This window comes from Emys orbicularis, chromosome 2, assembly GCF_028017835.1.
Source record: "Emys orbicularis isolate rEmyOrb1 chromosome 2, rEmyOrb1.hap1, whole genome shotgun sequence".
In the NCBI taxonomy this organism is placed as follows: domain Eukaryota; kingdom Metazoa; phylum Chordata; order Testudines; family Emydidae; genus Emys; species Emys orbicularis.
The window spans coordinates 38558426-38626886 of NC_088684.1; the positions used below are offsets into that span (position 1 = coordinate 38558426).

Sequence of the window (68461 nt, forward strand, 5' to 3'; positions counted from 1 at the left end):
AGCATAAAAGTGCTCTTCTAGTGGAAGGGCAAAATGTCGCTAAATACCAGTTGAGAGCAGCGTTTGAGTCTTCAGTTGTATCAACTAGAGCAGTAGCTTCAGCTATTGTATAAAGACATGCTTGGCTGAAATCAGTGGGTCTTCCTCAGGAGATAAGGATGAGAACTGAGGATCTTCCCTTTGAGGGAAATGGTTCATTTAGTATACAGACAGACAACATGCTAGAGAAAATGAAGAATGTCACTCTACAGCTAGATCTTTAGGGATGTTTAATGCAATAAGATCATCCTCTGTTCTATTTTTCCGATACCAGAGACAATACCCACCTTCTTTGTCATCAGCACTTTACTCCTATTAGAGAAGGAATTATTATTACCAAATAATACCAATAATATTACCAATATTATTATCAAAAAACATCATTCCTCTCAACAACAACAGCAGTGGCAAAAGAAGAGATAATTTAAACCTCACAATAATTGGAAAATCTTCAATTTCATCTTCTGCTGCTACTCCTCCAAGATGATATATTTGACCTAGGGACACAGAGCTTCAAACCAGTCTTGTTAGATTCTGTTGTCTCTCTGTTCAGGGACCACCTGTCCCATTTTTACCATCAGTGGGAACTAATAACATCAGACAGGTAGATTCTAGAGATAATTGCATTAATTCTAGAGATTATTGTTTGGTACAGTTCAAACCCCTTCCTCCCACCAGTCCCCCCTTCCCTATCCTATCATCAATCAAGGACCTGGTTCATTTGGGTTTGCTCAAAGAAGAGGTTCAGTCCCTATTAAAATCAGGGGTGATAGAGGAAGTAGCTCGGAAATATCAAGGGAGAGGTTTCTATTCATGTTAATTTCTAATTCCAAAAAAAGATGAGGGCCTTTGCCCCATTTTGGATCTTAGGAAATGAAACACCTTTATAAAAAAGTTTCATTTCCTCATGTTATCTCTAATTTGTATAATCCCTTCTCTTCCTTTTCAGGATTGGTTTGCAGTTCTGGATTTAAAAGATGCGTATTTCCACATTTCAGTACAGCCATGTCTTCAGAAATATCTCTGTTTCATGGTAGGAAAGGACCATTTGCAGTACTAGGTCCTCCCTTTTGGTTTATTTAGAACCCCGAGAGTGTTTACAAAATGCCTCTCTGTTGTAGCAGCATATCTGAGAAAATAGGCGGGGTGAGATATTTAAATCCTTCCCTAGACAACTGGTTAATAAAAGTGTTGTCAAAGGAAAAGACCCTGTTAGATGTAAAATAAATGTTTAATTTTTGCCAGTCTAGGACTATGCATAAATTGGGAAAAATCACCCCTAAATCCAACTCAAAAGATCCCTTCCCTAGAGGTGATATTGGACTCGACTGTGGCAAAAGCCTTTATTCTGGAAGAAAGGTTTATAAAAATAAAATAATCTTTACATTTCTTGCTGCAGTTTCTTCAACAGTCAGTACTCTTTTGTCTCTGATTAATGGGTCTCTCGGTACCAACTACATCAGTGACCAGGACCAATCAGAGGGGAGCCAGGAGGGCCATTTGGCCTGGGCCTCAAGCGCAAAGGGGGCCTCAAATGTAGACACTTGTTCATTTATTGGCATTTGATAAGTTTCGCAACTTGTTTTTATGCGCATCCCTATCGGACCAAAATGTGACACACGCTCTCAGCTTAGAGCTGCATATTTAAGCAAATAAGAGATGTGATTTGGTAAAAGACTATTTTTTTGTTAACTGATATAGCTTTTGTCATATTAAAGAGTTTAAAATGTTAGTAAATATTCATTAAAATATATCGGTTCTGATGGCACAAGATTAGACGATGTGCCATCATTTTTTTTTTTATTATGGCTAGGGGTCTCAAAAGCTGGAAGTGGCCCAGGCCTCTCTGGACCTCTGAGAGGGCCTGTCAGTGATCCCGCATGTTCAGATCTACAGCACTGGTTAGCGAGAAGTTACAAACCAGACATAGACACTATGTATAGCAAATTGGTAATTTCACAGCAGGTGTTAACAACGCCGATGCAGTGGACACGCAGGCTAAATGTGATGAAGGGTGTATATCATTCAATCTCCCTTATAGCATCAGTAATACTTACCTCTGATGCATCTATCCTGGGATGGGGGCCCACTTAAACAGCAATCTTGTGGTCAGGGACATGATCACAGGAGAACAAGGTGGGGCTCATTCTCTACAATTGTGCAACGGCTGTTGCATAGATCAAGGTATTCAGCCGCTAGTGATTCATGTATCAGAAGAACAAAATACCCTTGCAGATTGTCTAAGCAGGTTGACCTCTCAAATGCATGAATGGTCTTTAAAAAACAAAGTGGTAACACCGCTTCAGGTGGTGGGGGAAGCCAGGAATAGATCTGTTTGCATGCAACAGCAACAAGAAGAGTCAGAGATTTTGCTCGAGGGCAGGCAAAGACAAGGACTCAATATCAGATGTGTTTCTGATAAACTGGTGTCAAGGTCTCGTGTATGCATTTCCCCTCATTCAGAGAACGATAAAAAAAATCAGACACTGCCAGGATAAATGTAATAGCACCACCCTGGACTAGACAACAGTGATAACTGGACTTGATTCACATGCCCAGAGGGTTACTTGAACCTATATATCGTTAGTACCAGACTAATTGACACAACAACAGGGAAGGTCTAGCACCCATCTCTTCAATCGCTTCATTTAAAAGGCTGGGGAATAAGACTGGGATTGTTAGGAAAGTCTTGCTCATTAAAGGTGCACAATGCGCTAATAAATTCAAGGAAAGAGTCCACATGAAAATGTTATGGTCATAAATGGAAACATTTTTTATTGTGGGTTTCCATGTATGATATAGATCTTTTTACAGCACCTATTAGTTACATATTAGGATATTTATTTATCTTAAGAGAGCAGTTCTTTCATTATCTTCCGTGAAGATTCACCTTTCAACCATATCAGCATATCATGATTCTTTGGATAGTAAAATGGTCTTTACTCGTGATGTAGTTAAGAGGTACTTAAAAGATCTTAATAAGCGCTATCTGTCAATCAGACATCCTACGCCATACTGGGATTTGAATAATAGTGCTTTCACAATTGGTGACATCTCCCTTTGAAACAATGGGAAGCTGTACATTCCATCTGTCCAGTAAGACCATATTTCTGATAGCTATTACTTCAGCGAGACGTATAAGTGAATTGCATGCCCTATGGCTGAGCCACCATTTACTGTTTTTCATAAAAATAAAATAGTCTAAGGCCCAGAACAGCTTAGTGCCAGCGTCCCTTTCAGTATCACAAGGCAGGGAGAAGAAGAAGAAACTGAGGCAAGGGATGCTGATTAAGTGAAAGGAAATTGGAGGGATCAGGGTTCTGGCTCTAGGAACATTTGCTAGAGCCAGGAAGTGTGTGTGCAGCCTTAACGGTCATGACCTAAAGGGTTCTGACTTTGGTGCCAAGTGTGCATGCTCACCCAAGACTGCCCATCTATGCTGACAATCTGCTTGAAGATCCACAGTTCCTGCTAAACAATCTCCTCCTCCTACTCCCAATTATTACTGGCAGCTTGAGAGTAAAAAATAGATGCCAAGCCAGTTGCAGCCAAGAAGTTTTGCTTCTAAGTCTATGGTTCCTTTCTTCAAGGTTAAGGGAGGAGACCAAAACTAGAGAATAATGAAGATTTTATCAACTCCACATTTCAATTCACCCCTGCCCCCAATATCTCTTTCTAAGACAGGTGAGATAAGGTAACAAAGAATCATCCTGTCTATTCATTTCCCTCTGACAATGCATTTGATATCTTCGTGCAATAGAGAGATGAACTTCTTTGGTATTCGTCCATGTAATCTATACTGTTCTGTAGAAAGTTCAAAAGCTCTGCATTTCTGGCATGTCCAGTACCTGATTTTCAAGCTACCCCAGTTTTCTGTCAGAGTAAGCATGTTTTTTGATCAGTCTGCACATTGTTTAATGCAGCGATGCTATAAACTCCACACTCCCCTGTCTGAGTTCAGCTGCTTTGACACACTGATCAAATTAATTCACTTTAGGGAACAAAGACATAAATCTCTTCTTGCAGCAAAAATATATGATCCAAATATTTATAATTCTAACAGTTTGGCCAAAACAACACTTACAGTCAGTATGGGTTCGCAGCTTGAAAATCCTGTCCAGCAACTGTAGGAGCCTCTAACTAGCAGGTATGGGAGCCTAGGCTAGTCAAACAGAATGCCTGCCACTGAAACCTCCTTAGGATGGGATCTTCATGGCTGTGATCACTATTGCAAATATTTTGCTCCCAAATGTCTCCCAGAAAGTCCAATGAGACTGAACTCAGAAAAAGGATGTAATCTGCTGTGGTAGCATGGTGGTAACAGTGCCCCCTTGTGGTCCTTCCAGCTGCTCCAATACAGCCATGGGTCTCCCCAGGGAAGGGAGGGAAGTCTCCATCGTGGGAGGGTCTCTACCTTTGGGAGGGAGCCAAGCCCCGAAAAGTTCCAAAACAAAAGCAAACTCAACTCAATACTGAGCCATCCTCCATTCTTCCAGTGGGGTGCTCCATCCTTCCCTTTGGGCTTGTTTCCCAAACAACTCATGTTGCTTACTTCTGGGGTTTAACTGCTCCTCCCAAGTGGCTACTCCAGCTTGCAGGCCTGTTCCTCTGCAACTCTGCACGCAAAACACCCTTGAAGCAGAGCTCAGTCCTTCTTCCTGGCCAGCCACCCCTCAACTGAGCTAGGAGCTCTCCTTTTATTCTCCCTCCAGGCTTGGCACTGGCTGCAGGTATAGTGAGGTGGGGCTAGCCGGGCCCATAGGCTCTCCTCAATTCCTTCTTTGCTGGTATGGGGCCCCTCTGCTCCATCTCACACACATGCCTGCATGACCCCATTTGGGGTATGTCCCTCCCCTGCCAATTCTCCCCCGTCCTGATAAAAAAAAACAGCATTCGGTTAGCTTTCCTGGCCCTGTGCTGGATGCAGAAGGAGAAGGGCTGGAGAGATAGGTACCCCACCTCATAATTTGTGGGGCGGTGTCTTCAAGGTGTGGAGACAACATAGTGGGCATGGTTGGTGACTAAGTTGAAATGACTGCCAGGAAGGTAGTATCTGAGTGAGTCCATTGCCCACCACATCACCAACACCTCTTTTTCAATTATGAAATAGGCCTTCTCCCTTGGAAATAATTTCTGACTAAAGTAGAGGATGGGATATTCTTTGCCTTCCACCAATTGGGTTAAGATGGCCCCTAATCCAGCATCAGAGGCATTGGTCTGTATCAGGAATTCACTGGTTAAATTGGGGCTATACAAGACAGGTCTTGGCAGAGGTGACCCTTAAGGGTTTGAAAGGCCTTTTCACAATCAATGGTCCACTGAATTTTCTTTGGGCTATTATTGTTAAAAAAATCTGAAAGTGGCAGGGAGGGGGGCAATGGTTGAGGAGAATTGGCAGTAGTATACTGCCAGTCCTAAGAAGTGGTGTCCCTTTTTCTTTGAGGTTGGCATGGGGGCACGTCTGTAGGGCCTGGACTTTATCCAGCAAGAGTTGCACCTTACCCATCCCCAGAGTATACTTGAGGTAGGTCATCTCATATTTGCCCAGGTGGCATTTAGTAGGGTTCACAGTCAGGCTGGCCACCTTGAGGGACTGGAGTATGGCAGTTACATGTTTTAGGTGGTCTTCCCAGATCCGACTATAGAATACAACATAGTCCAGGTATGCGACAGCATAGCTATTATGGGGCTGGAGGACCTGGTCCATCAACCTTTGGAATGTGGCTGAGCCCCATGTAATCCAAACAGCATAGTCTGGAATCGAAAAAGGCTAAAGGGGGTGTTTTTTCTCAGAATTCAGGTGTGAAGGGGATCTGCCAATATCCTTTGTCCACAAGCACAAAAATGTACTGGTATCCAACCAAGGACTTTTGGCAGGGCCGACTGTGACCATCCCAATACATTCAAAGGGGATGCTCATGAGCAGGAGGGGAACCAGGGAGCCTTCTCCATTGGTCAGGGTGCCATAAACTGGCACGCTGGGCATAAGCCACAAAAGTTGAGGGCATCTTTATAGACTGCAGGCCAAAAAAACCTGGGCTAGTATTGAAGCTAGTGTTTTCTCCCTCCCCAGGTGCTCTGAACCGTGTATGGCATGGGCCAACTGCACGACCTTCCTCCAGTAGGGCCTGGGCACCAAGAAGCTCAGTTCAGATTTCCTTGGTCTAGCAGTCTTTTTCAAGGCAATATAGGCAGTGGCCCTCAATCCCAAAATGAAGGAAGACTTTAGCTTGTCCTCAATTATTCAAAAACCCAGCCTTTTGCAGCTATGCTCTGAGGAGAGAACCATCGTCTGCTGATCACCTGTTCCAAGGGTTGGAGATCAAAGGCCTAAACTATATAAAGAAACAGGCTGACCTGCACAGTCTGTGTCCATGTTCTGAGCTGAGGTGGTTCTGAACTTATAGCCACATAAAAAACCCTAGGTGGAATTTGAAGGACTGACTCCTGTAAGAGCCCTGCTGGAGTTGGGGGTGATCTCTGACAAGCTTTTCAGCATGTGTATAGGTTCTTTTATTGTTTCTAATATGTTTTCTCTATAATGCTTTCCCCTTAAGAATAAATGTACTTTCCAAAAAAAAAAAAAAAGCTGTGTAGTAACTCATAACTGTGGACAATTCTGCTGTTTATAGTCTCCGAGGACAAAACAAAGTGCAGGTTCTGGCCTGTCTTGACAAGCTGGCTGGCTGGGAATATCACAGTGTAGGCAGGGAACTGTGAAGTCTGGTCAGAAGAGAGAGAGACACACACACAGCTCTCCAGCCAAGAGAGGTGATGGCTGAGAGCCAGAAGCCTAAATATGGGTGCCCTGGGTGAACCACAGAGGGGGAATACAGGTGCAGTTGCCCTGAGCTGTGACCTGGCTGTATCGAGTTTTCTGAGAAGAACAGGAGGGTGAAGACTGAACTCTCTCATCCCTAGAAATGATGCCTCAAGATCAGGGCTAAGGCAGGTTGGCTGGGGAATATGGGGAGGTTTGCAGTGCAGCCCTGCCTGTGTTGTTCCTATTCTGTGGTTCAAAGGAGGATGCTGGTTTCCAGGGCTGCCATCCTAGTATCTTTCACTAGCACTAGATGCACATAAGTTGGTTTTTTTTAAATTAAGTGACTATTTGATTAAAACGTTTAATATAGAACAGTTTAAGGAATGTCAAGCTGCTATTTTAAGCACAAAGAAAAAACATGAATGCATTTGAGGAAATGAAAGAGAGTCACATGCAGAGCAGACTTTGTGCCACATGTAATACCCTGATTGAGAACCACTGCACGCTCTCCCGAGCAAGATTCTTGAGACACAATTAAAGAACCAGGTAGATGGCTTCCAAAAGGAAATGAGATGTCCAAAAGCAATGAGCTCAATGACCTTTTCTTGATTCCAGCAATGTCTGTTACACAATAATGGTACATTGTTCTTTTAACTGTCAACCCTGCAGCCTGAATCGTAATATCACTTTTTATTGCTTCAGATTCTCTTTAATTATGTCTTTTCTTTCATGTAGCTTGTTTTAGGATTTCTTATTGTGCCATGGTCTCTTATATTTCTCTTGCTAACAGAGCAAAAGCAAGTGAAGTGTTTTATAAAGATGGCTCACAGCAGGAAAAAAGACGTGTTTGTATTCTATTTAAACTCTACCCACTCTCCCTGAGTGACTGGATCTTTCTGCAAAAACAACATAATGAACAATGCTGGTATTCCAATTTCTGTCATTAGGCTTCAGAGTGAAAACCAATTGATGCTTTTTTGTTTTGAAATGAAAGCTTAGATTTTGCAGAAATTGATGGGGGCCCCAAAAGACTTCTGGTATGCCATATTACCACAGGCTGGCTTGGTCCTACCACTGGTTTTAACTCATATTTATTGTGATGAGAGAGGAGACTGATAACTCACAAGAGGTTAGTGCTTAGGTACTGTAAGGGTCCAAGTAAAGTGTGAGCTTCATGTACCTAACGTGCTGCAATATTTAGGCACTACAAAGTGAGCTGAGGGGAGACTACCTTAACACACACACACACTTGTATTAGTTAGTGTCATAATCTTAAAGATGAATTGCAAATATTTACCCAAATAAAAAATAAATTAAATAGCTAAGATCCCAAATCACTAATATATTGTAGATTTAAAATTTACTAGTAAACATATTTTATACCAAGCTATTTGAAAACAACGGGTTAGATCCTCAGCTAGTATAGATAAGTATAACTACACCAATTTACCCCAACTGAAGATCTAGCCCCTATTCTTTTAAAAATCAGATTGAAAAATTGTATGAAATAATGCAAAGTAATTTCAGGGACATTTTAGAGAGAGAAGTAAAATCTATGTTTTAAAAAATTTCATATATTATGGATTTTAGAGTGAAGAAACAAAATTTAATTTTGCAGCTTCTTAGATATATTGCTGAAAAGAACTGCTGTGCATGACTAGCTCGATCTTCGACGCATGTCCAGTCATACTGCTGTAGGCAGGAGTCTAAACATGATGGAGAAGTAATGACTATATCTGTACTGCTTCTCAGAGTGGCAAGAAGATACAGGACTCTCTGAGCTAATTAGGGGAATCAGCTTCACTCCAGGAGCTAAGTGGTGTTATTGGTAGCAGTAAACATGTTGCCTCCTTGCCTCACGGTGCTTATTCGGTGCACAGGCCAAGGACAGCAAAGCTTCAGATTATCTACGGATAGCCCGGCAGCTCCTTGACAGAAATTCCGCGCGATCGGGTTTGTAGCCATTCTCCGCCAGAAGCCTTTTACACACTCTGTGCAATCACGGTTGCCCAAGAAGAAATCCCAGCTATACAAATGTCATGGACAAAAGCCCAAAAAGGAAAGAAATGGAGCCGCACCCTCACACTACTCCATAAACTGAGCTCTATGACGCGGCGGACAGATGGACAAAGAGAGAGCAAACCATTGAAACGCACCCATTGCTACAACCATGAGCATAATAGCCCGCCGTCAGCAGCGCACGCAATCGGTTGAGCCTGAAGGACAAGGAACTCTCAGCGACTAAAGGGCCTTTTCTTTTCCCCTTACGTTCCCCTCCTCTCTGCCACCAGAAACTCAGTCCCCCCGCCACCTCTGCCCCATGCAAAAAACACCGAAGACAGCTTGGGGTCATAGCTACGGCCAGGCTATTTTATGACAAAGGCGCCCCGCTACCAGGGTGATAAATGGCACTTCCGAAGCCTGACATCAATAGCTAGATGTCTACGCTGTGAGTGCGGGAGGGCGAAGAAAAAGGAACTCTGCCTATAAAGGCGTAAACTGTGGCCTAGGTCCTTGGAAGCAGGTGTGGTAGATGAAAGTAGCGGCAAGTGGTGCTTTAAATGCAGCGCGCAGATTTCCAACGGCCAGTCTCGCACGAATGGAGTAAAACACGGCAATGGCCAGAGTGGGAGCTCTAAAGAAGAGCGTGTAATGAAGGAAACAAAAGCCACTTCCTTCGAGCCGGAGTTGAACCAGCGACCTAAGGATTCCCCGGAGAATTAAGCCTACAGTCCTCCGCTCTACCAACTGAGCTATCGAAGGAAGACAGGAACAAAAGGCCCAGAGTGACTCAAGGAGTCAGGCAGAAGCGCCACTGGCACTAACTGCTAATTATAGGCTTGCCCGTGCCCAGCCCTTGAAAGGATTAAGCCACACACACCTAGCCCTTCATCCTCACGGCTGCCCCGGGTGGCCGCCTAGTCTACCCTCAATTCACCCAACGGGAAGCCCGCACACATATACCGCTCAAAGGCTCCCTAACAGGCATGGCACGAAGACAACGCCGCAAGGGAAGAACGGAACGCACCCAGAATAGGGACGGTGGGGCAACGGAAAACCCGTCCGACGCCGGAGCCTCCTGCCTGGCTCGAAAGGGGCCTTTGCAAACACTACATCTTCTCAGCCCATTTCCCTTCCCCTTCGGCAATAATTGACACATTCCCACTCCCACCCTTTCACACCCGACTCGGCCTCCCACGCCTACCTCAGGAAAAACAAACACAAAGAGACTCGCAAAAGAAAAGAACTCAGACACGCAGGCTTCTGAAAGAGAAGCTGCCCCTTTGGCTGCCTGAGGACAAAAGGCTTCCCGCAAAGCTAAGAGTGGACCGGAACGCTCCTTTCTGCGCAGACATCAAGGGTGTATGTGGATGCAAGCGGGTGGGGATGAGGGGGGAAAAAAACAAACCAGAGCACGAGATGGGCAGGAAAGAGCAGCAGCTTGGAGAATGCGGGTATCGATCCTGCTACCTCTCACATGCTAAGCGAGCGCTCTACCATTTGAGCTAATTCCCCATGCAACTATAAGCTGCCCTACCCCCTCCGCCACCCACTGTCAACTCAGCGCAAACCCCATCCAGAGATCTCTGCACACCAAATTACCTTTACGCTTGCCCAGCACCTTGGAAAGGACCTCCACTCAACAAGGACACAGGACAGAGCAAACAACGCTGCTCCCCTTTCTTGCCTTTCAACAAAATACACCTTTCCAGAGACCATCAGAGAAACTCACGCACGCCCATGCCTGGCACACCCACACGTATCTAACCCCTCCGTTCATGACAACAAGAAGAGCAAAAACAGAAAAATAAAGGGGTGGAGTTGCCTCCTTGCCTCACGGCGCCTATTCGGTGCACAGGCCAAGGACAGCAAAGCTTCAGATTATCTACGGATAGCCCGGCAGCTCCTTGACAGAAATTCCGCGCGACCGGGTTTGTAGCCATTCTCCGCCAGAAGCCTTTTACACACTCTGTGCAATCACGGTTGCCCAAGAAGAAATCCCAGCTCTACAAATGTCATGGACAAAAGCCCAAAAAGGAAAGAAATGGAGCCGCGCCCTCACACTACTCCATAAACTGAGCTCTATGACGCGGCGGACAGATGGACAAAGAGAGAGCAAACCATTGAAACGCACCCATTGCTACAACCATGAGCATAATAGCCCGCCGTCAGCAGCGCACGCAATCGGTTGAGCCTGAAGGACAAGGAACTCTCAGCGACTAAAGGGCCTTTTCTTTTCCCCTTACGTTCCCCTCCTCTCTGCCACCAGAAACTCAGTCCCCCCGCCACCTCTGCCCCATGCAAAAAACACCGAAGACAGCTTGGGGTCATAGCTACGGCCAGGCTATTTTATGACAAAGGCGCCCCGCTACCAGGGTGATAAATGGCACTTCCGAAGCCTGACATCGATAGCTAGATGTCTACGCTGTGAGTGCGGGAGGGCGAAGAAAAAGGAACTCTGCCTATAAAGGCGTAAACTGTGGCCTAGGTCCTTGGAAGCAGGTGTGGTAGATGAAAGTAGCGGCAAGTGGTGCTTTAAATGCAGCGCGCAGATTTCCAACGGCCAGTCTCGCACGAATGGAGTAAAACACAGCAATGGCCAGAGTGGGAGCTCGAAAGAAGAGCGTGTAACGAAGGAAACAAAAGCCACTTCCTTCGAGCCGGAGTTGAACCAGCGACCTAAGGATTCCCCGGAGAATTAAGCCTACAGTCCTCCGCTCTACCAACTGAGCTATCGAAGGAAGACAGGAATAAAAGGCCCAGAGTGACTCAAGGAGTCAGGCAGAAGCGCCACTGGCACTAACTGCTAATTATAGGCTTGCCCGTGCCCAGCCCTTGAAAGGATTAAGCCACACACACCTAGCCCTTCATCCTCACGGCTGCCCCGGGTGGCCGCCTAGTCTACCCTCAATTCACCCAACGGGAAGCCCGCACACATATACCGCTCAAAGGCTCCCTAACAGGCATGGCACGAAGACAACGCCGCAAGGGAAGAACGGAACGCACCCAGAATAGGGACGGTGGGGCAACGGAAAACCCGTCCGACGCCGGAGCCTCCTGCCTGGCTCGAAAGGGGCCTTTGCAAACACTACATCTTCTCAGCCCATTTCCCTTCCCCTTCGGCAATAATTGACACATTCCCACTCCCACCCTTTCACACCCGACTCGGCCTCCCACGCCTACCTCAGGAAAAACAAACACAAAGAGACTCGCAAAAGAAAAGAACTCAGACACGCAGGCTTCTGAAAGAGAAGCTGCCCCTTTGGCTGCCTGAGGACAAAAGGCTTCCCGCAAAGCTAAGAGTGGACCGGAACGCTCCTTTCTGCGCAGACATCAAGGGTGTATGTGGATGCAAGCGGGTGGGGATGAGGGGGAAAAAAAAAAACAGAGCACGAGATGGGGAGGAAAGAGCAGCAGCTTGGACAATGCGGGTATCGATCCCGCTACCTCTCACATGCTAAGCGAGCGCTCTACCATTTGAGCTAATTCCCCGTGCAAGTACAAGCTACTCCGCCACCCACTGTCAACTCAGCGTAAACCCCATCCAGAGATCTCTGCACACCAAATTACCTTTACGCTTGCCCAGCACCTTGGAAAGGACCTCCACTCAACAAGGACACGGGACAGAGCAAACAACGCTGCTCCCCTTTCTTGCCTTTCAACAAAATACACCTTTCCAGAGACCATCAGAGAAACTCACACACGCCCATGCCTGGCACACCCACACGTATCTAACCCCTCCGTTCATGACAACAAGAAGAGCAAAAACAGAAAAATAAAGGGGTCGAGTTGCCTCCTTGCCTCACGGCGCCTATTCGGTGCACAGGCCAAGGACAGCAAAGCTTCAGATTATCTACGGATAGCCCGGCAGCTCCTTGACAGAAATTCCGCACGATCGGGTTTGTAACCATTCTCCGCCAGAAGCCTTTTACACACTCTGTGCAATCACGGTTGCCCAAGAAGAAATCCCAGCTCTACAAATGTCATAGACAAAAGCCCAAAAAGGAAAGAAATGGAGCCGCGCCCTCACACTACTCCATAAACTGAGCTCTATGACGCGGCGGACAGATGGACAAAGAGAGAGCAAACCATTGAAACGCACCCATTGCTACAACCATGAGCATAATAGCCCGCCGTCAGCAGCGCACGCAATCGGTTGAGCCTGAAGGACAAGGAACTCTCAGCGACTAAAGGGCCTTTTCTTTTCCCCTTACGTTCCCCTCCTCTCTGCCACCAGAAACTCAGTCCCCCCGCCACCTCTGCCCCATGCAAAAAACACCGAAGACAGCTTGGGGTCATAGCTACGGCCAGGCTATTTTATGACAAAGGCGCCCCGCTACCAGGGTGATAAATGGCACTTCCGAAGCCTGACATCGATAGCTAGATGTCTACGCTGTGAGTGCGGGAGGGCGAAGAAAAAGGAACTCTGCCTATAAAGGCGTAAACTGTGGCCTAGGTCCTTGGAAGCAGGTGTGGTAGATGAAAGTAGCGGCAAGTGGTGCTTTAAATGCAGCGCGCAGATTTCCAACGGCCAGTCTCGCACGAATGGAGTAAAACACAGCAATGGCCAGAGTGGGAGCTCGAAAGAAGAGCGTGTAACGAAGGAAACAAAAGCCACTTCCTTCGAGCCGGAGTTGAACCAGCGACCTAAGGATTCCCCGGAGAATTAAGCCTACAGTCCTCCGCTCTACCAACTGAGCTATCGAAGGAAGACAGGAATAAAAGGCCCAGAGTGACTCAAGGAGTCAGGCAGAAGCGCCACTGGCACTAACTGCTAATTATAGGCTTGCCCGTGCCCAGCCCTTGAAAGGATTAAGCCACACACACCTAGCCCTTCATCCTCACGGCTGCCCCGGGTGGCCGCCTAGTCTACCCTCAATTCACCCAACGGGAAGCCCGCACACATATACCGCTCAAAGGCTCCCTAACAGGCATGGCACGAAGACAACGCCGCAAGGGAAGAACGGAACGCACCCAGAATAGGGACGGTGGGGCAACGGAAAACCCGTCCGACACCGGAGCCTCCTGCCTGGCTCGAAAGGGGCCTTTGCAAACACTACATCTTCTCAGCCCATTTCCCTTCCCCTTCGGCAATAATTGACACATTCCCACTCCCACCCTTTCACACCCGACTCGGCCTCCCACGCCTACCTCAGGAAAAACAAACACAAAGAGACTCGCAAAAGAAAAGAACTCAGACACGCAGGCTTCTGAAAGAGAAGCTGCCCCTTTGGCTGCCTGAGGACAAAAGGCTTCCCGCAAAGCTAAGAGTGGACCGGAACGCTCCTTTCTGCGCAGACATCAAGGGTGTATGTGGATGCAAGCGGGTGGGGATGAGGGGGAAAAAAAAAAAACCAGAGCACGAGATGGGCAGGAAAGAGCAGCAGCTTGGAGAATGCGGGTATCGATCCCGCTACCTCTCACATGCTAAGCGAGCGCTCTACCATTTGAGCTAATTCCCCGTGCAACTACAAGCTGCCCCACCCCCTCCGCCACCCACTGTCAACTCAGCGCAAACCCCATCCAGAGATCTCTGCACACCGCAAAGCAATTTACCTTTACGCTTGCCCAGCACCTTGGAAAGGACCTCCACTCAACAAGGACACGGGACAGAGCAAACAACGCTGCTCCCCTTTCTTGCCTTTCAACAAAATACACCTTTCCAGAGACCATCAGAGAAACTCACACACGCCCATGCCTGGCACACCCACACGTATCTAACCCCTCCGTTCATGACAACAAGAAGAGCAAAAACAGAAAAATAAAGGGGTCGAGTTGGCTCCTTGCCTCACGGCGCCTATTCGGTGCACAGGCCAAGGACAGCAAAGCTTCAGATTATCTACGGATAGCCCGGCAGCTCCTTGACAGAAATTCCGCGCGACCGGGTTTGTAGCCATTCTCCGCCAGAAGCCTTTTACACACTCTGTGCAATCACGGTTGCCCAAGAAGAAATCCCAGCTCTACAAATGTCATGGACAAAAGCCCAAAAAGGAAAGAAATGGAGCCGCGCCCTCACACTACTCCATAAACTGAGCTCTATGACGCGGCGGACAGATGGACAAAGAGAGAGCAAACCATTGAAACGCACCCATTGCTACAACCATGAGCATAATAGCCCGCCGTCAGCAGCGCACGCAATCGGTTGAGCCTGAAGGACAAGGAACTCTCAGCGACTAAAGGGCCTTTTCTTTTCCCCTTACGTTCCCCTCCTCTCTGCCACCAGAAACTCAGTCCCCCCGCCACCTCTGCCCCATGCAAAAAACACCGAAGACAGCTTGGGGTCATAGCTACGGCCAGGCTATTTTATGACAAAGGCGCCCCGCTACCAGGGTGATAAATGGCACTTCCGAAGCCTGACATCGATAGCTAGATGTCTACGCTGTGAGTGCGGGAGGGCGAAGAAAAAGGAACTCTGCCTATAAAGGCGTAAACTGTGGCCTAGGTCCTTGGAAGCAGGTGTGGTAGATGAAAGTAGCGGCAAGTGGTGCTTTAAATGCAGCGCGCAGATTTCCAACGGCCAGTCTCGCACGAATGGAGTAAAACACAGCAATGGCCAGAGTGGGAGCTTGAAAGAAGAGCGTGTAACGAAGGAAACAAAAGCCACTTCCTTCGAGCCGGAGTTGAACCAGCGACCTAAGGATTCCCCGGAGAATTAAGCCTACAGTCCTCCGCTCTACCAACTGAGCTATCGAAGGAAGACAGGAATAAAAGGCCCAGAGTGACTCAAGGAGTCAGGCAGAAGCGCCACTGGCACTAACTGCTAATTATAGGCTTGCCCGTGCCCAGCCCTTGAAAGGATTAAGCCACACACACCTAGCCCTTCATCCTCACGGCTGCCCCGGGTGGCCGCCTAGTCTACCCTCAATTCACCCAACGGGAAGCCCGCACACATATACCGCTCAAAGGCTCCCTAACAGGCATGGCACGAAGACAACGCCGCAAGGGAAGAACGGAACGCACCCAGAATAGGGACGGTGGGGCAACGGAAAACCCGTCCGACGCCGGAGCCTCCTGCCTGGCTCGAAAGGGGCCTTTGCAAACACTACATCTTCTCAGCCCATTTCCCTTCCCCTTCGGCAATAATTGACACATTCCCACTCCCACCCTTTCACACCCGACTCGGCCTCCCACGCCTACCTCAGGAAAAACAAACACAAAGAGACTCGCAAAAGAAAAGAACTCAGACACGCAGGCTTCTGAAAGAGAAGCTGCCCCTTTGGCTGCCTGAGGACAAAAGGCTTCCCGCAAAGCTAAGAGTGGACCGGAACGCTCCTTTCTGCGCAGACATCAAGGGTGTATGTGGATGCAAGCGGGTGGGGATGAGGGGGAAAAAAAAAAACAGAGCACGAGATGGGGAGGAAAGAGCAGCAGCTTGGACAATGCGGGTATCGATCCCGCTACCTCTCACATGCTAAGCGAGCGCTCTACCATTTGAGCTAATTCCCCGTGCAAGTACAAGCTACTCCGCCACCCACTGTCAACTCAGCGTAAACCCCATCCAGAGATCTCTGCACACCAAATTACCTTTACGCTTGCCCAGCACCTTGGAAAGGACCTCCACTCAACAAGGACACGGGACAGAGCAAACAACGCTGCTCCCCTTTCTTGCCTTTCAACAAAATACACCTTTCCAGAGACCATCAGAGAAACTCACACACGCCCATGCCTGGCACACCCACACGTATCTAACCCCTCCGTTCATGACAACAAGAAGAGCAAAAACAGAAAAATAAAGGGGTCGAGTTGCCTCCTTGCCTCACGGCGCCTATTCGGTGCACAGGCCAAGGACAGCAAAGCTTCAGATTATCTACGGATAGCCCGGCAGCTCCTTGACAGAAATTCCGCACGATCGGGTTTGTAACCATTCTCCGCCAGAAGCCTTTTACACACTCTGTGCAATCACGGTTGCCCAAGAAGAAATCCCAGCTCTACAAATGTCATAGACAAAAGCCCAAAAAGGAAAGAAATGGAGCCGCGCCCTCACACTACTCCATAAACTGAGCTCTATGACGCGGCGGACAGATGGACAAAGAGAGAGCAAACCATTGAAACGCACCCATTGCTACAACCATGAGCATAATAGCCCGCCGTCAGCAGCGCACGCAATCGGTTGAGCCTGAAGGACAAGGAACTCTCAGCGACTAAAGGGCCTTTTCTTTTCCCCTTACGTTCCCCTCCTCTCTGCCACCAGAAACTCAGTCCCCCCGCCACCTCTGCCCCATGCAAAAAACACCGAAGACAGCTTGGGGTCATAGCTACGGCCAGGCTATTTTATGACAAAGGCGCCCCGCTACCAGGGTGATAAATGGCACTTCCGAAGCCTGACATCGATAGCTAGATGTCTACGCTGTGAGTGCGGGAGGGCGAAGAAAAAGGAACTCTGCCTATAAAGGCGTAAACTGTGGCCTAGGTCCTTGGAAGCAGGTGTGGTAGATGAAAGTAGCGGCAAGTGGTGCTTTAAATGCAGCGCGCAGATTTCCAACGGCCAGTCTCGCACGAATGGAGTAAAACACGGCAATGGCCAGAGTGGGAGCTCTAAAGAAGAGCGTGTAACGAAGGAAACAAAAGCCACTTCCTTCGAGCCGGAGTTGAACCAGCGACCTAAGGATTCCCTGGAGAATTAAGCCTACAGTCCTCCGCTCTACCAACTGAGCTATCGAAGGAAGACAGGAATAAAAGGCCCAGAGTGACTCAAGGAGTCAGGCAGAAGCGCCACTGGCACTAACTGCTAATTATAGGCTTGCCCGTGCCCAGCCCTTGAAAGGATTAAGCCACACACACCTAGCCCTTCATCCTCACGGCTGCCCCGGGTGGCCGCCTAGTCTACCCTCAATTCACCCAACGGGAAGCCCGCACACATATACCGCTCAAAGGCTCCCTAACAGGCATGGCACGAAGACAACGCCGCAAGGGAAGAACGGAACGCACCCAGAATAGGGACGGTGGGGCAACGGAAAACCCGTCCGACGCCGGAGCCTCCTGCCTGGCTCGAAAGGGGCCTTTGCAAACACTACATCTTCTCAGCCCATTTCCCTTCCCCTTCGGCAATAATTGACACATTCCCACTCCCACCCTTTCACACCCGACTCGGCCTCCCACGCCTACCTCAGGAAAAACAAACACAAAGAGACTCGCAAAAGAAAAGAACTCAGACACGCAGGCTTCTGAAAGAGAAGCTGCCCCTTTGGCTGCCTGAGGACAAAAGGCTTCCCGCAAAGCTAAGAGTGGACCGGAACGCTCCTTTCTGCGCAGACATCAAGGGTGTATGTGGATGCAAGCGGGTGGGGATGAGGGGGAAAAAAAACAAACCAGAGCACGAGATGGGGAGGAAAGAGCAGCAGCTTGGAGAATGCGGGTATCGATCCCGCTACCTCTCACATGCTAAGCGAGCGCTCTACCATTTGAGCTAATTCCCCATGCAATTATAAGCTGCCCTACCCCCTCCGCCACCCACTGTCAACTCAGCGCAAACCCCATCCAGAGATCTCTGCACACCAAATTACCTTTACGCTTGCCCAGCACCTTGGAAAGGACCTCCACTCAACAAGGACACAGGACAGAGCAAACAACGCTGCTCCCCTTTCTTGCCTTTCAACAAAATACACCTTTCCAGAGACCATCAGAGAAACTCACGCACGCCCATGCCTGGCACACCCACACGTATCTAACCCCTCCGTTCATGACAACAAGAAGAGCAAAAACAGAAAAATAAAGGGGTGGAGTTGCCTCCTTGCCTCACGGCGCCTATTCGGTGCACAGGCCAAGGACAGCAAAGCTTCAGATTATCTACGGATAGCCCGGCAGCTCCTTGACAGAAATTCCGCGCGACCGGGTTTGTAGCCATTCTCCGCCAGAAGCCTTTTACACACTCTGTGCAATCACGGTTGCCCAAGAAGAAATCCCAGCTCTACAAATGTCATGGACAAAAGCCCAAAAAGGAAAGAAATGGAGCCGCGCCCTCACACTACTCCATAAACTGAGCTCTATGACGCGGCGGACAGATGGACAAAGAGAGAGCAAACCATTGAAACGCACCCATTGCTACAACCATGAGCATAATAGCCCGCCGTCAGCAGCGCACGCAATCGGTTGAGCCTGAAGGACAAGGAACTCTCAGCGACTAAAGGGCCTTTTCTTTTCCCCTTACGTTCCCCTCCTCTCTGCCACCAGAAACTCAGTCCCCCCGCCACCTCTGCCCCATGCAAAAAACACCGAAGACAGCTTGGGGTCATAGCTACGGCCAGGCTATTTTATGACAAAGGCGCCCCGCTACCAGGGTGATAAATGGCACTTCCGAAGCCTGACATCGATAGCTAGATGTCTACGCTGTGAGTGCGGGAGGGCGAAGAAAAAGGAACTCTGCCTATAAAGGCGTAAACTGTGGCCTAGGTCCTTGGAAGCAGGTGTGGTAGATGAAAGTAGCGGCAAGTGGTGCTTTAAATGCAGCGCGCAGATTTCCAACGGCCAGTCTCGCACGAATGGAGTAAAACACAGCAATGGCCAGAGTGGGAGCTTGAAAGAAGAGCGTGTAACGAAGGAAACAAAAGCCACTTCCTTCGAGCCGGAGTTGAACCAGCGACCTAAGGATTCCCCGGAGAATTAAGCCTACAGTCCTCCGCTCTACCAACTGAGCTATCGAAGGAAGACAGGAATAAAAGGCCCAGAGTGACTCAAGGAGTCAGGCAGAAGCGCCACTGGCACTAACTGCTAATTATAGGCTTGCCCGTGCCCAGCCCTTGAAAGGATTAAGCCACACACACCTAGCCCTTCATCCTCACGGCTGCCCCGGGTGGCCGCCTAGTCTACCCTCAATTCACCCAACGGGAAGCCCGCACACATATACCGCTCAAAGGCTCCCTAACAGGCATGGCACGAAGACAACGCCGCAAGGGAAGAACGGAACGCACCCAGAATAGGGACGGTGGGGCAACGGAAAACCCGTCCGACGCCGGAGCCTCCTGCCTGGCTCGAAAGGGGCCTTTGCAAACACTACATCTTCTCAGCCCATTTCCCTTCCCCTTCGGCAATAATTGACACATTCCCACTCCCACCCTTTCACACCCGACTCGGCCTCCCACGCCTACCTCAGGAAAAACAAACACAAAGAGACTCGCAAAAGAAAAGAACTCAGACACGCAGGCTTCTGAAAGAGAAGCTGCCCCTTTGGCTGCCTGAGGACAAAAGGCTTCCCGCAAAGCTAAGAGTGGACCGGAACGCTCCTTTCTGCGCAGACATCAAGGGTGTATGTGGATGCAAGCGGGTGGGGATGAGGGGGAAAAAAAAAAACAGAGCACGAGATGGGGAGGAAAGAGCAGCAGCTTGGACAATGCGGGTATCGATCCCGCTACCTCTCACATGCTAAGCGAGCGCTCTACCATTTGAGCTAATTCCCCGTGCAAGTACAAGCTACTCCGCCACCCACTGTCAACTCAGCGTAAACCCCATCCAGAGATCTCTGCACACCAAATTACCTTTACGCTTGCCCAGCACCTTGGAAAGGACCTCCACTCAACAAGGACACGGGACAGAGCAAACAACGCTGCTCCCCTTTCTTGCCTTTCAACAAAATACACCTTTCCAGAGACCATCAGAGAAACTCACACACGCCCATGCCTGGCACACCCACACGTATCTAACCCCTCCGTTCATGACAACAAGAAGAGCAAAAACAGAAAAATAAAGGGGTCGAGTTGCCTCCTTGCCTCACGGCGCCTATTCGGTGCACAGGCCAAGGACAGCAAAGCTTCAGATTATCTACGGATAGCCCGGCAGCTCCTTGACAGAAATTCCGCACGATCGGGTTTGTAACCATTCTCCGCCAGAAGCCTTTTACACACTCTGTGCAATCACGGTTGCCCAAGAAGAAATCCCAGCTCTACAAATGTCATAGACAAAAGCCCAAAAAGGAAAGAAATGGAGCCGCGCCCTCACACTACTCCATAAACTGAGCTCTATGACGCGGCGGACAGATGGACAAAGAGAGAGCAAACCATTGAAACGCACCCATTGCTACAACCATGAGCATAATAGCCCGCCGTCAGCAGCGCACGCAATCGGTTGAGCCTGAAGGACAAGGAACTCTCAGCGACTAAAGGGCCTTTTCTTTTCCCCTTACGTTCCCCTCCTCTCTGCCACCAGAAACTCAGTCCCCCCGCCACCTCTGCCCCATGCAAAAAACACCGAAGACAGCTTGGGGTCATAGCTACGGCCAGGCTATTTTATGACAAAGGCGCCCCGCTACCAGGGTGATAAATGGCACTTCCGAAGCCTGACATCGATAGCTAGATGTCTACGCTGTGAGTGCGGGAGGGCGAAGAAAAAGGAACTCTGCCTATAAAGGCGTAAACTGTGGCCTAGGTCCTTGGAAGCAGGTGTGGTAGATGAAAGTAGCGGCAAGTGGTGCTTTAAATGCAGCGCGCAGATTTCCAACGGCCAGTCTCGCACGAATGGAGTAAAACACGGCAATGGCCAGAGTGGGAGCTCTAAAGAAGAGCGTGTAACGAAGGAAACAAAAGCCACTTCCTTCGAGCCGGAGTTGAACCAGCGACCTAAGGATTCCCTGGAGAATTAAGCCTACAGTCCTCCGCTCTACCAACTGAGCTATCGAAGGAAGACAGGAACAAAAGGCCCAGAGTGACTCAAGGAGTCAGGCAGAAGCGCCACTGGCACTAACTGCTAATTATAGGCTTGCCCGTGCCCAGCCCTTGAAAGGATTAAGCCACACACACCTAGCCCTTCATCCTCACGGCTGCCCCGGGTGGCCGCCTAGTCTACCCTCAATTCACCCAACGGGAAGCCCGCACACATATACCGCTCAAAGGCTCCCTAACAGGCATGGCACGAAGACAACGCCGCAAGGGAAGAACGGAACGCACCCAGAATAGGGACGGTGGGGCAACGGAAAACCCGTCCGACGCCGGAGCCTCCTGCCTGGCTCGAAAGGGGCCTTTGCAAACACTACATCTTCTCAGCCCATTTCCCTTCCCCTTCGGCAATAATTGACACATTCCCACTCCCACCCTTTCACACCCGACTCGGCCTCCCACGCCTACCTCAGGAAAAACAAACACAAAGAGACTCGCAAAAGAAAAGAACTCAGACACGCAGGCTTCTGAAAGAGAAGCTGCCCCTTTGGCTGCCTGAGGACAAAAGGCTTCCCGCAAAGCTAAGAGTGGACCGGAACGCTCCTTTCTGCGCAGACATCAAGGGTGTATGTGGATGCAAGCGGGTGGGGATGAGGGGGAAAAAAAAAAAACCAGAGCACGAGATGGGCAGGAAAGAGCAGCAGCTTGGAGAATGCGGGTATCGATCCCGCTACCTCTCACATGCTAAGCGAGCGCTCTACCATTTGAGCTAATTCCCCGTGCAACTACAAGCTGCCCCACCCCCTCCGCCACCCACTGTCAACTCAGCGCAAACCCCATCCAGAGATCTCTGCACACCGCAAAGCAATTTACCTTTACGCTTGCCCAGCACCTTGGAAAGGACCTCCACTCAACAAGGACACGGGACAGAGCAAACAACGCTGCTCCCCTTTCTTGCCTTTCAACAAAATACACCTTTCCAGAGACCATCAGAGAAACTCACACACGCCCATGCCTGGCACACCCACACGTATCTAACACCTCCGTTCATGACAACAAGAAGAGCAAAAACAGAAAAATAAAGGGGTCGAGTTGGCTCCTTGCCTCACGGCGCCTATTCGGTGCACAGGCCAAGGACAGCAAAGCTTCAGATTATCTACGGATAGCCCGGCAGCTCCTTGACAGAAATTCCGCGCGATCGGGTTTGTAGCCATTCTCCGCCAGAAGCCTTTTACACACTCTGTGCAATCACGGTTGCCCAAGAAGAAATCCCAGCTCTACAAATGTCATGGACAAAAGCCCAAAAAGGAAAGAAATGGAGCCGCGCCCTCACACTACTCCATAAACTGAGCTCTATGACGCGGCGGACAGATGGACAAAGAGAGAGCAAACCATTGAAACGCACCCATTGCTACAACCATGAGCATAATAGCCCGCCGTCAGCAGCGCACGCAATCGGTTGAGCCTGAAGGACAAGGAACTCTCAGCGACTAAAGGGCCTTTTCTTTTCCCCTTACGTTCCCCTCCTCTCTGCCACCAGAAACTCAGTCCCCCCGCCACCTCTGCCCCATGCAAAAAACACCGAAGACAGCTTGGGGTCATAGCTACGGCCAGGCTATTTTATGACAAAGGCGCCCCGCTACCAGGGTGATAAATGGCACTTCCGAAGCCTGACATCGATAGCTAGATGTCTACGCTGTGAGTGCGGGAGGGCGAAGAAAAAGGAACTCTGCCTATAAAGGCGTAAACTGTGGCCTAGGTCCTTGGAAGCAGGTGTGGTAGATGAAAGTAGCGGCAAGTGGTGCTTTAAATGCAGCGCGCAGATTTCCAACGGCCAGTCTCGCACGAATGGAGTAAAACACAGCAATGGCCAGAGTGGGAGCTCGAAAGAAGAGCGTGTAACGAAGGAAACAAAAGCCACTTCCTTCGAGCCGGAGTTGAACCAGCGACCTAAGGATTCCCCGGAGAATTAAGCCTACAGTCCTCCGCTCTACCAACTGAGCTATCGAAGGAAGACAGGAATAAAAGGCCCAGAGTGACTCAAGGAGTCAGGCAGAAGCGCCACTGGCACTAACTGCTAATTATAGGCTTGCCCGTGCCCAGCCCTTGAAAGGATTAAGCCACACACACCTAGCCCTTCATCCTCACGGCTGCCCCGGGTGGCCGCCTAGTCTACCCTCAATTCACCCAACGGGAAGCCCGCACACATATACCGCTCAAAGGCTCCCTAACAGGCATGGCACGAAGACAACGCCGCAAGGGAAGAACGGAACGCACCCAGAATAGGGACGGTGGGGCAACGGAAAACCCGTCCGACGCCGGAGCCTCCTGCCTGGCTCGAAAGGGGCCTTTGCAAACACTACATCTTCTCAGCCCATTTCCCTTCCCCTTCGGCAATAATTGACACATTCCCACTCCCACCCTTTCACACCCGACTCGGCCTCCCACGCCTACCTCAGGAAAAACAAACACAAAGAGACTCGCAAAAGAAAAGAACTCAGACACGCAGGCTTCTGAAAGAGAAGCTGCCCCTTTGGCTGCCTGAGGACAAAAGGCTTCCCGCAAAGCTAAGAGTGGACCGGAACGCTCCTTTCTGCGCAGACATCAAGGGTGTATGTGGATGCAAGCGGGTGGGGATGAGGGGGAAAAAAAAAAACAGAGCACGAGATGGGGAGGAAAGAGCAGCAGCTTGGACAAAGCGGGTATCGATCCCGCTACCTCTCACATGCTAAGCGAGCGCTCTACCATTTGAGCTAATTCCCCGTGCAAGTACAAGCTACTCCGCCACCCACTGTCAACTCAGCGTAAACCCCATCCAGAGATCTCTGCACACCAAATTACCTTTACGCTTGCCCAGCACCTTGGAAAGGACCTCCACTCAACAAGGACACGGGACAGAGCAAACAACGCTGCTCCCCTTTCTTGCCTTTCAACAAAATACACCTTTCCAGAGACCATCAGAGAAACTCACACACGCCCATGCCTGGCACACCCACACGTATCTAACCCCTCCGTTCATGACAACAAGAAGAGCAAAAACAGAAAAATAAAGGGGTCGAGTTGCCTCCTTGCCTCACGGCGCCTATTCGGTGCACAGGCCAAGGACAGCAAAGCTTCAGATTATCTACGGATAGCCCGGCAGCTCCTTGACAGAAATTCCGCACGATCGGGTTTGTAACCATTCTCCGCCAGAAGCCTTTTACACACTCTGTGCAATCACGGTTGCCCAAGAAGAAATCCCAGCTCTACAAATGTCATAGACAAAAGCCCAAAAAGGAAAGAAATGGAGCCGCGCCCTCACACTACTCCATAAACTGAGCTCTATGACGCGGCGGACAGATGGACAAAGAGAGAGCAAACCATTGAAACGCACCCATTGCTACAACCATGAGCATAATAGCCCGCCGTCAGCAGCGCACGCAATCGGTTGAGCCTGAAGGACAAGGAACTCTCAGCGACTAAAGGGCCTTTTCTTTTCCCCTTACGTTCCCCTCCTCTCTGCCACCAGAAACTCAGTCCCCCCGCCACCTCTGCCCCATGCAAAAAACACCGAAGACAGCTTGGGGTCATAGCTACGGCCAGGCTATTTTATGACAAAGGCGCCCCGCTACCAGGGTGATAAATGGCACTTCCGAAGCCTGACATCGATAGCTAGATGTCTACGCTGTGAGTGCGGGAGGGCGAAGAAAAAGGAACTCTGCCTATAAAGGCGTAAACTGTGGCCTAGGTCCTTGGAAGCAGGTGTGGTAGATGAAAGTAGCGGCAAGTGGTGCTTTAAATGCAGCGCGCAGATTTCCAACGGCCAGTCTCGCACGAATGGAGTAAAACACGGCAATGGCCAGAGTGGGAGCTCTAAAGAAGAGCGTGTAACGAAGGAAACAAAAGCCACTTCCTTCGAGCCGGAGTTGAACCAGCGACCTAAGGATTCCCTGGAGAATTAAGCCTACAGTCCTCCGCTCTACCAACTGAGCTATCGAAGGAAGACAGGAACAAAAGGCCCAGAGTGACTCAAGGAGTCAGGCAGAAGCGCCACTGGCACTAACTGCTAATTATAGGCTTGCCCGTGCCCAGCCCTTGAAAGGATTAAGCCACACACACCTAGCCCTTCATCCTCACGGCTGCCCCGGGTGGCCGCCTAGTCTACCCTCAATTCACCCAACGGGAAGCCCGCACACATATACCGCTCAAAGGCTCCCTAACAGGCATGGCACGAAGACAACGCCGCAAGGGAAGAACGGAACGCACCCAGAATAGGGACGGTGGGGCAACGGAAAACCCGTCCGACGCCGGAGCCTCCTGCCTGGCTCGAAAGGGGCCTTTGCAAACACTACATCTTCTCAGCCCATTTCCCTTCCCCTTCGGCAATAATTGACACATTCCCACTCCCACCCTTTCACACCCGACTCGGCCTCCCACGCCTACCTCAGGAAAAACAAACACAAAGAGACTCGCAAAAGAAAAGAACTCAGACACGCAGGCTTCTGAAAGAGAAGCTGCCCCTTTGGCTGCCTGAGGACAAAAGGCTTCCCGCAAAGCTAAGAGTGGACCGGAACGCTCCTTTCTGCGCAGACATCAAGGGTGTATGTGGATGCAAGCGGGTGGGGATGAGGGGGAAAAAAAAAAAACCAGAGCACGAGATGGGCAGGAAAGAGCAGCAGCTTGGAGAATGCGGGTATCGATCCCGCTACCTCTCACATGCTAAGCGAGCGCTCTACCATTTGAGCTAATTCCCCGTGCAACTACAAGCTGCCCCACCCCCTCCGCCACCCACTGTCAACTCAGCGCAAACCCCATCCAGAGATCTCTGCACACCGCAAAGCAATTTACCTTTACGCTTGCCCAGCACCTTGGAAAGGACCTCCACTCAACAAGGACACGGGACAGAGCAAACAACGCTGCTCCCCTTTCTTGCCTTTCAACAAAATACACCTTTCCAGAGACCATCAGAGAAACTCACACACGCCCATGCCTGGCACACCCACACGTATCTAACCCCTCCGTTCATGACAACAAGAAGAGCAAAAACAGAAAAATAAAGGGGTCGAGTTGGCTCCTTGCCTCACGGCGCCTATTCGGTGCACAGGCCAAGGACAGCAAAGCTTCAGATTATCTACGGATAGCCCGGCAGCTCCTTGACAGAAATTCCGCGCGATCGGGTTTGTAGCCATTCTCCGCCAGAAGCCTTTTACACACTCTGTGCAATCACGGTTGCCCAAGAAGAAATCCCAGCTCTACAAATGTCATGGACAAAAGCCCAAAAAGGAAAGAAATGGAGCCGCGCCCTCACACTACTCCATAAACTGAGCTCTATGACGCGGCGGACAGATGGACAAAGAGAGAGCAAACCATTGAAACGCACCCATTGCTACAACCATGAGCATAATAGCCCGCCGTCAGCAGCGCACGCAATCGGTTGAGCCTGAAGGACAAGGAACTCTCAGCGACTAAAGGGCCTTTTCTTTTCCCCTTACGTTCCCCTCCTCTCTGCCACCAGAAACTCAGTCCCCCCGCCACCTCTGCCCCATGCAAAAAACACCGAAGACAGCTTGGGGTCATAGCTACGGCCAGGCTATTTTATGACAAAGGCGCCCCGCTACCAGGGTGATAAATGGCACTTCCGAAGCCTGACATCGATAGCTAGATGTCTACGCTGTGAGTGCGGGAGGGCGAAGAAAAAGGAACTCTGCCTATAAAGGCGTAAACTGTGGCCTAGGTCCTTGGAAGCAGGTGTGGTAGATGAAAGTAGCGGCAAGTGGTGCTTTAAATGCAGCGCGCAGATTTCCAACGGCCAGTCTCGCACGAATGGAGTAAAACACAGCAATGGCCAGAGTGGGAGCTCGAAAGAAGAGCGTGTAACGAAGGAAACAAAAGCCACTTCCTTCGAGCCGGAGTTGAACCAGCGACCTAAGGATTCCCCGGAGAATTAAGCCTACAGTCCTCCGCTCTACCAACTGAGCTATCGAAGGAAGACAGGAATAAAAGGCCCAGAGTGACTCAAGGAGTCAGGCAGAAGCGCCACTGGCACTAACTGCTAATTATAGGCTTGCCCGTGCCCAGCCCTTGAAAGGATTAAGCCACACACACCTAGCCCTTCATCCTCACGGCTGCCCCGGGTGGCCGCCTAGTCTACCCTCAATTCACCCAACGGGAAGCCCGCACACATATACCGCTCAAAGGCTCCCTAACAGGCATGGCACGAAGACAACGCCGCAAGGGAAGAACGGAACGCACCCAGAATAGGGACGGTGGGGCAACGGAAAACCCGTCCGACGCCGGAGCCTCCTGCCTGGCTCGAAAGGGGCCTTTGCAAACACTACATCTTCTCAGCCCATTTCCCTTCCCCTTCGGCAATAATTGACACATTCCCACTCCCACCCTTTCACACCCGACTCGGCCTCCCACGCCTACCTCAGGAAAAACAAACACAAAGAGACTCGCAAAAGAAAAGAACTCAGACACGCAGGCTTCTGAAAGAGAAGCTGCCCCTTTGGCTGCCTGAGGACAAAAGGCTTCCCGCAAAGCTAAGAGTGGACCGGAACGCTCCTTTCTGCGCAGACATCAAGGGTGTATGTGGATGCAAGCGGGTGGGGATGAGGGGGAAAAAAAAAAACAGAGCACGAGATGGGGAGGAAAGAGCAGCAGCTTGGACAAAGCGGGTATCGATCCCGCTACCTCTCACATGCTAAGCGAGCGCTCTACCATTTGAGCTAATTCCCCGTGCAAGTACAAGCTACTCCGCCACCCACTGTCAACTCAGCGTAAACCCCATCCAGAGATCTCTGCACACCAAATTACCTTTACGCTTGCCCAGCACCTTGGAAAGGACCTCCACTCAACAAGGACACGGGACAGAGCAAACAACGCTGCTCCCCTTTCTTGCCTTTCAACAAAATACACCTTTCCAGAGACCATCAGAGAAACTCACACACGCCCATGCCTGGCACACCCACACGTATCTAACCCCTCCGTTCATGACAACAAGAAGAGCAAAAACAGAAAAATAAAGGGGTCGAGTTGCCTCCTTGCCTCACGGCGCCTATTCGGTGCACAGGCCAAGGACAGCAAAGCTTCAGATTATCTACGGATAGCCCGGCAGCTCCTTGACAGAAATTCCGCACGATCGGGTTTGTAACCATTCTCCGCCAGAAGCCTTTTACACACTCTGTGCAATCACGGTTGCCCAAGAAGAAATCCCAGCTCTACAAATGTCATAGACAAAAGCCCAAAAAGGAAAGAAATGGAGCCGCGCCCTCACACTACTCCATAAACTGAGCTCTATGACGCGGCGGACAGATGGACAAAGAGAGAGCAAACCATTGAAACGCACCCATTGCTACAACCATGAGCATAATAGCCCGCCGTCAGCAGCGCACGCAATCGGTTGAGCCTGAAGGACAAGGAACTCTCAGCGACTAAAGGGCCTTTTCTTTTCCCCTTACGTTCCCCTCCTCTCTGCCACCAGAAACTCAGTCCCCCCGCCACCTCTGCCCCATGCAAAAAACACCGAAGACAGCTTGGGGTCATAGCTACGGCCAGGCTATTTTATGACAAAGGCGCCCCGCTACCAGGGTGATAAATGGCACTTCCGAAGCCTGACATCGATAGCTAGATGTCTACGCTGTGAGTGCGGGAGGGCGAAGAAAAAGGAACTCTGCCTATAAAGGCGTAAACTGTGGCCTAGGTCCTTGGAAGCAGGTGTGGTAGATGAAAGTAGCGGCAAGTGGTGCTTTAAATGCAGCGCGCAGATTTCCAACGGCCAGTCTCGCACGAATGGAGTAAAACACGGCAATGGCCAGAGTGGGAGCTCTAAAGAAGAGCGTGTAACGAAGGAAACAAAAGCCACTTCCTTCGAGCCGGAGTTGAACCAGCGACCTAAGGATTCCCTGGAGAATTAAGCCTACAGTCCTCCGCTCTACCAACTGAGCTATCGAAGGAAGACAGGAACAAAAGGCCCAGAGTGACTCAAGGAGTCAGGCAGAAGCGCCACTGGCACTAACTGCTAATTATAGGCTTGCCCGTGCCCAGCCCTTGAAAGGATTAAGCCACACACACCTAGCCCTTCATCCTCACGGCTGCCCCGGGTGGCCGCCTAGTCTACCCTCAATTCACCCAACGGGAAGCCCGCACACATATACCGCTCAAAGGCTCCCTAACAGGCATGGCACGAAGACAACGCCGCAAGGGAAGAACGGAACGCACCCAGAATAGGGACGGTGGGGCAACGGAAAACCCGTCCGACGCCGGAGCCTCCTGCCTGGCTCGAAAGGGGCCTTTGCAAACACTACATCTTCTCAGCCCATTTCCCTTCCCCTTCGGCAATAATTGACACATTCCCACTCCCACCCTTTCACACCCGACTCGGCCTCCCACGCCTACCTCAGGAAAAACAAACACAAAGAGACTCGCAAAAGAAAAGAACTCAGACACGCAGGCTTCTGAAAGAGAAGCTGCCCCTTTGGCTGCCTGAGGACAAAAGGCTTCCCGCAAAGCTAAGAGTGGACCGGAACGCTCCTTTCTGCGCAGACATCAAGGGTGTATGTGGATGCAAGCGGGTGGGGATGAGGGGGAAAAAAAAAAAACCAGAGCACGAGATGGGCAGGAAAGAGCAGCAGCTTGGAGAATGCGGGTATCGATCCCGCTACCTCTCACATGCTAAGCGAGCGCTCTACCATTTGAGCTAATTCCCCGTGCAACTACAAGCTGCCCCACCCCCTCCGCCACCCACTGTCAACTCAGCGCAAACCCCATCCAGAGATCTCTGCACACCGCAAAGCAATTTACCTTTACGCTTGCCCAGCACCTTGGAAAGGACCTCCACTCAACAAGGACACGGGACAGAGCAAACAACGCTGCTCCCCTTTCTTGCCTTTCAACAAAATACACCTTTCCAGAGACCATCAGAGAAACTCACACACGCCCATGCCTGGCACACCCACACGTATCTAACCCCTCCGTTCATGACAACAAGAAAAGCAAAAACAGAAAAATAAAGGGGTCGAGTTGGCTCCTTGCCTCACGGCGCCTATTCGGTGCACAGGCCAAGGACAGCAAAGCTTCAGATTATCTACGGATAGCCCGGCAGCTCCTTGACAGAAATTCCGCGCGATCGGGTTTGTAGCCATTCTCCGCCAGAAGCCTTTTACACACTCTGTGCAATCACGGTTGCCCAAGAAGAAATCCCAGCTCTACAAATGTCATGGACAAAAGCCCAAAAAGGAAAGAAATGGAGCCGCGCCCTCACACTACTCCATAAACTGAGCTCTATGACGCGGCGGACAGATGGACAAAGAGAGAGCAAACCATTGAAACGCACCCATTGCTACAACCATGAGCATAATAGCCCGCCGTCAGCAGCGCACGCAATCGGTTGAGCCTGAAGGACAAGGAACTCTCAGCGACTAAAGGGCCTTTTCTTTTCCCCTTACGTTCCCCTCCTCTCTGCCACCAGAAACTCAGTCCCCCCGCCACCTCTGCCCCATGCAAAAAACACCGAAGACAGCTTGGGGTCATAGCTACGGCCAGGCTATTTTATGACAAAGGCGCCCCGCTACCAGGGTGATAAATGGCACTTCCGAAGCCTGACATCGATAGCTAGATGTCTACGCTGTGAGTGCGGGAGGGCGAAGAAAAAGGAACTCTGCCTATAAAGGCGTAAACTGTGGCCTAGGTCCTTGGAAGCAGGTGTGGTAGATGAAAGTAGCGGCAAGTGGTGCTTTAAATGCAGCGCGCAGATTTCCAACGGCCAGTCTCGCACGAATGGAGTAAAACACAGCAATGGCCAGAGTGGGAGCTCTAAAGAAGAGCGTGTAACTAAGGAAACAAAAGCCACTTCCTTCGAGCCGGAGTTGAACCAGCGACCTAAGGATTCCCTGGAGAATTAAGCCTACAGTCCTCCGCTCTACCAACTGAGCTATCGAAGGAAGACAGGAACAAAAGGCCCAGAGTGACTCAAGGAGTCAGGCAGAAGCGCCACTGGCACTAACTGCTAATTATAGGCTTGCCCGTGCCCAGCCCTTGAAAGGATTAAGCCACACACACCTAGCCCTTCATCCTCACGGCTGCCCCGGGTGGCCGCCTAGTCTACCCTCAATTCACCCAACGGGAAGCCCGCACACATATACCGCTCAAAGGCTCCCTAACAGGCATGGCACGAAGACAACGCCGCAAGGGAAGAACGGAACGCACCCAGAATAGGGACGGTGGGGCAACGGAAAACCCGTCCGACGCCGGAGCCTCCTGCCTGGCTCGAAAGGGGCCTTTGCAAACACTACATCTTCTCAGCCCATTTCCCTTCCCCTTCGGCAATAATTGACACATTCCCACTCCCACCCTTTCACACCCGACTCGGCCTCCCACGCCTACCTCAGGAAAAACAAACACAAAGAGACTCGCAAAAGAAAAGAACTCAGACACGCAGGCTTCTGAAAGAGAAGCTGCCCCTTTGGCTGCCTGAGGACAAAAGGCTTCCCGCAAAGCTAAGAGTGGACCGGAACGCTCCTTTCTGCGCAGACATCAAGGGTGTATGTGGATGCAAGCGGGTGGGGATGAGGGGGAAAAAAAAAAAACCAGAGCACGAGATGGGCAGGAAAGAGCAGCAGCTTGGAGAATGCGGGTATCGATCCCGCTACCTCTCACATGCTAAGCGAGCGCTCTACCATTTGAGCTAATTCCCCGTGCAACTACAAGCTGCCCCACCCCCTCCGCCACCCACTGTCAACTCAGCGCAAACCCCATCCAGAGATCTCTGCACACCGCAAAGCAATTTACCTTTACGCTTGCCCAGCACCTTGGAAAGGACCTCCACTCAACAAGGACACGGGACAGAGCAAACAACGCTGCTCCCCTTTCTTGCCTTTCAACAAAATACACCTTTCCAGAGACCATCTGAGAAACTCACGCACGCCCTTGCCTGGCAGACCCACACGTATCTAACCCCTCCGTTCATGACAACAAGAAGAGCAAAAACAGAAAAATAAAGGGGTGGAGTTGCCTCCTTGCCTCATGGCGCCTATTCGGTGCACAGGCCAAGGACAGCAAAGCTTCAGATTATCTACGGATAGCCCGGCAGCTCCTTGACAGAAATTCTGCGCGATCGGGTTTGTAGCCATTCTCCGCCAGAAGCCTTTTACACACTCTGCAATCACGGTTGCCCAAGAAGAAATCCCAGCTCTACAAATGTCATGGACAAAAGCCCAAAAAGGAAAGAAATGGAGCCGCGCCCTCACACTACTCCATAAACTGAGCTCTATGACGCGGCGGACAGATGGACAAAGAGAGAGCAAACCATTGAAACGCACCCATTGCTACAACCATGAGCATAATAGCCCGCCGTCAGCAGCGCACGCAATCGGTTGAGCCTGAAGGACAAGGAACTCTCAGCGACTAAAGGGCCTTTTCTTTTCCCCTTACGTTCCCCTCCTCTCTGCCACCAGAAACTCAGTCCCCCCGCCACCTCTGCCCCATGCAAAAAACACCGAAGACAGCTTGGGGTCATAGCTACGGCCAGGCTATTTTATGACAAAGGCGCCCCGCTACCAGGGTGATAAATGGCACTTCCGAAGCCTGACATCGATAGCTAGATGTCTACGCTGTGAGTGCGGGAGGGCGAAGAAAAAGGAACTCTGCCTATAAAGGCGTAAACTGTGGCCTAGGTCCTTGGAAGCAGGTGTGGTAGATGAAAGTAGCGGCAAGTGGTGCTTTAAATGCAGCGCGCAGATTTCCAACGGCCAGTCTCGCACGAATGGAGTAAAACACAGCAATGGCCAGAGTGGGAGCTCGAAAGAAGAGCGTGTAACGAAGGAAACAAAAGCCACTTCCTTCGAGCCGGAGTTGAACCAGCGACCTAAGGATTCCCTGGAGAATTAAGCCTACAGTCCTCCGCTCTACCAACTGAGCTATCGAAGGAAGACAGGAACGAAAGGCCCAGAGTGACTCAAGGAGTCAGGCAGAAGCGCCACTAGCACTAACTGCTAATTATAGGCTTGCCCGTGCCCAGCCCTTGAAAGGATTAAGCCACACACACCTAGCCCTTCATCCTCACGGCTGCCCCGGGTGGCCGCCTAGTCTACCCTCAATTCACCCAACGGGAAGCCCGCACACATATACCGCTCAAAGGCTCCCTAACAGGCATGGCACGAAGACAACGCCGCAAGGGAAGAACGGAACGCACCCAGAATAGGGACGGTGGGGCAACGGAAAACCCGTCCGACGCCGGAGCCTCCTGCCTGGCTCGAAAGGGGCCTTTGCATACACTACATCTTCTCAGCCCATTTCCCTTCCCCTTCGGCAATAATTGACACATTCCCACTCCCACCCTTTCACACCCGACTCGGCCTCCCACGCCTACCTCAGGAAAAACAAACACAAAGAGACTCGCAAAAGAAAAGAACTCAGACACGCAGGCTTCTGAAAGAGAAGCTGCCCCTTTGGCTGCCTGAGGACAAAAGGCTTCCCGCAAAGCTAAGAGTGGACCGGAACGCTCCTTTCTGCGCAGACATCAAGGGTGTATGTGGATGCAAGCGGGTGGGGATGAGGGGGAAAAAAAAAAACAGAGCACGAGATGGGGAGGAAAGAGCAGCAGCTTGGACAATGTGGGTATCGATCCCGCTAACTCTCACATGCTAAGCGAGCGCTCTACCATTTGAGCTAATTCCCCGTGCAAGTACAAGCTACTCCGCCACCCACTGTCAACTCAGCGTAAACCCCATCCAGAGATCTCTGCACACCGCAAAGCAATTTACCTTTACGCTTGCCCAGCACCTTGGAAAGGACCTCCACTCAACAAGGACACGGGACAGAGCAAACAACGCTGCTCCCCTTTCTTGCCTTTCAACAAAATACACCTTTCCAGAGACCATCAGAGAAACTCACGCACGCCCATGCCTGGCAGACCCACACGTATCTAACCCCTCCGTTCATGACAACAAGAAGAGCAAAAACAGAAAAATAAAGGGGTGGAGTTGCCTCCTTGCCTCATGGCGCCTATTCGGTGCACAGGCCAAGGACAGCAAAGCTTCAGATTATCTACGGATAGCCCGGCAGCTCCTTGACAGAAATTCTGCACGATCGGGTTTGTAGCCATTCTCCGCCAGAAGCCTTTTACACACTCTGCAATCACGGTTGCCCAAGAAGAAATCCCAGCTCTACAAATGTCATAGACAAAAGCCCAAAAAGGAAAGAAATGGAGCCGCGCCCTCACACTACTCCATAAACTGAGCTCTATGACGCGGCGGACAGATGGACAAAGAGAGAGCAAACCATTGAAACGCACCCATTGCTACAACCATGAGCATAATAGCCCGCCGTCAGCAGCGCACGCAATCGGTTGAGCCTGAAGGACAAGGAACTCTCAGCGACTAAAGGGCCTTTTCTTTTCCCCTTACGTTCCCCTCCTCTCTGCCACCAGAAACTCAGTCCCCCCGCCACCTCTGCCCCATGCAAAAAACACCGAAGACAGCTTGGGGTCATAGCTACGGCCAGGCTATTTTATGACAAAGGCGCCCCGCTACCAGGGTGATAAATGGCACTTCCGAAGCCTGACATCGATAGCTAGATGTCTACGCTGTGAGTGCGGGAGGGCGAAGAAAAAGGAACTCTGCCTATAAAGGCGTAAACTGTGGCCTAGGTCCTTGGAAGCAGGTGTGGTAGATGAAAGTAGCGGCAAGTGGTGCTTTAAATGCAGCGCGCAGATTTCCAACGGCCAGTCTCGCACGAATGGAGTAAAACACGGCAATGGCCAGAGTGGGAGCTCTAAAGAAGAGCGTGTAACGAAGGAAACAAAAGCCACTTCCTTCGAGCCGGAGTTGAACCAGCGACCTAAGGATTTCCTGGAGAATTAAGCCTACAGTCCTCCGCTCTACCAACTGAGCTATCGAAGGAAAACAGGAACAAAAGGCCCAGAGTGACTCAAGGAGTCAGGCAGAAGCGCCACTGGCACTAACTGCTAATTATAGGCTTGCCCGTGCCCAGCCCTTGAAAGGATTAAGCCACACACACCTAGCCCTTCATCCTCACGGCTGCCCCGGGTGGCCGCCTAGTCTACCCTCAATTCACCCAACGGGAAGCCCGCACACATATACCGCTCAAAGGCTCCCTAACAGGCATGGCACGAAGACAACGCCGCAAGGGAAGAACGGAACGCACCCAGAATAGGGACGGTGGGGCAACGGAAAACCCGTCCGACGCCGGAGCCTCCTGCCTGGCTCGAAAGGGGCCTTTGCAAACACTACATCTTCTCAGCCCATTTCCCTTCCCCTTCGGCAATAATTGACACATTCCCACTCCCACCCTTTCACACCCGACTCGGCCTCCCACGCCTACCTCAGGAAAAACAAACACAAAGAGACTCGCAAAAGAAAAGAACTCAGACACGCAGGCTTCTGAAAGAGAAGCTGCCCCTTTGGCTGCCTGAGGACAAAAGGCTTCCCGCAAAGCTAAGAGTGGACCGGAACGCTCCTTTCTGCGCAGACATCAAGGGTGTATGTGGATGCAAGCGGGTGGGGATGAGGGGGAAAAAAAACAAACCAGAGAACGAGATGGGCAGGAAAGAGCAGCAGCTTGGACAATGCGGGTATCGATCCCGCTACCTCTCACATGCTAAGCGAGCGCTCTACCATTTGAGCTAATTCCCCGTGCAACTACAAGCTGCCCTACCCCCTCCGCCACCCACTGTCAACTCAGCGTAAACCCCATCCAGAGATCTCTGCACACCGCAAAGCAATTTACCTTTACGCTTGCCCAGCACCTTGGAAAGGACCTCCACTCAACAAGGACACGGGACAGAGCAAACAACGCTGCTCCCCTTTCTTGCCTTTCAACAAAATACACCTTTCCAGAGACCATCAGAGAAACTCACGCACGCCCATGCCTGGCAGACCCACACGTATCTAACCCCTCCGTTCATGACAACAAGAAGAGCAAAAACAGAAAAATAAAGGGGTGGAGTTGCCTCCTTGCCTCATGGCGCCTATTCGGTGCACAGGCCAAGGACAGCAAAGCTTCAGATTATCTACGGATAGCCCGGCAGCTCCTTGACAGAAATTCCGCACGATCGGGTTTGTAGCCATTCTCCGCCAGAAGCCTTTTACACACTCTGTGCAATCACGGTTGCCCAAGAAGAAATCCCAGCTCTACAAATGTCATAGACAAAAGCCCAAAAAGGAAAGAAATGGAGCCGCGCCCTCACACTACTCCATAAACTGAGCTCTATGACGCGGCGGACAGATGGACAAAGAGAGAGCAAACCATTGAAACGCACCCATTGCTACAACCATGAGCATAATAGCCCGCCGTCAGCAGCGCACGCAATCGGTTGAGCCTGAAGGACAAGGAACTCTCAGCGACTAAAGGGCCTTTTCTTTTCCCCTTACGTTCCCCTCCTCTCTGCCACCAGAAACTCAGTCCCCCCGCCACCTCTGCCCCATGCAAAAAACACCGAAGACAGCTTGGGGTCATAGCTACGGCCAGGCTATTTTATGACAAAGGCGCCCCGCTACCAGGGTGATAAATGGCACTTCCGAAGCCTGACATCGATAGCTAGATGTCTACGCTGTGAGTGCGGGAGGGCGAAGAAAAAGGAACTCTGCCTATAAAGGCGTAAACTGTGGCCTAGGTCCTTGGAAGCAGGTGTGGTAGATGAAAGTAGCGGCAAGTGGTGCTTTAAATGCAGCGCGCAGATTTCCAACGGCCAGTCTCGCACGAATGGAGTAAAACACAGCAATGGCCAGAGTGGGAGCTCTAAAGAAGAGCGTGTAACGAAGGAAACAAAAGCCACTTCCTTCGAGCCGGAGTTGAACCAGCGACCTAAGGATTCCCCGGAGAATTAAGCCTACAGTCCTCCGCTCTACCAACTGAGCTATCGAAGGAAGACAGGAACAAAAGGCCCAGAGTGACTCAAGGAGTCAGGCAGAAGCGCCACTGGCACTAACTGCTAATTATAGGCTTGCCCGTGCCCAGCCCTTGAAAGGATTAAGCCACACACACCTAGCCCTTCATCCTCACGGCTGCCCCGGGTGGCCGCCTAGTCTACCCTCAATTCACCCAACGGGAAGCCCGCACACATATACCGCTCAAAGGCTCCCTAACAGGCATGGCACGAAGACAACGCCGCAAGGGAAGAACGGAACGCACCCAGAATAGGGACGGTGGGGCAACGGAAAACCCGTCCGACGCCGGAGCCTCCTGCCTGGCTCGAAAGGGGCCTTTGCAAACACTACATCTTCTCAGCCCATTTCCCTTCCCCTTCGGCAATAATTGACACATTCCCACTCCCACCCTTTCACACCCGACTCGGCCTCCCACGCCTACCTCAGGAAAAACAAACACAAAGAGACTCGCAAAAGAAAAGAACTCAGACACGCAGGCTTCTGAAAGAGAAGCTGCCCCTTTGGCTGCCTGAGGACAAAAGGCTTCCCGCAAAGCTAAGAGTGGACCGGAACGCTCCTTTCTGCGCAGACATCAAGGGTGTATGTGGATGCAAGCGGGTGGGGATGAGGGGGAAAAAAAACAAACCAGAGCACGAGATGGGCAGGAAAGAGCAGCAGCTTGGAGAATGCGGGTATCGATCCCGCTACCTCTCACATGCTAAGCGAGCGCTCTACCATTTGAGCTAATTCCCCGTGCAACTACAAGCTGCCCTACCCCCTCCGCCACCCACTGTCAACTCAGCGCAAACCCCATCCAGAGATCTCTGCACACCAAATTACCTTTACGCTTGCCCAGCACCTTGGAAAGGACCTCCACTCAACAAGGACACGGGACAGAGCAAACAACGCTGCTCCCCTTTCTTGCCTTTCAACAAAATACACCTTTCCAGAGACCATCAGAGAAACTCACACACGCCCATGCCTGGCACACCCACACGTATCTAACCCCTCCGTTCATGACAACAAGAAGAGCAAAAACAGAAAAATAAAGGGGTCGAGTTGCCTCCTTGCTTCACGGCGCCTATTCGGTGCACAGGCCAAGGACAGCAAAGCTTCAGATTATCTACGCATAGCCCGGCAGCTCCTTGACAGAAATTCCGCACGATCGGGTTTGTAGCCATTCTCCGCCAGAAGCCTTTTACACACTCTGTGCAATCACGGTTGCCCAAGAAGAAATCCCAGCTCTACAAATGTCATAGACAAAAGCCCAAAAAGGAAAGAAATGGAGCCGCGCCCTCACACTACTCCATAAACTGAGCTCTATGACGCGGCGGACAGATGGACAAAGAGAGAGCAAACCATTGAAACGCACCCATTGCTACAACCATGAGCATAATAGCCCGCCGTCAGCAGCGCACGCAATCGGTTGAGCCTGAAGGACAAGGAACTCTCAGCGACTAAAGGGCCTTTTCTTTTCCCCTTACGTTCCCCTCCTCTCTGCCACCAGAAACTCAGTCCCCCCGCCACCTCTGCCCCATGCAAAAAACACCGAAGACAGCTTGGGGTCATAGCTACGGCCAGGCTATTTTATGACAAAGGCGCCCCGCTACCAGGGTGATAAATGGCACTTCCGAAGCCTGACATCGATAGCTAGATGTCTACGCTGTGAGTGCGGGAGGGCGAAGAAAAAGGAACTCTGCCTATAAAGGCGTAAACTGTGGCCTAGGTCCTTGGAAGCAGGTGTGGTAGATGAAAGTAGCGGCAAGTGGTGCTTTAAATGCAGCGCGCAGATTTCCAACGGCCAGTCTCGCACGAATGGAGTAAAACACAGCAATGGCCAGAGTGGGAGCTCGAAAGAAGAGCGTGTAACGAAGGAAACAAAAGCCACTTCCTTCGAGCCGGAGTTGAACCAGCGACCTAAGGATTCCCCGGAGAATTAAGCCTACAGTCCTCCGCTCTACCAACTGAGCTATCGAAGGAAGACAGGAACAAAAGGCCCAGAGTGACTCAAGGAGTCAGGCAGAAGCGCCACTGGCACTAACTGCTAATTATAGGCTTGCCCGTGCCCAGCCCTTGAAAGGATTAAGCCACACACACCTAGCCCTTCATCCTCACGGCTGCCCCGGGTGGCCGCCTAGTCTACCCTCAATTCACCCAACGGGAAGCCCGCACACATATACCGCTCAAAGGCTCCCTAACAGGCATGGCACGAAGACAACGCCGCAAGGGAAGAACGGAACGCACCCAGAATAGGGACGGTGGGGCAACGGAAAACCCGTCCGACGCCGGAGCCTCCTGCCTGGCTCGAAAGGGGCCTTTGCAAACACTACATCTTCTCAGCCCATTTCCCTTCCCCTTCGGCAATAATTGACACATTCCCACTCCCACCCTTTCACACCCGACTCGGCCTCCCACGCCTACCTCAGGAAAAACAAACACAAAGAGACTCGCAAAAGAAAAGAACTCAGACACGCAGGCTTCTGAAAGAGAAGCTGCCCCTTTGGCTGCCTGAGGACAAAAGGCTTCCCGCAAAGCTAAGAGTGGACCGGAACGCTCCTTTCTGCGCAGACATCAAGGGTGTATGTGGATGCAAGCGGGTGGGGATGAGGGGGAAAAAAAACAAACCAGAGCACAAGATGGGCAGGAAAAAGCAGCAGCTTGGAGAATGCGGGTATCGATCCCGCTACCTCTCACATGCTAAGCGAGCGCTCTACCATTTGAGCTAATTCCCCGTGCAGCTACAAGCTGCCCTACCCCCTCCGCCACCCACTGTCAACTCAGCGCAAACCCCATCCAGAGATCTCTGCACACCAAATTACCTTTACGCTTGCCCAGCACCTTGGAAAGGACCTCCACTCAACAAGGACACGGGACAGAGCAAACAACGCTGCTCCCCTTTCTTGCCTTTCAACAAAATACACCTTTCCAGAGACCATCAGAGAAACTCACACACGCCCATGCCTGGCACACCCACACGTATCTAACCCCTCCGTTCATGACAACAAGAAAAGCAAAAACAGAAAAATAAAGGGGTCGAGTTGGCTCCTTGCCTCACGGCGCCTATTCGGTGCACAGGCCAAGGACAGCAAAGCTTCAGATTATCTACGGATAGCCCGGCAGCTCCTTGACAGAAATTCCGCACGATCGGGTTTGTAGCCATTCTCCGCCAGAAGCCTTTTACACACTCTGTGCAATCACGGTTGCCCAAGAAGAAATCCCAGCTCTACAAATGTCATAGACAAAAGCCCAAAAAGGAAAGAAATGGAGCCGCGCCCTCACACTACTCCATAAACTGAGCTCTATGACGCGGCGGACAGATGGACAAAGAGAGAGCAAACCATTGAAACGCACCCATTGCTACAACCATGAGCATAATAGCCCGCCGTCAGCAGCGCACGCAATCGGTTGAGCCTGAAGGACAAGGAACTCTCAGCGACTAAAGGGCCTTTTCTTTTCCCCTTACGTTCCCCTCCTCTCTGCCACCAGAAACTCAGTCCCCCCGCCACCTCTGCCCCATGCAAAAAACACCGAAGACAGCTTGGGGTCATAGCTACGGCCAGGCTATTTTATGACAAAGGCGCCCCGCTACCAGGGTGATAAATGGCACTTCCGAAGCCTGACATCGATAGCTAGATGTCTACGCTGTGAGTGCGGGAGGGCGAAGAAAAAGGAACTCTGCCTATAAAGGCGTAAACTGTGGCCTAGGTCCTTGGAAGCAGGTGTGGTAGATGAAAGTAGCGGCAAGTGGTGCTTTAAATGCAGCGCGCAGATTTCCAACGGCCAGTCTCGCACGAATGGAGTAAAACACAGCAATGGCCAGAGTGGGAGCTCTAAAGAAGAGCGTGTAACGAAGGAAACAAAAGCCACTTCCTTCGAGCCGGAGTTGAACCAGCGACCTAAGGATTCCCCGGAGAATTAAGCCTACAGTCCTCCGCTCTACCAACTGAGCTATCGAAGGAAGACAGGAACAAAAGGCCCAGAGTGACTCAAGGAGTCAGGCAGAAGCGCCACTGGCACTAACTGCTAATTATAGGCTTGCCCGTGCCCAGCCCTTGAAAGGATTAAGCCACACACACCTAGCCCTTCATCCTCACGGCTGCCCCGGGTGGCCGCCTAGTCTACCCTCAATTCACCCAACGGGAAGCCCGCACACATATACCGCTCAAAGGCTCCCTAACAGGCATGGCACGAAGACAACGCCGCAAGGGAAGAACGGAACGCACCCAGAATAGGGACAGTGGGGCAACGGAAAACCCGTCCGACGCCGGAGCCTCCTGCCTGGCTCGAAAGGGGCCTTTGCAAACACTACATCTTCTCAGCCCATTTCCCTTCCCCTTCGGCAATAATTGACACATTCCCACTCCCACCCTTTCACACCCGACTCGGCCTCCCACGCCTACCTCAGGAAAAACAAACACAAAGAGACTCGCAAAAGAAAAGAACTCAGACACGCAGGCTTCTGAAAGAGAAGCTGCCCCTTTGGCTGCCTGAGGACAAAAGGCTTCCCGCAAAGCTAAGAGTGGACCGGAACGCTCCTTTCTGCGCAGACATCAAGGGTGTATGTGGATGCAAGCGGGTGGGGATGAGGGGGAAAAAAAACAAACCAGAGCACGAGATGGGCAGGAAAGAGCAGCAGCTTGGAGAATGCGGGTATCGATCCCGCTACCTCTCACATGCTAAGCGAGCCCTCTACCATTTGAGCTAATTCCCCATGCAACTACAAGCTGCCCCACCCCCTCCGCCACCCACTGTCAACTCAGCGCAAACCCCATCCAGAGATCTCTGCACACCAAATTACCTTTACGCTTGCCCAGCACCTTGGAAAGGACCTCCACTCAACAAGGACACGGGACAGAGCAAACAACGCTGCTCCCCTTTCTTGCCTTTCAACAAAATACACCTTTCCAGAGACCATCAGAGAAACTCACACACGCCCATGCCTGGCACACCCACACGTATCTAACCCCTCCGTTCATGACAACAAGAAGAGCAAAAACAGAAAAATAAAGGGGTGGAGTTGCCTCCTTCCCTCACAGCGCCTATTCGGTGCACAGGCCAAGGACAGCAAAGCTTCAGATTATCTACGGATAGCCCGGCAGCTCCTTGACAGAAATTCCGCGCAATCGGGTTTGTAGCCATTCTCCGCCAGAAGCCTTTTACACACTCTGTGCAATCACGGTTGCCCAAGAAGAAATCCCAGCTCTACAAATGTCATGGACAAAAGCCCAAAAAGGAAAGAAATGGAGCCGCGCCCTCACACTACTCCATAAACTGAGCTCTATGACGCGGCGGACAGATGGACAAAGAGAGAGCAAACCATTGAAACGCACCCATTGCTACAACCATGAGCATAATAGCCCGCCGTCAGCAGCGCACGCAGTCGGTTAAGCCCAGATCCGGTCTTCGGAGAGGGCAATCAGGGCACCCATCCAAGGTGCTGTTTCCAGTGGGCAACGTGGTGCAGAGGCCAGGGTCTCCGTCTTCCCCTCTCTGCCTGCGGGGTGTAGCCTGTCATGGCAGGAGCACCCGCTTCTCTGCTCCTGAGTAGAAGCCCCCTTCTCGCCCCCTCACCTTGTGTCCCAGCCCGGCTCCAAGTCCTGCCTCTGCACTCTGTGACTGTGAGCCAGTGGGCTCTTCCTGTCCTTCTCCCCCCAGACTGTCTCAGGCCTCCCATTCCTCTTTCAATGGGTGGCTCTATGAAAGCTGCCCAATGGAAGGTGTGTGTTGTGTCTCAGACAGCCAATGGGAACTGGAAGTTGCTGGCCTCTTCCAGGTTGGAAATGGAAAGTACTGGGAACTAAAACTGCTGGGCAAAGAGACCAATAATTCAGCAGGAGTTGTCAAACTGGGGGTTGGGACCCCTCAGGTGCTCATGAGATTATTACATGGGAGGTCATGAGCTGTCAGCCTCCACCCCAAACTCCGCTTTGCCTCTAGCATTTATAGCGGTGTTAAATTATGTGATAGACCCAGGCCAGTTGGGAACAGCAGAGTAATTAAAAAAAAAAAAAAACAGCAGAGTAATCGAAGGCAGATATACTGGCTACTGGATAAGCAGTTTTCTGTTCCCTGACTGACCAGAGCAGGGGCTGCTCCAGGCTAATGAGAACACCTGACTTCAATTAACCTGCAAAGAGTCAGGTGAGGCTGTTACGCACCTGACTCTAGTTAAGGCCCCTCTGATGCTATAAAAGGGCTCACTCCAGTCAGGCCCAAGAGAGCCAGGGGAGAGGAAGTGCGACTGAAGGGCTGGGTAATGAAGACACCCTGAAACCACTGGAAAGGGAGTCCTAAAGTAAGGGTGAAGAAGGCGTTGATAGAGAGAAGTCTGGGAGCTGTGGGGAAGTATCCCAGGGAAATGTAGCAACTCTAGCAGTGAAAGGTTGGCTGCCAACAGCTGCTGCCGTTAAGGTTCCTGGGCTGGAACCCGGAGTAGAGGGCGGGTCTGCGTTCCCCCCAACCTGCCACTACAGAAACGTCTCCTGGGAAGGGAAGACAGGCCCCTGTCAGGACGGGAGACTCAACTGTTCTTGAATGAGCGTGTAGGGACAACAGAGACTGTGGGAGTTCTCTCACCAACCTCCTTGCTGGCTTATGATGAAAAGGGCTCAGTAGACTGTACCTTGGCCCTAGAGACAGAAGGGCTATGTGGAGGGTCGCAGTGAGCCTCCGAGGTTAGCATAAACCACCTAGAAGTGCGGGACCCATGGGGACAAGGTCGGAGCTCTGCCACAAAATATAAAAAGTGTCTTTAATTTATAAGGGGGGTTGCACTCAGAGGCTTGCTATGTGAAAGGGGTCACCAGTACAAAAGTTTGAGAACTACTGTCTTACAGGGTCCTGACCCTATGCCCCAGCTTCTGAAGGACCCTTCCCTATGCTCCCAGCGCCTCTGCCCCCCAGCTCTGTGCCTGATCCACACAGGATATGGGGCTGGTACAGCTCTCGGTTTGACTGCCTACCTCTTTAGCTCAAGCTGTAGCAATTCATACTTTTAGTTCAGAAGGTCCTGGTCCAGTTTCTAGTGTTGGCCATTATAGCGGCCAACGCAGACTTACAGACTCTCACCAGTCTGCACAGCTACAACAAGGGACTCACAAGAAGACATTAAGTGACATATGCTTGTGATTCCTGTTACTGCTTAGAACTGGAAACTCCTGCCTGACATTTTTAGTTAAGTTTATTTGATCCATTATACGATTGGGTGTTTGTTTTTCATATATACAAACCCACTAATGTAATCTGACTTATCTGGTTTTAAAAATCAGTTTCTGGCCTGGTACCTTTATTTGAATAAAATACTTTAGGTTTTGGCTTGTGGGGGAAAAAAAAAAAAACAGCCCCACCCTCTAGCAACATAAGATCACTACTTTCATCTCCAACCAACATTAACATGCGCAAATAAGTCTTGCTGTATATTGGTATGAACTGCCTACTACCCGAGGGTAACGTTTTCAAAAGCAGATTGTCATTCTGGGAGCTCGGTTGGTAATAGCATGGGCCAGATTTTCAGAAGTGCTGAGCACTCACAGCTTCCATTGACCTAAACTGGAGTGGTAGGCGCTCAGCAATTCAGACATGCAAGCCCAATACGTCTCAGGCCACACACCCAACCAGTAGCCAGGTTCTGAAAACCTTGGCCCCACCCACACTACACATCATACCTCTGTGTATCTTCTCCCACTCAACCATTTTTTCCCTCACAGGCGTGATTTGTCATAGATCCCATAAACTAACTGTATATGAAGAACTGAAATAGGATGGATAAGACTAGGCAAAAGAAGTATGCCATGTATTTGAAATCATTATTAACCATAAATGAATTACCTACTTGTAATTTTTACAAACCTGGATGCATTTTCAACCTAACAAGTGTTTCATATTTGAAATTAAATCGAACATGGCAACAATAACTTTCATCTCTTAAAAAAATTAAAAGAATACCTGAACCCTATTTAGTCTTATGGAGGTTTTTTAAGTTGTGGATAATTTAGTACATTGTTCATACCTTTCACAAAGATTCTGGCTGCAAGCCAGTAGTTGATATGATTAAGATCATTTAGCCTTTCTATAATACCAAGAAAGCTTTCACATTTGTCAAGTGAACTGCTTCTGTTTCTTTTATTCTGCAATCTTTATGCCTATTACAGCTTGCTGCATGTAATTTTGACACTAAGAGTTTTCTAAGCCTAATCTATATAACAATCCTTCTAAATTATTATAAACATTTTCATTCGCCACAAAAGCTTTTCAGTTTTGCAAGTACTTTTTGTTATTTCCTGCTCAGAAATCACTGCTACATTATTGCAGTTGGCAAGGAATCTAACACTGTGATTCAGGTTTGCCACCTACTGATGCAAAACTATTAGTATTTCCATTTCTGTACATTGACATGTGACTCTGCAATCTGTAACAACTCCCCCCCCCCACCCTGAATTTCCAAAGCTGTGCACAGAATTTGAGCCACATGACTCCCTATTAAAAGAAGTCACTGGGAGTCATGGAACTAAAATTCCATGCACTGCTCTGAAAATGCTCATCCTCACATGCCACGGAGTGGGACTCCCCTGCCACAGCTTAAATGTTAAAGGCTTGATATAAAAAAGAATCACAAATGCTTTTCACTGGGATTCAAGAAGGGATCTCTGGGTGTTAGGCACCTCTCCCTCATTAAAAGTCAATAGGAGTCAGGCACTTAGCTCCCTTAGGCTTCTTTGGAAATCCCAGCCATAAGAAATAAATGTAATGTTGATACTAGCAGCTGGATTGACAGCCCCAGAAAATGAAGTCCTCTGTTTAGCTACAGAACATGCAGAGCTAACGTGTTCACCTCTGCCCTGTCAATATACCTAAATTCTGATTTGAAAGGACTAGCCACATCTGTGGATGAGACGGCAATTCAGTCTTCATGCCCATTCACTTCTTGATCTTTCTGACAGGGCTGCCAATTATTGGTGATTGTGAAGGTGTGGACAGAAGAAATGAAAGATAATGCTACACAACAGCACCAAAGGGCTTTGGGTATGGTTACTTCCTAGCTTTTCAGCGGCCTCAGAAATTGGAACCTTTCTGTTTCTAAAGGGCTCAAAGCAGACCCAGTGTTGGAGTGGCACCTGCTGTCAACAAACCTGAGTTTGGCCCAATTTATTAAAAGTAGGTTTTTTTTCTTGGCACACAGTATATAAGCAGCCATTCCCCCATATAGTGACCAGATGTCCCGATTTTATGGGGACAGTCCTGATTTTGGGGTCTTTTTCTTATATAGGCTCCTATTACCCCCCACCCCCTGTCCTGATTTTTCACACTTGCTGTCTGGTCACCCCCCCAGCAATGTATGGGGTCATTCCCCGCACTCACATGGGGCAATGAGACTGGCATCAAAGGCAGAGTGGAGGCATTGAGGGGGGATGCACAACAGGAGATCAGATCTAAGATGAGGGTTAGGGCAGAGCTGGAAAGGGCTTTGAAAGCAAGAACATGGAAGCCCCAGGGAGGGTTTTCACTTTCCCCACAATCCATCAGCTCTGAAGGGCAGTGTGAGTAGATGCCTGTATGATAGTGGACAGTTTGGTGTTCTTTGGCTTTGCTATTTTCATATGACGTTTCCTCAAAGGTGAATGGCATAGAAATGCTTTTCCCCTACTAGCATTTTTTTCTCTAAAAGACACACACCTCCCTTCAATGTCTAATACAATGTTTCAATAAATCCCTTTACTTACCTGACCAGTGCACAGTCAAAAGCCAGGCCTGTGCATGAGCATCCTAAGAGCTGGAGAGGGAGACCATTCACTAGAACTGGGGGGAGGAAGGAAACGGGGGAAGTTTAGCTCACTTTATATACAGTGAGCCAAATTCAGCTCTGGATCACACCAATGTAAATCTGGAGTGATTCTGTAGAAATCAGAGGAGTAAATCCAGATTTAAATGATGTAACCCAGAGCAGAATTTGGCCCAACAATTTGATTTCCAGTTTACAATGTGGTGATTTGATAATGGCCCAGGTTTCTGTCACTTACCCAGTCACAGCACAAGTGAGTTGGGCAGACCAAGTTTGCAGCCATGTCAGTGGAAAAAAACTGCAATCACATAAACTGTTCCATAAATCATTCACTAATTTCTTCAATGGCTCGGGGCACTGCATAATAAATGAACGTAATGAATGATATACTGCAGGAAAGCCCCGTGGCTATGTAGTGAATAACTCGTAAGTGAAGTTCAAATGACTATTTTTTTATGAACAATTAATGACCATATTTAATAGCCACTAACTTGGTAAATGGCTTAATTTAAAAACAAAAGCAGTAGGGCATACAAAAGTCACTGGAATTGTGGGGCTGGTGACTTTCCAGCCTCGCAGAGGCTGTGCAGAGGGTACAGTTTGTCTCAGGTCCTTGCTGGTGCACAGCAGATATCAGGAGTTTCACCTCAGGTACCAGCCTTCAGGGGAATGGAAGGAGAATTTATGAGCTGAGAGCCTGGGGCCCAAAAGGCACTCCAGGTGCTGGTGCTATTCTCACTGGTCACCCTGAGCACCCAGGAATCAGAGGAGGTCTTGACCAGGTCCCAACAAAATTCATCTTGCTGGGAGAAGCTTGGTTGGTGACCAAGGCCCTGTCCCAACTGCAGCTCCAGCTGATTTAAAGAACAGAATTTCTACCAATTAGGGACCTGTTGTCATAAGACAAAAAATCATGTTTAATCCCTGTGCTGGAGAATTTAAACACAGCTGTAGCTCAATGGCGCTATGACAAGATTTGACCAGACAGTATGGAGAGGCCAAACCATGGTTTGTAGTTGACTTTGCCTTAGATTTCTTCCTGGGCTAGAGCATGATTTCTTCCTTTTTTAACCTGATGTAATTACTGGGCTGCTTCCTGTTGGAGTACCTGAAATGCGCAGAGTGCCAGAAGTATGCCTCGTGTTCCACGATTCGGAGGCAAGCACTGTAGGTGTTTCAGCAGCAAGGCCTTGTAGACATTAGCCCTGGTGGGTCCCAATAGCCACTCAGACGTATGGCTAAGGGAAAGGGTATTTTACTAGGGCTGGCAGGAAAGGAAAAGGTTGCAAAGACCTGAGGTACGGAGGCTTCAACAGTTACAATTCAAAGTGGGCAATAGTTGCTCTTGTTTGGGCCCCTAGGGAAGTCTAATCCAGAGTCATGGCTCTTCAGGCCTAGTGCTTGGGGTGTCGCTCCAGTCCAGTCTCTAGTCAAGCAAATAGGAGCTTGTGGGTTTCCAGGCCACACTCAGTTAGGGTCTCTCATTGGGGGCCCTCTGCACTGGCTCACTGCCCAGCTGCTGCTGCTCCCCTATAAGTCCCACACTGATCTGCACCTAGCTGTGATGTCTGGCACTCACAGACAGTTCTACAAGCAGCTCTATATACAGTTCCAAGAGTTCCTCTCTGCATCTGGCTCCTCTGCAGCTCCTAGCTCACCATGCAGCTGCTACTTCCCAAAAGAGCCTGCGATGGAGCAGGGAAACTGCTGCCTGGCACAGCAGGAGTTAAAGAAATCTTTGGGTTCAGCTAGCCCTGTCCCGCTATACCTGCAGCCAATGCCGGGCCTGGAGTGGGGAGAAAAGAAGGGAGCCTGGCTCAGTCGGGAACTGACTGGTGAGGAAGCAGGAGCTCTCTGTTGGCCTGCCTGAAGGGATGGGTCAGCGACTGCCAGCCAATGCAGCCACTGGAGGCAAGTAAGCCTTCCCCTGCCAAGGGGAGTCTGTAGATAAGTCCCAACTGTGGGGCAACTGGACTATCAGGGCCATGCCCCAAACTAAAGAGACTTTAGTAGGAAGGAGCCCAGAGAAACTGGTCTTGATCTCTCCCCCCTACCAGGAGGAAGACCCATCTCCCCTGCTTAGGGATTGAACGACACAGGGCCTTGGGCTGAGACCTGGTGGAGAGGGAGGGCCCAGGTCCCCCTACTACCTTCTCTGACCAACCATCTGGACACTTGGCCACCGAAGGCTCTATCACAGGGCATAATCCTTTCCTGGGTCAGGACCTTTCCCCTTGCCTGGCCAGGAGGAAGAGAGGTGTGTAGTGGGGAGAGGAGTGCTGATGGGAATAGTAGTCCCCTGTTTAGCAGATGCACCACACTGGTATAATGTGTTTTGGCCATTGTTTATGTTGAAATTAGGCATAAGTATTGTAGAGCCAATCTATTTCCCCCATCTTTGGGGGAAGGAGGTGTGTGGTGAGCGTGGATCTTTGAAGGAGGATGGCATAGCTTTCAGTTGGTTATTTCTAGTAATGTGAGTGAAGCTAGATGTTCTATGCCTTGTGCAAAGTGGGTGCCAAATGCTACTAAATCAGATGGGTGGAGTTTTATACTCAAAGCGCAACTCACTTGCACTGGTGTAAATGACTCACCAGAGGCTCTATTCTCCATCACGTTCAAGCTCTGCAGGAAAGTTAAAGTGGTACAGCAGGTGTGATGGGTTGGATCAAAGAACCCCCCTTGGGAGCTGCCAACTGATGTGCCAAGACTACTTCTGCCCCTGCTTTCCCTGCCAGCTCGGGACCCCAGCACCCTGTCTTACTGAGCCAGACACGCCCGTCTGTTCCAACACAGACCCAGGGTCTGAATTACTTGCCCCATACAGCTGCAGGCTTAACTGAAAGCAACTTACAGAAGTGTTCTTATCTTTAACGTTCAGCTGCCCAACTTTCAGTGGGGTCTAAACCCAAATAAATCCATTTTACCCTGTATAAAGCTTATACAAAGTAAACTCCTAAATTGTTCGCCCTCTATAACACTGATAGAGAGATATGCACAACTGTTTGTCCCGCCCCCTAGGTATTAATACATACTCTGGGTTAATTAATAAGTAAAAAGTGATTTTATTAAATACAGAAACTAGGATTTAAGTGGTTCCAAGTAGTAACAGACAGAACAAAGTGGACTACCAAGTAAAATAAAATAGAACATGCAAATCTATGTCTAATACAGTAAGAAACTGAATACAGATAAGATCCTCACCAGTTCCAGAATGCTTCCTTTTACAGACTAATCTCCTTTTAGTCTGGGTCCCGCAATCATTCACACCCCTTGCAGTCACTGCCCTTTGTTCCAGTTTCTTTCAGGTATCTTTGGGGGTGGAGAGGCCCTCTCTTTAGCCAGCTGAAGACCTTTGGAGGGGTCTCCCACAGGCTTAAATAGACTTTCTCTTGTGGGTGGAGACCCCCTCCTCTCTCCTATGCAAAGTCCAGCTCCAAGATGGAGTTTTGGAGTCACCTGGGCAAGTCACATGTCCATGCATGACTCAGTCTTCACAGGCAGAAGCCATTAGAATCACAGAATATCAGGGCTGGAAGGGACCTCAGGAGGTCATCTAGTCCAACCCCCTGCTCAAAACAGACCAATCCCCAGACAGATTTTTGCCCCAAATCACCCCCTCAAGGATGGAGCTCACAACTCTGGGTTTAGCAGGCCAGTGTGCAAACCACTGAGCTATCCTTCCCCACCTCTTGCCCGCATGGTATCTTGTATGTCTCCAGGAAGACTTCTTATGTGGACTGGCGCATTCCAAGATGTATTGTTCCCCAAGTGCTTCCTGATTGGGCACTTAACCTTGCGAATTCCTTTCTAAAGAAGCTGACCAAATGCCTCACAAAGCTTACTTAGAAATCAAGCAAGTATACAGCCAATATTCTTAACCTCAAGTACAAAAATGATATATGTGTACAAATAGGATGAATAGATATAGTAGACCATAACCTTTACAGAGAGATGTTACATGGCACAGGCAGCACAAAACATATTCCAGTTATGTCATAGTCCCATAAAGCATTATGGGGTACAGCAGGGGTAGGCAACCTTTCAGAAGTGGTGTGCCGAGTCTTCATTTATTCACTCTAATTTAAGGTTTCACGTGCCAGTAATACATTTTAACATTTTTAGAAGGTCTCTTTCTATAAGTCTATAATATATAACTAAACTATTGTTGTATATAAAGTAAATAAGGTTTTTAAAATGTTTAAGAAGCTTCATTTAAAATTAAATTAAAATGCAGAGCCCCCCCGAACTGGTGGCCAGGACCCGGGCAGTGTGAGTGCCACTGAAAATCTGCTCATGTGCCACCTTCAGCACGCGTGCCATAGGTTGCCTACACCTGGGGTACAGCGTCACAGCAGGGACCTGTGTTGCACAGTCATAGAGTACATTAGAGTAGGTCTCCAGCTAACTTAACTTAACCAGCAAAGGATTGGTACAGCAGAACTCCACTCCTTCACACACACACACACACACACACACACACACACACCCACACACCCCAAAACAATCCTGCCATGTCTGATCCCTCTCTGCACACCAGAAGGGTGACTGCACAGGAGCTGGTTCTGCTGCCTCTGCTGGCCCTTTATCAATAGAAAGCTGCCCTTCATCAGGGTAAGTTTCCCCTGGCCAGCTACAGTCAGAACCCATCTATTTTATGCCACCCAAGTAACACAGAATGGACACATTCTCTAGGCAGTGAAAAGCCAGGGCCACTGTTTATAAGAACTTGATTTCAAATATCTGGTAAAGGTGTTGAGAACTTAGGAGAGGTGCCGTAGTGAATGGAAATGAATGTTGATCTGGAGCCCAAACTGTGCTTTAGGATATAGGTCTCCTGAGATGGAGGGGTGGAATGTCAGGAGCAGCAAAGTTTCAGCGCACTCCTCCCACCATCACAAGACCAGAGGCTGGAGGCCAGTAAGGCTGAATGGGTTTAACTGCCAAACAATGGAACTACCATCTTAGGTGACCTGGCTGACCAACTGGGAAAAATCCAGCTGAGGCAAAAGAGAGACTTCAGAGAGAGCCCCTCAAACAAAAATAGTTGATCAATAGGATAAATGGGCTCAGGCACAACCAGGGAGGGTGGGATTTTGAGAACAGGGTGTTTCCCTGAGAGGAGAGAGCAGTCTGGGAACATGTCTCTAAAGAAGGTAAACAGAGACCATACTGGGTCCCAAGAGCTCCTTGGCTTCCAAAAAGAACATAAGTTAAGTCTGTTCCATTCCTGTAACTCGAGGGAAGCCCACCTAACATACCTTGTAGTTAGGCATCCAATTAGATGAGTCTAAACATGCACATAGGCTGGCATTTAAAAAAAAAATCTTATACTTTGTTCTACTTGCTAATAAACATATTTGTTTTAGGTGGGCTGCTTTTCACTACAGCATTGGTCACAGGCTCTGAAAGGGAAGTGTCCAGTTGGACCTGTGTGGTAATAAGCTATTGACATAGGTGGGGTGATGTACACACATCCCAGTCTAAGAGTGAGAGAACTGCAAAATTTCACCAAACAGGTAAAGGCAAAAGGCCTGACACCCAAGGAGGGGGGGGCGGCACTCGGAGACACCAGGAAGGGAACTGAGGTGCAAGCAGCCCCATAACTGTGACAGATACATTTTTATTTTATTTGTTTTATAAATCAAAATCATTAAATAAACACAACAGTTTGACTTGTGTAACCAATGGTGGCCAAGCATGAAGGGGCATACGAATGTTTAGCATATCTGGCACATAAATACCTTGCAATGCCAGCTACAAAAGTGCCATGCAAACGTCTGGTCTATTTCAGGTGACACTGTAAATAAGAAGGGACAACATTATCTCACGTAAATGTAAACAAACTTGTTTCTCTTAGCAATTGGCTGCACAAGAAATAGGACTGAGTGGACTTGTAGGCTCTCAAGTTTTACATTGTTTTGGTTTTGAGTGCAGTTATGTAACAAAAAAAATCGACATTTGTAAGTTGCACTTTCATGATAAAGAGATTGCACTATGGTACTTGTATGAGCTGAATTGAAAAATACTATTTTATCATTTTTTACAGTGCAAATATTTGTAATAAAAATAATATAAAATGAGCACTGCACACTTTGTATTCTGTGTTGTAACTGAAATCAATATATTTGAAAATGTAGAAAAACATCCAAAATATTTAATAAATTTCAATTGGTATTCTATTGTTTAACAGTGTGATTAAAACTGCGATTAATCGCAATTAATTTTTTTGAGTTAATCATGTGAGTTAACTGATTAATCGACAGCCCTATAAAACACCAGAAACTAATGTCTTATACCCTTAAAATTAGTTTGCCCAGCTCAACTATTCTAAAAACGTTTGCTTCTTGGCTGAACTTTTTAGCCAATTTTTGTATTTTGCTATCCAGTTTATAAAAGTTTATGATGGAAGGAGCACTGCTGTAATGGGGATGCATTTTACAACACTACCTCAGATATGAAACCACTGAGTCGCGATTCCTAATCAGGTAGGCTGCAATATGGATTTAGGGATTTAAAAGAGCTCTAACATGGTTCAGTCCCCCCATGCATACTGGCTGGCCAAACCACATTAGAAACTGGTTCACATTGAAGGGTGTTTATACCCTGTTCCCAAACTGGTTTAAAGATCTGTACACAGGTGGCCGGTAGGGGAGGCAGCATCTGCAATAGCTGTCTGGAGAGGGGAGTTTGGGGGGCCAAATAGTGTCTGAGTTGAAATCTACCCTTCCAAGAAGAGTGAACTTACTGAGGCCCTAAGGAGCCTCTGCAGGAGACTGAGAAGTGAAGCTAAAGGGAAGGCCCCTACACCCCCTCTCACCATAGAGGAATCTGAACTCCTAGGACACAGCAGGATGGGTGCTTGAGAACTCTTTGGCAGCCTCCCCTAAGTCTTCACCAATAAGATTCAGTTCTTTATTTTGGACCCAGTGCAGCTGCAGAGCCACAGATACCTAAGCCCCATTGGGTAAGTGGCCATATAGTTGCTAATCTGATACAGGAAGGAACCTGACTGTAGTGTATAATCAGAGTAGCTTTCCCAGTGTTCCATAGTGAGAGCTGGAATCTATGGAGATCATTAGGCCGAGTAACTTTACACTGAAAGACTATATATATCCTCAGTCCTAAGGTTGCTATGTATAACAGACTTGGCTTATCAGCTTCTGAATCTGCCTTCATTTGAAAATCATGCCTATTTTTTTCATTTAATAAGGCAATACATTTTCCTAATGCTTTCCTGGAGCTCATAAAATCAAAGATGTGAAAATTCATCTACAGATTTACACTACACTGTCTTATGTCATTGTCATGGTACTTGCAAGTGGTAAAGGTGGGGAGTAGCCTGCTTCTTCCTGAATATTCCACACTGCCTCTTGCATCCCCTTCTGACAAGCCAGTGAGTCAGTTCTCAAAGGCTCTAGCCAGATTTTCAGCTGCATCTGCAGCATCAATATGTAATAACTGAGTAATTTTAAAAGGTAATTCCAGGGTTATTTCTGCCCTCAGAAATAAAGTGCTACCTCATAATTAAAGAATAAAGAGAATAACATTTCTAATCACCAGGCTTTAATTAGGCTGACAATTATGTATACAGTGCTGCAAGAACTATATTCTCTATATTTGTTATCATTCCCCCCATAGGAATTTTAACCCGTTCCTTGCTACAAAGCAGTATAGTGGTATTCCTTTGAAACACAAATGTTCCATTATAATGTACCTACTAACATACCTTATATGAGGACTAGAAGCTAATGTGTGTTTTTCCCTGTGTGTCTCATGAGCAGTGGAATGGGAATCAGAGGGCCTATGTTCCCTGGAGGGACTGTTGTTGAGGGGACACCAGGGGAACACATGGAATTAGGCTGGAAGCAACTTGGCCACATGGACAGAGTAGAGCAAAGGGTTTAATAAAGTTCCATTTGTTCATCTTAATGTGTGTTCAGCTTCACTATTTGCTAAAGAAACAACTAAGTAGAATGGTTGCCATGCCTCCCTGCTGTATCTTCATACGAAGTGTCATAGCTTTCTGGTTTTATGTGATTATCCTGCACACTATTCTATTCAGGTTCTGATGACACCCTAATAACCAAAGTACCTGAGAGCCTTCCAGTAGTGTATTAAACACTGTGGCTAACATCTGTCACGTGTGATTCTCTCCTCCCTTTTTCTCACCAAGGGGAAAATTGAGAAGTTGTTTGGTTTTTTATGTCAGCCGTGCTGTGTATCTCGGTTATCGAAGGCCATGTCAAAGTACTTCTTACCCTTAGAATGGTAAGTGTTGGTGTTTGATATGGTTCTTCTATCCTGTGGGAGTACATTCCACAGCCTGGAACAGACCCAAAGAAAGCTGTCTCCTATTCAGAGAGATTTACGCTGGTCGTGGACAGCTTCATTGTACCTAAGGAACAGAGTTGTTGACATGGTCCTCATCCTGGAGTTTCAGGCGATCTTTTAAGTATCCTGAACCATTGAGTCCCTTGAAGATAAAAGGGTGTTGCCTGTTAGCTCTGTGTTCTTGGGGAACCAGGGCACAGTATCCAGCCAGTCTGACTCACAAAGGACCCCCCCACCCCCCGCCCTTTAGCCTCTGCTTGAACTAAAACCGATCAGAAGAAAGACCTACAAAAATCAATGAAAAGGCAGCGGGAGACACACCTAAACCCCTCTGAACAAGGGTGACAGGATTAAGGCAACTCCCCTAGCCTCATTTGCATTGAAGATGGGACAGGGAGGCATCTCCATTAGCATACAGAATGGAGAACAGAGATTCCAAGACAAGAACCGCACGGAACTCTGGGACCAGAAAAGCAGGGAAGCACTGCATGATGGGGATCTCTGCTCCAGATGTTAATGAACCCACGCCTGCACACACCCAGCTCAGTAGTTATCAGATCAATTCTAGTAATAAATCCTTTATTGGTACCCAAAATACTGAAGCTGCCTAATTGCATTGTGAGCTCCCTGGAAGGAACACCGCCCATAGCCAGGAATGATCAGTTCCTATTGTCTAGCCTGAACAAAACAACTTTGGTATACTCCCTTGAGCCATCAGTTTACCCACAAACAAATCTAGTGTTCTCCCTTGAGCCACTGTTGTTTCCCTACCAAAACCCCTCCCCATGCTCAAGTAAGTGTTCTGATGCCTGGATCCAAAATCTGCATCAGTTCCATTGGGACTTCATCTTCTCCTGACTGATCGTGCTGGGGGCTTTGCCTGTCTCCAGCACTCTAGACCCTCACCTACCACCACCACATGGGAACCCCAACTGGTTGAAGCTTCACAGAGTGGTGAGAATCCATCTCTCTCTCTCTCTCTCTGTTTTTTTATTTTTCCTACTCTAGGTATAGCTTTCTAACCCTGACTTGTGTTATCAGGTATAGTTTTCTAAACCTGACTTTTGTCATCAAATTTAAGGTAGATTTAATATTGCAACTGTTTTTGTTTGGCTCTCTTTGTGTGGTTATTACATGGCAATAAATAACTGTGTGTGTGTGCGTGCGTGTGTGTGTGTGTCTGGCTTCCCTATTTGCTCTGCAGCAACGCTCCTCTTACCTAAGCTACAGATCCCTAAGCTAAAAATCCTGTGGGGTTTGCTCATCAAGTGGGTTACTCCCAGAACAACTGTAACATGAAAGTGGGGATAGGGACATGCTGAACCTGTGGCATAGGAGGGTGGCAGCTTGGAAGTGCTGTTCGACCCAGCCTGCGGAGTCCAGGGGCGTATAAGGGGTCAGCTTGGGAGTGCTGATTGACCCAGTCCGCTTAGACATGCTCTATTAATGTGTGTGTGTATTTCATCTGATTCTGGGGCTGGAGGAACCCAGCCCTGGGGACCTTAGGTCATGCAAGATAGCTCCACTGGGAGGGAACTTGCAGAAAAGAGAGTAGAGCTTCGTATGAAAATACAAGTGACACAAGCAGTACATTGATAGAATTACAAAATCCCTCTTCCCTCCCCCCCCCAGAAGAGTAACCCTAATAAATGAGCATACCCCAAAGTAACGGGCAAATCTGGTAATAAATGGTGGAGAATGCAGGGAGCACGTGACCCTAATCACGTGGTAATTGTTCAGTAGTTGCTGCAGAGTGGGGAAACTGAGGCATGGACCTGAGCAAACTCTCTCTTCCTTTTTCAGACTAAGCTCCTTTAGCAAGGTCCCTCTCTCATAGAATATTTGGTAACGTCCTGTAACTTTTAAGTTAAGAATCGTGCTTAGAATAACTGTAGGACCATGCAATAAGGAGTTAAAGAGTTGTGCCTTAAAAGTAAAGATTTTAGAGCAATACTGTGACTGCGTGAAAGGGTTTTAGGTTGGGATCATTAGTGAGAAAAGGGAAGTAGAGATGGCTGAAAAAAAAACCTTGGGTGCTCGCTTGAGACAGGAGAAAACCAACAAGTTAGAGAGATGGGTAATGAAGAAGGGGAAATGCTCCTGAGAAAGGGGGTGCTTTAAGGGTGAGAATCCCCTGATTGAAGCGAGTCTGAGTTTTGAACAATATTGCACAACTATTAAACCACGTGGTAGCGCAAAGGTTGCGGCTGTTGCATCGGCATTATTTTATGCATGTCTGCAAATGGTTGAAATGGTAAAGGGAAGGCAGGAACTGGAGCTGGAAAAAAGCAATTACAACAGCGTTTGTACAAATGTGAGACAGACGGGTGTGAATTTATAGCAGAAAAGCTTAAAATGGTGACTGTACTTAGAAATATGCAAGAGGAGAGAGACAAGGCAAGCAGAAATGCAGAACAGTATAGGAAAGAGTTAACCCACACAAAAATTGTTTTAGAAGAAGCGAGAGCAGCAACTCGCTTCCTGGCAGATGAAAATAAGGCAGCCAAGGCAGCAGCAGGCCATCAGGAGTGTGAGGCAAAGATTAGTAAATTGCAGGTCCAACTTAGTGCCCATAAGGAGGTGGTAGCAGCTATAAGATTGAGAGGATTGTGATTTGGAGCTCCCTAGGAAAATAGAGACCCCCGATGCTGTCCCCAATTGGCCACACATGCATCATGTTGCCCCTGTTTCCACCAGGGAGGTTAAACACATAGTTGCAGGAGTCAATCTTCCCACAACAGAGCTGGTCACGGACATAGTAAGATGTCCTAGTCAAGCCAAGGCTATTGCTGAGAGACTGGGGCCACTAAACTGTGACACCATCGTTGCGTGCAATGGCTCGCATTTGGCAAATGTATCCCTCTGCTGACGGCATGGACTTAACCCATTGGTTCAGTTATGCGCCTCTCCTTGTAATTCAGATGCTCTGGACGTAGGCATAGGTTCTTGGGAGCAGACTGCTGCTAGACCCTAGGAATGGATAAGTGCTCTTAAAATATTACTGCCTGCTTCTTCCCTTAAGAAACTATATATAATGGAAAAGCAGAAACCAGGAGAGGCCCCTGAAGCTTACCTAATTTGAAAGAAGATGCTGGCAGCTCTGTCTGATTCATTACCCCAGACAGAAGAAAATGGGGTTATCACTTCCCATTATCAGGGACCCAAATTAGTACAGAGCACTTAGGTAGGACTAAATTCTCAGCAAAAATGATCATGGGGGCTGTGGCTATAGAACACCTAACCTGGAATGAACTAGTGGCAAAAATCAAACAGGCAGGGGATTTGCTGCGAGAGACTGGTGTCTTAAAAAGACAAATCAGCAAAAAGACTACCTCAGAGCCCTTGCAGGCTATCATATTTGCAAATAATGGACCTCACTCTGCCAGTCGCCCTCCCAGGGCCGTCCCCACCCATACGCAAAGTACGCAGCTGCCTAGGGCACCAGGAAATTTGGTGCCCCAAATTTCCTGGTGTCCTGTGCAGCTGCGTGCTGCTCCAGCCCCAGCCCCGCCTCTTCCCACCCCTGCTCTGCCCCCACTCCACCCCTTCCCCAAAGCCCCGCCCATGCTCCACCCTGCCCCGCCTCTGCCCTGCCCCAGCCTCGCCCCTACTCCAGCCCTTCCCCAAAGCTCCTGCCCTGCTCCACCCCAGCCCCGCCTCTTCCCGCCCTGCTCCGTCCCAGCCCCACCCACAGTCCCCTGAGGACTGCAGCAGGGCTGGGTCTGCACTCACCGGCAGCGGGAAGTGTAGCGACCTGGCCCCAGCCATGCCACTAGTGAGTGCTGGGGGGCAGTTCTCCCTCTACCCCCCAAGCCAGCCCCCCCCCCCGCCGAGGCCTGGGGCCCCACACACACACACCCCATGGGGGTGCTGTGTAGAGCCCCAGAGTAGCTAGGAACAGCCCTGCACCCTCCCAATTCTAATCCCCCTACCTTCCACAACCCTGGGCCGCGCCGACACAAGGAGACCCCTAGGAACATGATTTGGAAGGAGCTGGTGAACTTAGAGGAGGATATAGGAAAATATGATCGCCAGCCCCTCAGCATCCTGACTAATGCTTTGTCTCAGGTCATGCGGAGAACAGAGTTAATGCAGGGAGCCCCCCCTCAGAACCACTGCCCTGGTACGGAGTGTGTTCCCTACGCCCACTCCATGTCAAAACCAGATCCCTGCCCTCTCTTCTGAGTGGAGGTTCTTGGTGGAGTCGGCCAATCAGTAGGGATGCCCAGTTTCCCATGGGCCTCCCCAGCTGACCACAAGACTTCAGTGCAACGTATGGGGGAGACCCACTGTGAGAGCTACAGTGGGGAACCCCGGGATGTTAGCCCAATTGCTAGTGGACATCGGAGCATCAGTAAACATTCTAAGTCCCCGGTGGCTCTCTGGAGGGAGACCCACTGCTAAACAGGTTCAGCTCAGAGGGTATGGGGGAGAAATCCAGGAAGCTCCAGTCTGGCAGGATGTTCCCTTGCAAATTGACAGACTACAGGGACAAGTAGAATGCTGTGCCCTGACCTGTGTGATCAGTTATAGTTTTCTAAACCTGACTTTTGTAATCAAATTTAAGCTAGATTTAATATTGTAACTGTTTTGTTTGTTCAGCTCTGCTTCCATGGTTATTACATGGCAATAAATAACTTTTATGGTTAAGGTGGTTACTACCCTCCCTCTCTCTCTCTTTGTCTCCTCTTTTTGTGTGTGTGTTTTTGGCTTCTGTATTTGCTCTGCAGCAACGGTCCTCTTACCTAAGCTAAAGATCCTTGTAGTGCCCAAAAATCTTGTGGGGTTTGCTCATCAAGTGGGTTACTACCAGAACAACTGTAACGTGAAAGGGACATGCTGAAAGGGGATAGGGACATGCTGAACCTGTGGCATAGGAGGGTGGCAGCTTGAAAGTGCTGCTTGACCCAGCCTCCTCAGGCATACTCTATTCCGGTGCGGTGCCTGTGGCATATGAGGGTGGCAGTTTGGAAGTGCTATTCGACCCAGCCTGCTGAGTCCAAGGGCATATAAGGGGTCAGCTTGGGAGTGCTGATTAACCCGGTCCTCTCAGACTGGTGTGTGTTCTCATCTGATTCTGGACTGGAGTAACCCAGCCCCGGGGAACCTAGGTCCTGCAGGGAGGGAACTTGGTCCATTGGGAGGGAACTTGCAGCAGGGAGAAGTAGAGCTCTGTATGAAAACACAAGTGACACAAGCAGTACATTGATAGAATTACAGAACATACACCCCCCCCCCCCAGAAGAGTAACCCTAATAAATGAGCATACCCCAAAGTAATGGGCAAATCTGGTCACGGGGGTGACATTCCAGCACCATTGATGTCAATGGCAAAGCTCCCTTTGTCTTCATTGGGCCAGGATTTTGCCGAAGAGCACTACACTACACCAAACTTCATTCAGAAATAGGGGGAAAGGAAGGAGGCATTCCTGCCTGTAAGCATTCCTGGAAGATCTTATCTCTGATGCCTGCTATAAACTGTTTTGCATGCTGCTGCCTGACACCTGATCTTAAAACATCTAGCACAGCAACTTGTACAAAATATAATTTTAATACAGAAACCATAAATTATTAAGTGTTTCATCTTCTTATATCTTAATGGAAGATAATCATAGCCTGGTATCTCTTCATTCTTAAAATATTGTAGCAAATACATTTCATTGTTCATTCTAGCATTCACCTTGGGGCCATACAACCTGGATGTTCTAAGTATGATACAAAAGACACGTATAATGGATGTATTCTAGTTAGGTGTGCAGGTGCAGGACGCTCTTATCAGAGACAGTGTCATAAAAGTCACCCTCATTTCAACAGTGCCTAGCAGTGCTGCTCACCTGGTAAACTTTTATAAACTAGGCATAACATTTTGCTAAATATCTCAGCCCTGGGACTAATTAAAAAAAAAAAAGGTGTGTCCAGACTGTAGTTAAGAGTGTGGAAGACATGACTAGATATTATGTTTCAGTTGCTCTTCTGCATTTCTAACTCAAAGCAGCTATGTTTAATTTAAATAAAATTCTACAGTCCATTGGCCACTCACTTTTATTCAAACCAATCAACTTTGTGGAAACCTCTCCTCCTTTTCCTCTACTGATCCTGTACCTTCAATATGGCTGGGAAGACAGCAGGGGTGAGCTAGCTTTCCTTCCTGACCCCTCTTCTCCCCCATTGGTCAGAAGGAAGGAGAAGTCATGCCAGCTGGATCCTTTACCAGAGGGAGCTATCAGAGAGGACCCTAACAATCACTGCTAGCTTGGCTCTGCTCAGACTAGGCCCAGTTACTACAGTGCTGATCAATGCACCCAGAGAGCAACAGACCCCATCATCTTCTATTATATTTAGGATTCTTGTACAAACTTTGTCTCCACCTACCCAGATCAAATAAGATGTTTGGCCAAAATCCAAAGATCCTTTAGTTTCAAATGCCCCAAAAGCTGAAGGGCAGGAAAAGAGCATCCCCTATGCCGACACTAATACAACTCCCACTTCAGCAAATGTAGGAAGGGCTTGAGTGGGGAGCAGACACCCTCCGCAACCTGGATACAGACAGACACACCAGAGGTGATTCCTGAACCAGACCTCCCATGTCATGCCATGCAGCGTTGTCATTGGGACTATGAGTCAGCTAATGTATCATGCGTGAAGAAGAAAAAGACACACTGGTTAATGTCAGCCCATTGTAATAATAAACAGAGTGTTTAGTACTGTGACAAGATTCTTCAAAATATACAAAAGAAGACAGTGACGAGCTGAAAACTGAACTCTCAAAGGCATTTCAGCCCGAACATGCAACAAACATGCACATTTTCCTTTGTAACTGTATGTAGATTTTTATATTGGTTCCCATTACCAAGAAAGGTGGGTTAAATGCAATCCATTGCAAATTAATGGGATATAATTAAAAAACCCCATCTCTTACTCTAATTATAAAACCATCAAATGTCTCTAAACAAATGGGGCCAGATCCTCAGCTGCTGTAAATTCACATAGAACCATTGACTTCAGAGAGCTACTCTGATTCTCATCAACTGAGGAGGTGACCCACAGACTTTCTAGCTTACCCTGAAGCTAACCAAATTAAGGTCAGATGAAGTGGCAGAGAGAGATGACTTCAAAGTCCTGGGCTTCCCATTCACAGCTAGAAATGCAGTTTTAAGGTACACATCAATGCAACCTTAACTCTGCTCCTTGGAACTGGCAATAGCCGCTAGGAATTATCTACATGCACTCCAGCTGCAGTCACTATGGTAGGTGTAGCTGTATTGAATGGTGGAGGGATTAGTGGAGCAGCTTGGCAGGAGCTGTGATTGTGATTTGAAATTATCTGGGGGGCCCTGCCCTTTGGGGGGTCTGAGCCCCATTCCCTCCCCTCCCCTTGTTTGTGTGTTCAAAGGAAAGACATACACATGTACCTTGAAGGGTCCTGTAGACCTTATCTTGGTGCTGAGTTTTGTAGGTTGTGTCAGAAGCAGTGCACAGAGGTCTTCTTACCATGAGGATTGTCAGCAGCAAGGTGGAATGTAAGAATGATCTGTAGGTGTAATGATGGGTAAGTGAAAGTAGAGTGTTAGATGGCAACTTGTGCCTAAGGGTGAAGGGGTTGTAAAAGAAGATGAAGATATCATAAAATGTAGCAGGCGTGGTGGTGTTCTGGAGAGTGGGCTAAGTATTTGAGTGTAGGGCACACATAGGTAGCTCCTGTTCGGTACAGCTGAACACCTAAACACAAGTGTGGCCTTAGCAAAGAGAAGGCATTACACTCGGTGCCAAAGTTATCATGTGCTCTTTCACTGCGTGTTCTGCACTGTCTGCAAAGGCAGAGTATGAGTCTGGGTGTTACGGGGCATCACTCAAAGAAGGCAGAGTTAAGTTTGCCCTGGTATGTACCTTAGCTCGTGTATTTCCTGATTTTCAGATGTTTGAATTTTGCTGAACTTGACATTCTGGAAGGAGCACGAGGCAACTTGAGTTCTTACATTAATGAAGTTTTTTGTTAGTGAATTTCCCAGTATTTTCAACAGAAACGTTTTTTGTAGGAGTTAAGGCTTGTCTAAAAGGCAAGTTAATCCAGAATAACAAGTGCAATGGCTATTCAGCACTAACTCCCTATGGTCATTTGTATTCCACACTAAGAGTGCCTTCATACAGTTTAGCTTAGTTCACTTAAAATCGGATTAACCTAAACTGGATACAGTCTTTATTTAGGCGGCCGTAGTTATCACATAGGTTTACACTGAGGCACTGATGTGGTTAGCTAAAGGTAAAGGATGCTATGTGATTCCTCAGTAGTCCCCCCCTCTCCTGTACACTATTTATAGTTATAATGGTCATAGGCACTGACTCTGGGTGCTCCGGGGCTGGAGCACCCACGGGGAAAAATTAGTGGGTGCTCTGCACCCACCAGCAGCCAAGCTCCCTTCACCCCCCACCCCACCTCCTCCTCCTCCCCCCCTGAGCGTGCTGCGTCCCCGCTCCTCCGCCTACCTCCCAGCACTTCCCGCCCGGCTGCCACCAAACAACTGTTTGGCAGCATTAGCATGCTCCAGGAGTGGGGGAGGAGCGGGAATGTGGCGCGCTCAGGGGAGGAGGCGGGGAAGAGGCGGGGCTGGGGCGGGGATTTGGGGAAGGAGTTGGAATAGGGGCAGGGAGGGGGTGGAGTTGGGGCGGAGACTTTGGGGAAGGGGTTGGAATGGGGGCAGGGAAGGGGTGGGAAGAGGTGGGGCGGAGGTGGGACCTCATGGAAGGGGTGGAGTGGGGGCAGGGCCAGGGGCAGAATGGGGGTCAAGCACCCACGTGAAAGGGGAAGTCGGTGCCTATGATAATGGTCATGCTTTGAAATGTTTGGAAGCTGAAGTTACTGATGGCAGGAAGAGAAATCTCAGCTATGGCCTATGTCCCAAAATCTTGACAGTTTTATTCCCTGTTAGTTACAGTAACTAAGCATGTGAGAGAAGACGGGTCTCTCTCTCTCTCTCTCTCTCTCTCTCCACCTTCCTCTTCCACCATCCTCTGCAACATAGAGCCCCCCTTCCAACATTTCTTGTTAACCTTCCTCTTCCCACCTCATTAAGTCACTATCACTTGAGAAGCCATTAGCATGTATAAAGTTGCTCTCTCTGTTTGGCACCCACTGTTGCTGTGTACACATGTCACAGGTAGCAGCTTGCTGAAAGATCGCACACTTCCTTGGTTATGTAGGCTGGCCTGTACACCATGCCAAGCACCACTCCCCTACTATCCACCCCCAGTCGGCCCCTTGTCCTCACTCTGGCCAGACCTCCCCAGCCATGTTCCTGGTCCACCCAATCTAACCCTGCTCCAAGCTGGCTCCCTCCATTCTCCATTCTGGCTTGCCCTAACCCCACATGGGGATGATGTGTACTTTAACTTTGTATTTCTTGGCTTTCAGAGGTTGAAGTTTAGCTACTCTCCACATTCTGGAAGGCCACTAGGCAACCTCAACTCTGTGTTAATTAAATTTGGGGGGCATTTAATTTCCTTGATTTTTTTTTTTTTTTTAAATTTTCAGCACCCCTATGTACCACAGCCCAGTTCTCCCCCTCTGCTGCCCCTGGCTCCTTCGCAATGATTAACCACCAAATGGACTGGCTATATGATGGCCACTTCGCTGCCTCTGCATCATCTCCTCACTGCCTTTTCTCTGCTGGTCCAGCACAGCCTGGTTCTCTCTCCCCAGCTGTTCACCCCAGGGAGAGGCAGGCATCAGCATGGGACCCACAGGTTGAGAAACTGGGGAGAGAATGTATGAATATTGCAGAGACTAGCATGGGTCAGTGGGGACATTTTTGAAGGGGGGCATTGATATGGGGTAGGCATGAGAAGAAGGGTGGTCCTGTGAATAGGACCAGGGCTTGGGAAACCTGGATTCAGTTTCCTGATCTGCAGCAGACTTCCTGTGTGACCATGGGCAAGTCACATAGTCTCTTTGTGCCTCAGTTCCCCATCTGTAAACGTGGATAATAGCACTGCCCTGCCTCACAAGGGTGTTATGAGGATAAATACATTAAAGATTGTGAGGTGCTCGGGCACTACAGTAATGTGTGCCATATAAGTATCCATCACTGATTGATTTGATGGCTGTGAGAGCTTTAGGGGGGCAAATGAAGCCTCCTCAACATCCTCCACTGTACTGTCCTTTCCATCCCACTTTCCCCTGCACTGTTCCAACACTCCCCCTTGCTGCTCCAACCCCCATATCCTCCCAAATTATTCAGACTCCCCTACCACTGCTCTAATTCCTCCATCGTGCCCATTGCCCCAAGTCCCCTCCTCACCTCTGCCCTGTCCGATGCACCTGTTAAGGTGGCAGCACTGGGAGGAGTGTGTATACCAGCTGGAGGCAGGAAGGAGAGGCAGAGTCCCTACCCCAGATCTGGGTCTAGTATATGGGGAAGGGGACTTTCAGCTTCCCTCTAGTTAATCAATGCTGATTAGGGTTGCCAGGCATCCGGTTTTTGACCAGAACACCAGGTCGAAAAGGGACCCTTTTGGCTCTGGTCAGCCCTGCTGATTGGGCTGTTAAAAGTCCGCTCAGCGGCACAGCAGGGCTAAGGCAGACTCCCTCCCTGCCCCAGCTCCGTGCAGCTCCCAGAAGCGGACGGCATGTCCCTGCGGCTCCTAGGTGCAGGTGTGATCACGGAAGCTCCATGCGCTGCCCACACCCTGAACGCCATCTCCACAGCTCCCATTAGCCGGGAACTGTGGCCAATGGGAGCTGCAGGGATGGGGCCTGCTTGCGTGGGCAGCGTGCAGAGTCCTGCCCGCTCCTGCACCTAGAAGTCAGAGAGAAATGCCGGCCGCTTCCAGGAGCCGCATATGGTAAGCACTGCCCAGAGCCCGAACCCCCTCCTACACCCCAACCCCCTGCCCCAGCCCTGAGCCCCCTCCCACACCCAAACTCCCTCCCCAGAGCCCACACCTCCTCCCTCACCCCAACCCCCTGCCCCATCCCTTAGCCCCCTCCCACACCCAAATTCCCTCCCAGAGCCCGCACCCCCTCTCACATGCCAAACCCCTTGACCCCATAGCCCCCTCCTGCACCCCAAAGCCTTCATCCCTGGCACCACTGCAGAGCCCGTGCCCCCAGCTGGAGGCCTCACCCTCTTCTGCACCCCAACCCCTTGTCCCAGCCCTTTGAAAATGAGTGAGTGAGCAAGGTGGGGAGAGTGAGTGACAGCGGGAGGGGGATGGAGTGAGTGGGGGCGGGGCTTTGGAGAAGGGGAGGGGCAGGGGCAGTGTCTTGGGCTAGGGGGTGGGGCATGGGTGTTTGGTTTTCTGCAATCAGAAAGTTGGCAACCCTAGTGCTGATGCTCTGCTGTAATAATCCTACAGGTGGGAAAAGTAGCCATATGCCGAGCAATCATTCTCTCATGTGCATAGAACATGTGTAATTTATGATCTTTCAGAAAATAGTTAGAGCTCCTTCTAAATTCACTGTACAAATTAGTAGCACACATTTCACAAAACCATAACTCCTTAACAGAGGCAGATAGTACCAACATGCCTGCAGACTTCTGTCAAAGGTAGGGTTATTCAGATTTACAGTGCATGGGTTTAGCTCAGGTTTCAATGGGCCCAGCATGTTCCCTTGAGTCACCCTTGTAATGTGATAACAGGCTGCCTGGAATTGCTTGCCCTAGTCTGCTGAACATGCATGTTTCAATCTCTTTGGCATGTGAGTGTTTGGCACATACTTATTTTATATAATTATAAACATAGTTGAGTCTGTAAAATGCTTTTTTGGGGGTAGGTTGTAACTCAAGACCCATAGTTCAAATTACCCCAAATTTGGAGCAGTGACACTGCCCATCTCCCCCATGAGGTACAGTAAATTTCAAAATAATCTAAATAAGCATGTAGATTTTAGAGCATTTAAATGAGTCTTCCTTTAAACATAAAGTGCTGCTCAACCAAAACTATAGTGGAGCTGGCTTTCCCCTATAATATATATATATTCTTCACCTCTGTATAAGGAGTCATCACCTGGTCACCTAAAGATTACATGTTGTCTGTATTACATGTGGTCTGTTGTTAGACATTTTACATCGTAAGCTCCTTGGGGCAGGGATCAAGTCTATTTCACATTCTTTACAACTCTAAGCACGTTGGAATTCAACAAATATATAAGAGAGTGGTAAAGATGGCTGCAAGAAACTGAAGAATAGTAGCTAGTCCTTCAGAGATACTTATTATGGGCTTCACGATCCAAATACAATTGTTTTCCATTAATAAAGTGAAGTAATGTTGATGAGGTGTGTTGGTTTGCTATGCAGGGAGGTTAGATAAGTGGAAACATTACCCATCTTCTTTTTCCTGTCCAATTAAAGGACAATAAAATCTCTCAATAACTTCCATTTCCATCCAGATTTTCAAAATAAATGTTGCGGGATGTTTTGTCACCTTGCCCAGTATGATAGGATCAATGGAAGGTACATGAATGACTTCCAGCGGCAACAAGTTTAGCAGAGTTCCTATTGGTTCAGCCATGGCAAAACTTGCTTTTTTGGCTCAGCTACCACCACAAAGGTTCTAGTTCAAGCCTCAGCCATGGCCAAATGCAAGGCACACACAGAGAGTAAAAGCACCAGATGCAGTATTCCCTTAACTGTTTAAATCTGCTCTAGTATCTGGCTGTTACTTGGCTTGTGTGTTTGTGTTCTTCCTGTGTGCTTTCCCAGCTCTATGCAGATAGCCGGTTCAGCTGAAATCTTGTTGCCTCAGTAGCGCTGTTTAGGCTGCTCAGTGCTTCTGTCCTTGAAGCTTCAACGTTATTAGTAGACAGCACGGCATATTAGTTTAGCAGACTTTGATGTTACTCATAAAGGAAGACCCACAGACATGGTTTAGTGGCCAAAGGCACTCGGCCAGGTTTATTGCTGTTTATTTACCCTCCTAGTGCCCTGGCTCCATGGTTACAGGTACGGTAACACATGAGTGCCCTGTGGCAAGGAACGACTCAGTCAGTGGTGGAACTTTCCGCTGCCCTCTCGGCCGAACAAAGAATTAAGGTAAAGTACCTCTACATTTATAGACTAAAACAAACAATTAACCTACAAAACTTACACACCACCTTATGTATT

At 49.4% G+C, this 68461-nt stretch overlaps 25 non-coding genes across 25 annotated transcripts; all 25 read right to left on the bottom strand.

Annotated features, from left to right (window-relative positions):
• Positions 1 to 9475: 9475 nt before the first annotated feature.
• Positions 9476 to 9565, bottom strand: TRNAY-GUA (transfer RNA tyrosine (anticodon GUA)). Its single transcript is given in 2 exon segments — positions 9476 to 9511; positions 9529 to 9565. It is a non-coding gene; the product is annotated as a tRNA-Tyr (tRNA).
• Positions 9566 to 11454: 1889 nt separating this feature from the next.
• Positions 11455 to 11544, bottom strand: TRNAY-GUA (transfer RNA tyrosine (anticodon GUA)). Its single transcript is given in 2 exon segments — positions 11455 to 11490; positions 11508 to 11544. It is a non-coding gene; the product is annotated as a tRNA-Tyr (tRNA).
• Positions 11545 to 13422: 1878 nt separating this feature from the next.
• Positions 13423 to 13512, bottom strand: TRNAY-GUA (transfer RNA tyrosine (anticodon GUA)). The gene is given in 2 exon segments: positions 13423 to 13458; positions 13476 to 13512. It is a non-coding gene; the product is annotated as a tRNA-Tyr (tRNA).
• Positions 13513 to 14192: 680 nt separating this feature from the next.
• TRNAA-AGC (transfer RNA alanine (anticodon AGC)) lies at positions 14193 to 14265 on the bottom strand. Its single transcript has one exon. It is a non-coding gene; the product is annotated as a tRNA-Ala (tRNA).
• A 1143-nt stretch (positions 14266 to 15408) lies between these two features.
• TRNAY-GUA (transfer RNA tyrosine (anticodon GUA)) lies at positions 15409 to 15498 on the bottom strand. Its single transcript is given in 2 exon segments — positions 15409 to 15444; positions 15462 to 15498. It is a non-coding gene; the product is annotated as a tRNA-Tyr (tRNA).
• Positions 15499 to 17376: 1878 nt separating this feature from the next.
• TRNAY-GUA (transfer RNA tyrosine (anticodon GUA)) lies at positions 17377 to 17466 on the bottom strand. Its single transcript is given in 2 exon segments — positions 17377 to 17412; positions 17430 to 17466. It is a non-coding gene; the product is annotated as a tRNA-Tyr (tRNA).
• Positions 17467 to 18146: 680 nt separating this feature from the next.
• Positions 18147 to 18219, bottom strand: TRNAA-AGC (transfer RNA alanine (anticodon AGC)). The gene has a single exon. It is a non-coding gene; the product is annotated as a tRNA-Ala (tRNA).
• Positions 18220 to 19355: 1136 nt separating this feature from the next.
• TRNAY-GUA (transfer RNA tyrosine (anticodon GUA)) lies at positions 19356 to 19445 on the bottom strand. The gene is given in 2 exon segments: positions 19356 to 19391; positions 19409 to 19445. It is a non-coding gene; the product is annotated as a tRNA-Tyr (tRNA).
• A 1878-nt stretch (positions 19446 to 21323) lies between these two features.
• Positions 21324 to 21413, bottom strand: TRNAY-GUA (transfer RNA tyrosine (anticodon GUA)). The gene is given in 2 exon segments: positions 21324 to 21359; positions 21377 to 21413. It is a non-coding gene; the product is annotated as a tRNA-Tyr (tRNA).
• A 680-nt stretch (positions 21414 to 22093) lies between these two features.
• On the bottom strand, positions 22094 to 22166 carry TRNAA-AGC (transfer RNA alanine (anticodon AGC)). Its single transcript has one exon. It is a non-coding gene; the product is annotated as a tRNA-Ala (tRNA).
• A 1143-nt stretch (positions 22167 to 23309) lies between these two features.
• On the bottom strand, positions 23310 to 23399 carry TRNAY-GUA (transfer RNA tyrosine (anticodon GUA)). Its single transcript is given in 2 exon segments — positions 23310 to 23345; positions 23363 to 23399. It is a non-coding gene; the product is annotated as a tRNA-Tyr (tRNA).
• A 1878-nt stretch (positions 23400 to 25277) lies between these two features.
• Positions 25278 to 25367, bottom strand: TRNAY-GUA (transfer RNA tyrosine (anticodon GUA)). Its single transcript is given in 2 exon segments — positions 25278 to 25313; positions 25331 to 25367. It is a non-coding gene; the product is annotated as a tRNA-Tyr (tRNA).
• Positions 25368 to 26047: 680 nt separating this feature from the next.
• On the bottom strand, positions 26048 to 26120 carry TRNAA-AGC (transfer RNA alanine (anticodon AGC)). Its single transcript has one exon. It is a non-coding gene; the product is annotated as a tRNA-Ala (tRNA).
• Positions 26121 to 27263: 1143 nt separating this feature from the next.
• On the bottom strand, positions 27264 to 27353 carry TRNAY-GUA (transfer RNA tyrosine (anticodon GUA)). Its single transcript is given in 2 exon segments — positions 27264 to 27299; positions 27317 to 27353. It is a non-coding gene; the product is annotated as a tRNA-Tyr (tRNA).
• A 1878-nt stretch (positions 27354 to 29231) lies between these two features.
• TRNAY-GUA (transfer RNA tyrosine (anticodon GUA)) lies at positions 29232 to 29321 on the bottom strand. The gene is given in 2 exon segments: positions 29232 to 29267; positions 29285 to 29321. It is a non-coding gene; the product is annotated as a tRNA-Tyr (tRNA).
• Positions 29322 to 30001: 680 nt separating this feature from the next.
• On the bottom strand, positions 30002 to 30074 carry TRNAA-AGC (transfer RNA alanine (anticodon AGC)). Its single transcript has one exon. It is a non-coding gene; the product is annotated as a tRNA-Ala (tRNA).
• A 1143-nt stretch (positions 30075 to 31217) lies between these two features.
• Positions 31218 to 31307, bottom strand: TRNAY-GUA (transfer RNA tyrosine (anticodon GUA)). Its single transcript is given in 2 exon segments — positions 31218 to 31253; positions 31271 to 31307. It is a non-coding gene; the product is annotated as a tRNA-Tyr (tRNA).
• A 680-nt stretch (positions 31308 to 31987) lies between these two features.
• Positions 31988 to 32060, bottom strand: TRNAA-AGC (transfer RNA alanine (anticodon AGC)). Its single transcript has one exon. It is a non-coding gene; the product is annotated as a tRNA-Ala (tRNA).
• A 1141-nt stretch (positions 32061 to 33201) lies between these two features.
• Positions 33202 to 33291, bottom strand: TRNAY-GUA (transfer RNA tyrosine (anticodon GUA)). Its single transcript is given in 2 exon segments — positions 33202 to 33237; positions 33255 to 33291. It is a non-coding gene; the product is annotated as a tRNA-Tyr (tRNA).
• Positions 33292 to 35174: 1883 nt separating this feature from the next.
• On the bottom strand, positions 35175 to 35264 carry TRNAY-GUA (transfer RNA tyrosine (anticodon GUA)). Its single transcript is given in 2 exon segments — positions 35175 to 35210; positions 35228 to 35264. It is a non-coding gene; the product is annotated as a tRNA-Tyr (tRNA).
• A 1896-nt stretch (positions 35265 to 37160) lies between these two features.
• Positions 37161 to 37250, bottom strand: TRNAY-GUA (transfer RNA tyrosine (anticodon GUA)). The gene is given in 2 exon segments: positions 37161 to 37196; positions 37214 to 37250. It is a non-coding gene; the product is annotated as a tRNA-Tyr (tRNA).
• A 680-nt stretch (positions 37251 to 37930) lies between these two features.
• On the bottom strand, positions 37931 to 38003 carry TRNAA-AGC (transfer RNA alanine (anticodon AGC)). Its single transcript has one exon. It is a non-coding gene; the product is annotated as a tRNA-Ala (tRNA).
• Positions 38004 to 39139: 1136 nt separating this feature from the next.
• TRNAY-GUA (transfer RNA tyrosine (anticodon GUA)) lies at positions 39140 to 39229 on the bottom strand. The gene is given in 2 exon segments: positions 39140 to 39175; positions 39193 to 39229. It is a non-coding gene; the product is annotated as a tRNA-Tyr (tRNA).
• Positions 39230 to 39909: 680 nt separating this feature from the next.
• TRNAA-AGC (transfer RNA alanine (anticodon AGC)) lies at positions 39910 to 39982 on the bottom strand. Its single transcript has one exon. It is a non-coding gene; the product is annotated as a tRNA-Ala (tRNA).
• A 1136-nt stretch (positions 39983 to 41118) lies between these two features.
• TRNAY-GUA (transfer RNA tyrosine (anticodon GUA)) lies at positions 41119 to 41208 on the bottom strand. The gene is given in 2 exon segments: positions 41119 to 41154; positions 41172 to 41208. It is a non-coding gene; the product is annotated as a tRNA-Tyr (tRNA).
• Positions 41209 to 68461: the final 27253 nt, after the last annotated feature.